A 72,089-nucleotide genomic window follows, 5' to 3' on the forward strand; every position below is an offset into this window, starting at 1 on the left:
AAGGGATTCCAATGAAATGAAGACCCAAAAAATCTATGCTAGTTTACTTACAAGTATGCATTGCGGTCGATTTTTTAAAATATTAACTGATGGTGATATGCAAAAACTACACTGCTATTTGCTCAGATGGCTAATGAAATAAGGAGTCCCTCTGCAATTAAGCACTAGTTACATAGGAAAGTATAAATAAATATATTTAAAACTAAATGCTGGGTAAAGAAGATAAAGAAGGTTGATCAAGTGTCGCTTAACAATTACATGATAGCTCAATATATTCAGAACTGGTACATACATAGCATAAAATCCCGATTCAGAACAAATCAAGTAGCAAGTGCTTTAATTGCAGTTGACAAATGCTGATATCGTGCTAATGTGATCATTCTTTGAAAATATGTGAAATTTGCCTCTCGGAGTACTACTACAAGGGAAGGTTTTTCATTACAAACAAAAATGCAACTAGGTCTAAACTCTAGAACATAAAGTATTAAATATTACATTGTCTGTTAATGTGTCTATCAATGACATAGCATTTTTAGAAGAAATTCTTACACCCGGAAAAAAGAATGTCAGCTACATTATACAGTATGACTTATGTAAAGATAAATACATTACATTTTAGCTTAATCTACTAATGACAGGATGACATGGAAACTTACAGCTTAACAAAAAGCTTCTTTGCGTGCTGAGGTACAACGGTTTACTAGGGGGAAAGCTCTATCTATACTGGGAAATGAAATCTTGGTTTACCTGCAAAATAAAATTGTAGAGGCCCCAAATTCTAAAGGTATAAATTGGACCATTAGATTTGCTTATTTGTTTGATATTATTGATGGTTTTAATTACCTCAATACTCACATGAACAAGGAATGCAACCTGCTTATAATGGCAGATGAGAGAATTTTTGCAGATTTTTATGACATATTTCATAACTTGTAACACAAGTACCAATGACATAGGGGATAATCTTGACCTTGCATCTGGTAAAAGTTATCACTGGACACCTCAAATTTTATAAAACATTTTTATTTTACATAAAAAAAGATTCATATAATAAAATAGTCATAAATCTGGAATGATTTCATGGAAAGATAATTTAAACTTAACTAAGACTTTATAGGGTAGATTGTTGAAACTAGTTGGTGAAAACCTGAAGATAAATGTTGTAAATATAACACTGTTTGTTTCATTTAAAAAAAAAGGTATAACTGAATATCCTGAGCATGCTAAAATTGATTTGAAATCTCCTCTTCTCTTTCTGTCACATGTGTTAGGAGACTACGTTTTTCTACTACAATTGCTATTGAAACAAAAGAGAAATAATTTAGAAGTGCATTATACGCTAGAGTATTGTTGTCACCAATTCAACTTAGAATGGATAAAATGACAAGTAAAAAGTGAGCACTTTTGTGCTATCAAAGTATTAAATATTGATATAAACTTTGTTTGTTAAACTATGCATATATGTGCCTAAAATAGGGAATCACTATTTTCATAGTTACATTTTAAGATACTAAGGTGGAACAACTAAAATTTTCAAGTGTAACAGAGACTTAATTTTAATCACTGCTACACTTACTTTTAATAACAAATATGTACAGATTGTTAAATTACTTTTTCCTTACGTTAGGTATGTTCCGATTATATTTATTGAAATGTAATTTAATGTTTGTTTTGTCTAATAAAAATTCGGGCTATAATTCATTTTTCTCTAGTAATTTATTTTTAGCTGTATTTCAACAAAGGAGTGTTGCATGTAAAGCACAGCTGTAATGACTTTGGAGGAAGGGAAAAGGGTACATAGCTATACTGGGAGGATAGAGGTACAGCAAGGGAGGAGTCACATAGAATGGAATTGAGTGACATTTTGGAGACCTTGCATGTCTGATGATCTCTCTGTCCTACCCTCATGACTTCTTCATAGTATTGTCTAAGTATAGAATTCTAGGAGGTAATTCTCCTTCAGCATTTTGAATTGATTATTACTTTTTTTTTCCCAGGGCTGCTCTTAAGAAAGATACAGATAGTCTGATTCTAAGGTTTTATATGCCCCTGTTTGTTTTTTGCCTTTCTTTTCTTGTAAATATTTAGAATCTTCTCCATCACTGGTATCCTGAAATATCACTATGACATACATTAAAGTGGGCTTTTTGTATTCACTGTGCAAGCCAATCAGCGGATCTACTCAATCTGGAAATGCATGTTCTTCATTTATGGTTTTTATTTCCCTGTTTCAATCTTTTATAGTGCTCACTCTCCCCATCCAAATCTGATAATCTTGGCTATTCAGAAATATTTGCGAGTTAGAGATGTCTAAGAAGCTGATTAAATGTTTTTTGTTTTTTTTTTAAATCTCGGCATACTAGGCACATAATGGAACTTTTAAAATCTGATAAAGAATATCTATTAAAAACCTAAGCAAACATCCCCCTTATTAATAAAATCCTGCAAACATTTCCCTTGACGCTGAGCATAAGACAAGGACATCCTTTGTCACCACTTTTATTCAAAATGTACCGCAGCCAGTGCAATCGGCAAGAATGAGAAACAAGAGTCATACGGATGGATATGAAGAAATAAAACTTTGATTATTCATATCTCATATGAATGTTACATTTAACACTCTAAACGAGTCTCCAAAAGACTATGGAATTCATCAGTAAATTGACCACGGTGCTGGGTGCAAGGACTGTATAAAAAAATGTATCTCAATATACCAGCAGCAAAAAAATAGCAAGTGAAATTTAACATAAAAAAATTATGTTTCCCAAAGCATTTTTAAAAATAACACATAGGGATAAATCTAAGGGAAAAATATGTAAGATCTCTGTACTGGAAACTCTAAAATATGATTGTAGGTAAGGAAGACCTATATCAATGGAGTTCAATCCCATCTTCCTGGATTGATAAACTGAATATTGTGAAGGGCCAAATACAGCTAACACAATCTAGGAAAGACAAATCCAGTAGTGTAACACCACTTGGTGTCAAGCATTATTTGAAAGTTGTAGTCATTAAAGCAATGTGGCATTGGTGCAGAGATAGACAAACCAATGGAACAGAACAGAATCCAAACAGACTTGCAGATATATGTCACCTGATTTTTGCATCTTTATTTCATATTTCATTTTATGTGAGTCTGATTCTTTTTCTTTTCTTTTCTTTTCTTTTTTTTTTTTTTCTGTGTCCTCTGTCAGTCTTGATCTGGCTTAGACTTCAGAGCCTCTCAGCTGCCTCTCCTGACCTCCTAGTGACAGCATCATCATTGTTCCTGAGACCGTGATTAGGATTTGTGATGGTTACATGACAAGCTTTCCCAGGGGAGGGATGCTCACATGTTCCAGAGCATTTGTTTTACTTCAGTGAACACGACCAAGAATGACATCGGAGCAGAGCTGACCATTGCTTGGAAGTGTTGTTTTTTTTTTAAACAGAAGAAAACAAAAACAGGAAAGTTTCCCCCCACCCCTTAAATAATTATTAAGTGGAAAATTTAAACCTAATACAAGAAAATCTTCTGTTTACAGATAAGTCAAGGGCATTTTCTGGCGATCTATAGATCATAAAATCATAATATTTAAAGATTGGGAATGAGTTTAAGAACTCTCTAGTTCAAGATTGCAAACCCAAATGCCTATGGGAGCCAAACAGGTGACATGAGTGAAGCCGACAATGTGACAATCACAGTCTCCCAGGGCTGGTGGAGATGCGTGCTAGCAGCACTCATAATATCCAATGTAGCTTATCAGTATAAACAGAAATCCTATTTTATTTAGAATGGCCATTTGCCCAGTTAAAAAACTCATTTGTGTAGGATCCCTTTCAGCTTGTGGTGGTCACGTGACACACTTGTAGCAATGAGAAGCATGCAGACGTCTCCAGGGTGGAACTACTCAGAAAACTGTGGTTTCTCAGACAGGAAGAACAGCCCCCAGCAGGCACATGACTTTTATCATTTGCTTCTCTTTCTGTCTAGAACGTGGTCATGATGCCCGGAAATGCAGCAACCATCTTGTGGTCATAAACACAAAAGCCACACACTGAAGATGGTGATGCAGGAACAAATTCAGTCAACAAATACATGGTATTTACTGTGTGACAAGCACTGAGGAGGAACAGGGCTCTGTTCTCATGGACTTGAACTTCTAAGAGGAAGTGGGAAAGAGACAGTCAGGATGTTAGGTACTAACTAGTAAGTTCTATGAAGAGTAAAGTGAGAACAAGAAGGTAGAAATTGATGTCAGCCTGATACTTATTTAGATAGGTCAGACAGTTGGCAAAAATGTGTCAGATACGGTGATAATGGAACCAGATACTCTTGTAAGTTGAAATTGGAAGATCCAGAGGGCTATATTACTGCCAACTTTGAGGAGAAAAGGGGTCCAGGGCTCCCTATGCTTGCAAAATATCAAATGAAATACTCTGTTCTTGGTGAGTCACGTACACTAGTATATTAAAGATTCTAAGTAACCCTGAGGTAAATAAACATATTTAACTTTGTTTAATCCAGAATTCCCTAGATTCATTTGACTCAGAACCTTTTGTTGGAGTTAGGCCTATCAAAAACCTCTGGAAAAATTCTAAGTCATAGGTATGGCAATGCTAGTTATAATTGCCCCAGGACACAAACAATTACCTACTGCTGAGGCCTCTCAGGAATGAACTGAAACTGACCCATTTGTTTTTTAAGTTCTCATAAATAAACGTTTTTATTCAAATGAAGTTAGAGTCCCAGATCATGGTGTTCTATTATTTAGCAAGCAAAAATAAACAAGAAAGAAAAAATTATAAGGACATGTGATACTACAGTGAAAGTAAGAATTATAGGGAGTTTACCATGGGGGGGGGCAAACTTTTTAAAAATCTAACATTTCCTCTTTCCTATTTGTCACCAAATATCCAATTTCCTTTTCCTACACTGCATTTCTCTATTGCTCCACGTTTTAGTTTCAAGGTATTTATCCTGCATTCGCCTCTCTTTCTGTTACTAAGCTGTGTATTCCATAAAATCAGAGACTGAATCTTGTTCAACTTTCAATCCTAAATGTCTAGCACAGGATATAGTACTTGTTTGGTTCTGGGTTAATACACAAGTATATTTAGAATGAATATTATTATGTTTTTGTGCTCAATAACTTCACATTTGAGCTCATTGTTTAAAAGCTCTGCGTCCTCTTAGTTTCTTTGTCAATATTAATTGTCTTTCCCATGCCTTCAAAGCAGCTTCAAAGTTTCCACACAATCTGAATGTACTATATCCATTCAATCAGAAAATGTTTTAACATGCTAACAGTCATTTGAACAGTACAAGTAGACAGATAAATAAGCTGATGTTTTTAGAAGGCCTTTGCCAGCTAATCCATTTAATGTTCATCTCGGATTATATTCTAGTACTCAGAGAAGATTTCTAAAATAACAATAACTGGATTCCTCCACTAACCAATTAATTCACTTTTTTTTTTTTGGTGAATCAGCCATGGGATGGATGGATATGTTTGTGTGTGTGTATAAATATGTATAATTTATATATAAATTATATATAAATAATATATATTTATATAGTATTTATATATTTATAATATATAAATATACTATAAGTATACTATAATTTATATATAAATATATATACATTTAATTTCCCAAATGATTCTAATATGTCACAAAGCTTGAGAACCATTTTATGATGATGAAAGTAATCGAAAGCTTTAGGGACATTCTGAGTGCAAGCATGAAATAATGAAGGAAGGAATATTCATGGGTCAAACTTTCAACATACTGTACAAATAGACATATACCAGGTTGGAGGGTGCATTAAACTTTATATGTTCACATCAAACAATAATACCTTCTTTATTCAAGAAACCTTTCAGTACCAGTCAACTGATACAGACTCTGGAAATGCCTTAATCCTTTTGGAAATAAGTTGTCCTCAGATCCTCATAAATCTAAACTATCAATAGTTCCTCTCACTTATTACATTAAAAACAAGATTTGAAGGAGGTAGGCATGATAGTAGTATATTACAGTACTGCTCCAAAAGTCATCAAAAACATTTTGTGTCCCACAGACAAGAAAAAAGGAAAAGCTTTTACCATGCTGTGTGCACAGATACATACACATACCTACTGCTTCAAACAGCAGTATACCTATGAGTTGAAAATGCCCAAGTAGAACTTCAGGTGGCCATTCATTAACATTTTAGAGCAGAGATCGTGCATTAGTCAAAGATATATAGACAGATAAATAAATAGATAGATAGATATAGATAGATAGATAGATAGATAGATAGATACATAGATACATAGACAATAGATGGATAACCCCCCTCCCTTTTTAATGCCACGTATGATTTCATAGAGATTATTGACTCGTTTTCATATAATTCCTTTTTTTCTTTTATTCCCTTTGGAAAATAGAATATCACTAATAGGAAATTGGTGATGCCAAAGAAGCCAGATCTAGCAGTGTAATGTGATTGAGGTAAAGAATAAAGAAAATACCTTTAATGTGGTTTCAAAGAATAGCATAGCTGGTATCCCTGAAAGCCTTCAGTAAGCCATGGGTATTCATTCACTTTTACTGGTTAAAAAAACGTATAGTATGTGTGTGTGTGTATGTATATGTGTGTGTGTGTATATATACACACACATATATATGTGTGTGTATATATACACACACATATATATATACATATATACATATATGTGTGTACATATACATATATACATATATATACATATATGTTCTGCCCCCTTATATCTTTATTTAGCTTATATATGCTTTCCTTATATATTACTTGTTAACATATAAAACCATATTTTACCAGACAATTTCCATGCTAGAAAGAATAATGGGAATCTACAATGTGCCTTATTTCAATTTGAAAGTGGAGTGTTGGGTTTTACTGACTCTAAATCCACAAGCTCCATTCAAGAGCCCAGCTGCTGCAGGTGGTAACTCAGCTGATAATCCTGCCAATCATTCATTCTCGCCAACCTAATGTCAGTGTGTATCATGCCCATGTTTAACCACACTGCACTGATATAGGCAAGAGATGTTTTCTCTTATCTCTTAAAGATTGTGTTATGCAAAATATTCTCCAAAAGCATTGTCTTAATCTCTGCATGCCAACTGAACATATAGAGGAGAACTCCATTAGCCTTAAATGATTCTATTTCATATACAATATACTCAAGGAGACTGAAATTCACACAGGGTAGTAAGTGTTGTAAACAGTGACCATCCATCCTGAATAAGTTTTGGCAGAACGCTGACAATATTGTAGAAAATCAGTAACTACATCTTAATTGTTTGCTTATCAAACATGCTTAATTATTTTAATTTTGAAACAATTGAAATTATCCCAAACTTACAGAAAAGTAGTGAGTACTATAGAGAGAACCTCTTTCCTTAACCATATGAAAGTGTAACCAAGATATACAATAATCCCTCAATTCTTTACTGTCATTTTCTACAAACTAGGCCAATTTTTTCTCACAGTTTTGACTACCATCAAAAAACAAGGAATTAGCACAGAGATACATGACTGATTTTCAGACCCCCATTCAGATTTTCCAGTTAGCTGAATAATGACTTTTATTGCAAAAATTTCTAGTTCAGAAGCCCATACTACAATTAGTTGACATATCTTGCCAATCTCCTTTAGTTTGGAACCATTTTCAGTCTTTTGTGACTCATAAATTTAACACTTGAAGATTACAGACCAGCTATTTTGTAAAGTGTCTCTCAAATTTGGACTTTTCTGGTGTTTTCTCATGATTAGATTCATGCTATGCTTCCTGTTAGTAATATTACACAAATGATGCTGTGTTCTTCATATTGTGTCATATCAGTCATTACATTTGCCCCATTACTGATGTTCACTTTGATCATTCGAGTAACGTGGTACCTTCCAGTCTTCTCAACTGTGAAGTTACTTTTTTTTTCTTTCAAATTTCTTAAGAAAAATATAATCAAACTAATAATATTTCTTAAATTACTAAATGATGTTCCTGAACATACTTTGATGTGAGAGCTTGTGGAAAAGGACATAAAAGTGTATGAAAAAAAATTTTGGACAATTAAAATTTCACCAAGCAATTAGTTCAGATTCACATAAGGCACTTACACAGCATTAATTGATTTCAAGTTTGTTCTCCAAAATGTGTTAAAAATAATTACAGTATTTATATTTTTAAGTAAATACAGTTAAGGTGCTACATTTTATTAAAATAAATGATTACCTTAAAGTATAGAAATGTCCTATTGTTATTCATTCTTGGAAAACACAAAAATATAGAAAAATGTACATCCTTTCTGGAGCGCTGAGCTCCTGGGGTGAGCTCAAGCGCCGCAGTCAGCAGCATCGAAATATCATTTGACTATAGATGAACATAGCAGTGAGAAGGTAAATATAGGTAGTACCTTAACAAAAAATAATACCTGTGACATTTTGCATATATTAAAATAGCAGTGAAAGACACTGTTCTGTATATATCCACTCATCTTTGATACCTGGGGTTTCTTCATGGAATAATAGCAAGACCTTTATGCCCATGGTGGTGATGGTGGTAGGAATAAAGGGGGCTGGAGGAATTGAAGTATACTTGGGGAAAAAGTCCTCTACATCCACTCTCAATGTTTTTACATTCAACTCCACAAGTTCAATTGGAAGTGGTGGCTTTAGGAAACGAATGATCTATCAATCATGTGCTTTGGTGATAACAAACATCAGATGTCGCTGATAGTAGCTTGCTCCGTGGCCTGACACTTCAGCATTAAGCTAAATATTCTCTGAAATGTCTTTTTGTACTCCTTTTTCAGTTTGTAACACTAATTTAAGCCTCCTATGAAGGTAAGGAATATATATATATATATATATATATATATATATATATATATATATATATGTATATACATACATACATACATATATATATTCAATATATACACACTGTATATATATAATATATTATATATATACACACTGTATATATATAATATATTATATATATACAAACTGTAATTAGTTTGTATATTCATTTGTACTAAATATTATTAATCAGCTCTATACCTTATTTATTTAAAAGGCTTATTATGCTCATATAGGCCCTTCAAAATGCTGGCTGCTTGCTTTTGAAATGCAGCAGACCTATGTCCCCTAAGCTGAATCCTCTGAGTACCCTTGGAAGCTGCTTTCTCTCACCCAACATCACCAGCAGAATTCTGTCTGCTGTAGCAAGAAGAGGGGAGAAAGGAAGATACTGCAGAGGTTCGTTCATGTGTGTATATTAATATGTATCAAATTATTGTTGATAAATATATTATATATCAAATATATGTGAATATATACCGAATTGTATTGATTTATATCACATAATGATCATATGTCATAATAGAAGGGAAGCAGACTAATAAAGCTTTTAGTCTCTTCTCATATTTTATGCCATAATAAATCTAAACAAAGATTTATATATAAAAATGAAACTACCCACTTACAAAGAGAAATATAAATGAATGTAGGAATGGGGAAGGTCCCACTAAGCATGACAGGCACAGAGGAAAGATCAATAAATCTTACTACATAAATATTAACATTTTTCTATGATGAAATGCATTATATGTAAAATCAAAGGACAGCATGAAAAAATACATGACCTGTGTTTGAAAAACAAACATCTAAAGCCTTAAAATGTAGAGATATAATTTTTCAGCTATCAATTTGTAAAAAAAAAAAACACACAGAGATTTGAAGGAAAAATTTCATGAAAATATAAACATACAATCCTCACAGGAACACACAAGTAGCCCATAAACAAGCCAAAATTTCAACCTCATTAATAATTAAATATACAATTTAAAAAATGAAACTCTAATTTTAGCTCCTCAACTTGCCAATGATGAAAAAAGAAGGACAATATCCTCGAATGCATAATGATGGGTATTTTCTAATTTGTCTCTAAACATATGTGTGTGTTTGTGCATGTATGTGCACACACACATGTGTGTATCTAAACATATGTGTATATATATATATATATGCTTTAAAAATATTCAGAAATTATAGAAAACATAATTGGTTGCAAAATGGATGTGTTTTCATTGGCAATGGTGACTAAAAAATTAACACCTTTGACATTAAAAAGTGGTGGTTGGTTACATCTATATAATCTGTCTATCCAAATCAAGAAGAATAGCTTGTTAGATATAATAACAAGAACTGTACCTTTTCCAACCAATACTGATTGTATGTATAGCCATGGATAATGGGTATAAAGTGATCAATAATCATGCCTAGGAAATGATGCTTCTGTTTAATATGTACTCAGTGACTATCATAGTGGTACAAAATTGGATTTAAATTCCCCTATTTATTTATATTTATTCCAATATCAGAATTTTCTGATTACCATGAATTTTCAATGCATGTTTACCTGTAGTCAGCTATTTATTTTTCCAGATCAACTTAGACTCATTTGATCATTTGCTCATATTCCAGAAAAGAAATTTTTGTTAGGTATGAATTAAACATATATTAATTCAAAGAAAACGGACATTCTTAGAGAAACAACTCTATATTTCAATTCTTATTTTATGTGCTTCAAGAAAATTTTTAATTTTATTCATGAAGGTAACACATCCTTCTGCTATTCTTAGACATTTTATTTTATTTTTGTTCCTACCATATTTTAATTGATTATTTTCAAAGTGGAACAAAAAGGGTTTTGTAAATTAATTTTTAAATGGCTTCCTTGCTGAACTCTGTGTAGTCCTAACACCCCCCTCCCCACCTAATTGGTTATCTTGGAGTCTGCAGGTATACAATCACAAAACAAATATTGACAATTTTGTCTACTTTTTTTCTTATCATTGCATCTTTTTTGTTGTTCTTGTCTAATGGATGGGTAGGCCCTTGAAGGATAATGTTAAATGGTGATGGTGATGGTGTCACGTTCTTTATTTTAATAAGATTGCTTCTCGTGTGATACAAGTCATTGGTTAAATTTGATTATTCCAATCGCATTCAGAAAACATGCATTACCATTTTCAAAAGCACTTTTTCACAGGAGTAATTTGAAATTTTATCAACTCTCTTTAATATTTAATGCGTTGATGTTATTGCTCAACCTATTAATATTATGAGTTATGTAAGCAGAGAAGCCGACTTCCTAATATTAAAACGTTTCTGCATTCTTGAATGAACTTTACATAGTCATGTTTTATGATTTTTAATGTAATACTGTATTATCTGGTACAGAGGTTGATCATAAAATTTCAATGTTCCTTGCATTGTTTCCTCTCTGCAGCACTGTTTAAATGCCCAGGACATTACACATAATTCTTAAATGATTTTTTTATGACACTGGTAATACAATTATTGAGGCATTGAAAAGTTTACTCTGGCAATACCCTAAATTGGCAGTCGCATCTTGTTCTATCAGCGAGTTCCTCTAAGTCTTGGTTCATTTCTTAACTCTCTGACCATTCATTTCAGATGGAGTCTCCATGACACAAATTAATGGTGTATTTAGGGAAATGAGAGATCTGCTGGACTGAGATGTGCTAGTCAATTGATACTGATATGTTCCTTCCAAATTATTTTGGTTGTTGCCAGCAATACGTTTCACGGAGAACACATTAGTGCCAGTACTCAATATTGGCATATAAAAACATTTTTATAAACTACTCTAAACGATGAAGAAAAGAAACTTGGCCAACAACCAACACATTGTGTTTCAGAGCCAGGAATGTGATTCTGGAATATTTCCATTGTGGTTTTGACTTCAGGGTAATTTGTATAATTTGGAAAACAGGCCATAAAACTCTGTGTGGGGATAGGTTATCCAAGGTAACTCGTCTGTCAAATAAGAAACAATCTTAGACTCATAAGAAATCATGTGTTGCCAGTTATTAAAGCTAGTAAGGTAAATGGAAGGTAGTTCCACATTTATGTATGTGTGTATGTATATATGTGTGTATATTTCATGTATGTATAATAACGTGATATATTATTCAGTGGGTGCACAGACACTCTATTTACTTATGCTTAAAATACCTAGCTATTAATATGCTAATGGTGTGGGTGAAAAATAAATAACAACTCAGCCTCACCTAAAAAGCTTGTTTTAATGGAAGCATTAACTATTCATATTCTGATACTGCCGTGGGAAAGCCTTGCCTGGAAAAGACAGAATGAACAGAGTTGAAAGGAGAGATAAGCTTTTAAATAAAGAAATTCACAATTGTATCAATCTAGTAAATGTTATTTGTCACCACCCCCTAGCTTCTTGGGACCCAACAGTTTGTTATTGAATGTTCGGTGTTCTTACTTACGTAATCATGTATCTTAGCTGAAATCTGAAGGTTGAGGTAAGGTTAAGGGTGGTTAGAACACTGTAAGCAAGTTAGGTGAAAACAGTGAGGGCTTCTGCCAAAGCTACTTTAGGCGAAATTATAAAGCAGGGTGTTTGTCTATGTTCAGTGTTCATCTCCTTCTGTGTTCCTCTTACCTCTTTATTGGCATAGCCACCTGCACTTCAGGTAGTTAAATCCACCCCCAAGCTCTTATTGCCTTATGGAAAGCTTCTCCCAGATTCTTCATTTGGATAGTGAAGTGGGATTCCATCTTAATGAGGCTACATCCTACGGAAGCAAATCTGGGCCAGACAGCACTTTAAGGTGATATTAATCACGTTCACGAGCTGCAGCAACCAGAGTGCTACCTCTGCAAAGGAAATGCATCATTTTCTTGCAAAACAACAAGAAAAGATGCTCTTGCATTTTAATAGGACTTAAAATCATAACTTAGATGCAACTCAGGTGGAGGAAATGGAAGGCTAACCCAGCATGTAGACATATTTTAAGGAAAGAGGAATGGAGAGAGTTTGGGGATGGGGCAGGGAATCAGATCCTTTTAGAATCCTTCAAAACTCATCAAAGGCCCTTGGCTTTAGCAACCTATATTCAAGATCTACAGTTTCATTCATTTTCTTTTATTTTTACACATGTGATAAAGGTATAAGTTTCTCAAGAACAAAGTAACAGCTGTAACTCAAGCTAAACCTTCAAACTTGATAGGAATTTTCTCCGTGTCATGGGTAGAAGCACTGTGACAAGTGGTTAACACTTCTGAAGCTCCCAGAGACAAATAACCTAGGCAGGGCTAGAATCAGAAGGCTAATCCATTTTTCTCTGTTTCACAGGGAAAGAGACCCAAATCATATCATTTTTTTTTTTCATGAAGGGACAATTACAGCTTTCTATTATTTTGACAATTTTACCACTCTTAGCAAAAGGTGATGTCTTGAAATTATGTAATCAAGATGTTCCAGTTCAAAAAGCAAAAAAACAAAACAAACAAACCAACAAAAAACCCAATCTTTTTTTCCTCCCCAATAAGAGTGGAAGCAAATGATCCAACAACTAAAGTTTATCAGAAACAATTAGGGAATACAAAATGTAAAGTGGGGAGGGAGTCTTTGGAAGAAAGGATGGTCTCCAACTAGAATGTGAGGAGGGTATTAGGAGGCCAAGACCACTTAAATAGGGGGCTACAAGAGTAGTTTGCAAAGTCTTCTTAGTTGATTAGCAGTCCAGGTAAACGATTAGGAGAAAGAATCAGGATGAAGCTGAAAATATCATAAAGTATAAAAAAATCAAATGAAGAATTCTAAATATTTGCAAAGATTGTTATTATCCAAGCAATATATTATTCATAAATTGACATTTGCCGCTATACCCCAAATAAATTTGATATTTAATTTGAAATCACAGCATATTCTTATAGTATTCATTTTAATTCCCAGTCTATCTTCCAATTCCATTTTCTAGTTTCATCTGTATTCGATCAACTTGATATTTCTCTGGCTTTCCATTCCAAATGTCTGTATACTACAAACATCTGATTGGCTGTAAAATAACTGGAAGGGGGGAAGTAAACCAGTTTGGGATCTCTGACTAAAATGTCATTTTTCTTCGTTCAAGATCTTTTAGGGATAGGTACACTCCTCACCACAGTGCCAACTGGTTGATCTCTGTCCGTGCAATTCTTCAAGAATGAGATTGGGAAATTCAGGAACACTGCCACACTACCTACTGTCCCCCTGAGATTTCCAAGGAAAAGCAAAGTCATTTGGAGGGAGGAGAAACCAAGAAAAAACTTCCCTACATTCCTATTACTAAATGTTAATTATTATATTTTGGAGGATACGATTGCTATTACAATAGTGAACTTGAAAGAAGAGAGTGTGAGAAGAAATAGGAGCCTTTCTAAATAAGGAGGCAGAGTATGTTTATGAAGGATATTCTAGCCTAAGACAAACAGTGGTTTCTAAAAATGTTGAATATGTACTCATGTCATGCAAAGGTTGAGAAAGTGTCTCCAAAGGGGGACGGTGAAGGAAAAGGGTACTGGGCAGAATAGGAGAATAGAACAAAAAAAATGTTTTTCATTTTTCTTTTTCCCCATCTTATTTCATTTTGGGTTACACTTGGGATTTTACCCATATAATGTACACTTGGGGAATTTTCTCAAATGGTCTGTACGTTTTGGATGTGATGTTTTTAGAACAAAAAAGATTCTTGGTGCTACGTGTAACGCTGTTCTTCAGAATAGAAGAAAACGTAACAAAAGGTGCATTCCTTTGAGATAGAATTTATAATTCATCAAGAGACAAAGTCCACTTTCCTCTCCATTTTCTCCTCCATGTTCTGAAGTCAAACAAAGATTGCACCATGACTTTTTTTTCCTTTCTCTAATGTGAATATCAGCTGACAGTATCAAAGAAACTAATTTCTATATCATTTCATCCAGCACAGTAAATTCAGTGGGCTCAGGAACCAGACAGACCTGGAGAATCCACATTCCACTTTTTATCAGCTGTGTGACATTGGACAAATCAGTCAACATCTCTGTGCCACAATATCTCATGTGTAAAATAAGACTAGTAATGCTTGTCTCATATGGTTGTGGGGAGAATTAAGTCAAATAACCTATAGACAAGTGTTGGTACTAAACTCGACACACCCTAACTAATCAATAAATGTGAACTATTATTATTAATATAATTATTATCAATGTTATAATTATTATTAATAAAATTATAACATTAATAATAATTACAATTCACTATTATTACTATTATAATTAACAAGTTTATATGTGAGTTTTAAAGTAAGATTATGAAAAATAACTTTTTGAATAAGATTGAGAGTCAGAAAATGAGAAACTTTTTCCCAAATTCCAATTCCCTATTATCTTATGGCTTACCTTTCTCAAGGAATTTAGAATATTTCATCAATTAAAGTGTCTTAATTCTAAGAGGTTTTTTATTTAATTGTGAAATATGAACTAGTTTCTTTTTGCAAAGGAATATAATTAAAATTCGCTTTATAAACATATTTTTTTGTTGTTGTTATTCAGGACTTAATAAAAATCTTCCTGGTATTATAAATCTCACCTTGGAATTTCAAGTTCCAATTTGCAAAAACCAATCAAAAAGCAATTATCATAAACACCCAATCAACGATATGAGCTAAAATGAATCATCTGTCACCCACTTATAAGTGGATGATAGATGATTTAATCTAAAGAAAGTCTTACATTTATTTTTATCATTATTTTATAGGGTAGAGTAGTCACACCAATTTTGTAACATCAGCTCTGTAAAATTGTTATCTTAAAGTTAAAAAAAATTGGTGGAGAGCTAAAGCCTGTAAAGAATGCCAATAAACTTAATGTAAACATTTATAAGTACTTTTAAATAGATAAAATAATGAAAAAGCATACTGATGTTTCTCACATGCGTCATTTACAATAACAGCTATGGCTCAGTTATTTTTAACCTCCCATCTCTAGATAGGTAGAATCTTTCCGAATTTTTTTATCTCTAGGATTTTCATTAAGAGCTTTGATACGACTGAGATGGCATCTCAATTTTTTTTCCTTGTCTGAAACATAGAACACATTACATATTCATTAAAGGAATAAATAAGTGGACGAGTGAATGAATGAATGAATATTCTCTTCAATGTTCAAGGCCCGTTTAAGTCTCTAAATTATTGACTTCTTCCCTCATGCTCAGAGACAAAAAGAAATGTCCATGTTTGAAAAGAAATGAATAAAGTAATTATTTTTCAATTTTAATTTTTTCAGTTTTTCAATAATCTACTCAGTTCAGTATTGCCAGTGCTCATTAGGACATAGCCATTCTCTGTGACCACCTTTGCCCATCTGTTACATCATTCTCCTCCTGCTTTCCTAGGGCTGGGCTGTGTTAATTCCCTTTTCTTCATCTTTTTCAAGGGGTGCTATTCAGCTCGGCTCAGCTTCTGATTTACCATCTTACAACACTCAGTGTCCTCATTCTCTGATTATCCCATCTGGAATGTCTCAAAAAGCCTTTATATGCAACTCAAAAATCACACACCATAGAGGTATGTGACTTCATTATTCAGAAGTAAATAGATGTTAAGAGAATTTAACGTAAGTTGAATGGCAGTATGGACACGGGTGGGGGATGGAATATAATATAGACAGCATTTTTCAGTATATCTTTTTCAGCATTTACGTATATAGTTTGTTCAATTTTCAACACTTATATAGATTCAATCCCTTAGCTGGTTGTTATTATCTATATTTTATTTTCTCATTTAGATAAAGGGTAGGATCCTAAGGTTTATGTTTATTTTAATAATAATTGAAAGGGCTAGATCTTGGTACTTCATCCCTGTAGCTCTCTCTACAGCTCCCTCACACAAAGGAAAAATAGCCAAGTGGAAAATGAAGTTCATTTCATTGGTAGTTTCAAACACTCAATACCTCTCTTCATGCAAGACTTTTCTGCAAAGCACTGCTCTATCAAGGGTATCTGGCTAAATTTCAAAGGGCTGTTTCTTTCACCCAGCCCTTGGAATTCTATGAGTCCAGAATAACTGGCCTGTGGGTGAGGCTCTTGGTTCACTAATACAGCCAGTCACTGGATAAAGGTGGTGGGCCTGGTCTGGGGCTCAGGTCCTGCCCCTCGGGCACTTATGTCAAGGAGGGAAGGAAGCAAGGACACCTGTTGCTTGGATGCTGGAAGCAACAAGAGGCTTACCTGGCATAACTCTTGATGTTGGCAGCATGGTAAACCTTCTAAAAATCTGGGGTTTGGCCAATAATGTTTATCAATGGACAAAATGGCCAGATGGGATAGGAGAGAAATATCCTTCTTACCCAGCTCCCAATTAAGTACACAATAAGTGCCAAACATTGCTTTAATCAATTTACCTGCATTATTTCATTTAACCCTCATAAGAACCCTAAGAGTTAAATACTACTATTATGACCATTTTACAGATGCAGCAGTGGAGGCTTAGGGGAGTTAAATAACTTGACTAACGTCACAGCTAATAACGATCAGAACTGGAGTTCTCGTCCAAGTGTGGCTGACTGCGTCTCTGTTTCTAAACATTATGATACATACCCTGTTTGGCAAAAGGTTGTCAAGAGACTGTGTGGCATGTGAATTCAGTTTGAAAATTTCCACTGTGTCCACCCTGGCAAAGCCACTACTTTATTTCATCATTCAACAAATACATTTATGAAGGGCCTCCTATTTGTCAATTCACATGTGAGGCCCTGGGGAACCAAGATTGAGCAAGGGAGACAAGAGCCCTGTCTTCATTGAAGTGTTCTGAGGAGAGAAGAGGGAAATCAATCAAATAAAACGATAGCATCTAATTATAATTCCCCCCACATTGGGAAAGCGCCAGCCTCTATGTCAGTCCACAATGCTCGGAATTTATCATTCTTAAGGTGCACAGAATATCACTTTCGTAAAATACTCGAACCATTCTAGATACTAAGATGACATAAAGACAGTCTCTTCTCTGCAAAAAACAAAACTTAATGAAAGAGAAACACAGGGTGACAGCACTATAACAGAAATATTAAAAAGGAAAAAAGAAAAAAACAAAACAGTACTGTGAAGAGAGAAAAGACAAAGAGAACCCTTGATTCTACATGTAGGAATTAAGGGCTCTTCCTGACAACCAACCTCGCGCACTCCCCAGAGAAACTCTTTAGTAGAAATGGAATCAGGAGATTTACCTTGGATTCCTACCTCAGCCACTAGGAATTTGGTGGAGTAATTTAACCTACTTGTACCTTGTTTAGTTTTAAATGAGAAAATTGAATAAGATGATCCCTTTTAAGGGTCCCTGTGGCTCTGACATGTCCTGATACTAATATTTCAAGAAAGCTGATGAAGTCACCATTGTCACTATTTCTTGATATGTCGGTTCCGAGCTCTAACTATTTATTATACAAGAAACTTCCACTCTGCCTGGATTAAAAATATCCCTATTGAATTGTTTCTGGAATTTCTCAATAACTCAGTATCTTAGCATTCCAGGTTGTTTAGTCTTCAACATTCCATGCCCTGAAAAACATCTACCTTTCCTATCTTATCTGCTACTAATCACTTTATTAAAAATTGATTAGAAAATAAAAGATAAATAATAATTCTAATTCACATAGAAATTTAAAACTCCCATTTTTCTAAAAATAAAGGAATTCATAGGAATTCTATTAATATTAAAATTATAAAAATCTTTCATCCTAGTTAGATCACTATACACAGAGGGTGCCAAAAAAATGTATACACATTTTAAGAAAGGAAAACTGTACTAAAATTGTAATACTCAATATATACCGATACCAGAAGATGAATACAAGTCACATTTGACTTCTGCAATTACAAAAGGTGTTCAAAGTGGTTACCATCAGTGTAATTTTAACACAGTTTTTTCCTTTCTTAAAATGTATATACATTTTTTGGCACCCTCTGAATATATATATATATTTCTCAACCAGGGATGATTTTTGTCTCCGGGGGATATTGGGCAATGTCTACAGGCAGTTTTGGTTCTCACACTGGAGGTGCCACTGGCATCTAGTGAGTAGAGCTCAGGAATGCTAGTCAACATCCTACAACAGGGTAGGCTCCTTCAACAACAAAAAACTCATCTGTTCCAAAATGTCAATAGTGTTTATGTTTAAAAACAAAAACAAAAACAAAAAAACCTACTTTAGATGGCACATGTACTTCTAATGGAAGGCCATTTATTCTAGGCTATGGCAAAATGGGTAAGAGTTTTCTGTTTTTCCTCTAAGGTTGTTATTTGAAACTGCTGTTGCCTTCTTTATGCTTAGATTTTGAACCAAACTCAGTGTTGATTCCCCCCTTCAGCTCTCTTTTTCCAAGGTTCATACAACTAACTTGATTGCCACACCTGCTCCCAAGACAGGAAGGAGAGGATGAGAGGCATGAGGAAGATTCTAGAATAACCCTAGGAACCTTAAACTGTATGTTTACTTCCAGCTCTCAAACAAAGATGAGTCCAGGTAGCTTTACAACCCAACCCAGAGAGAGTGAGGGATCCCTAGGGCACTGCAGACCAGTGCTGAAGACAAACATCAGAGTCAAAGATCCTGGGTTCAGATCCCCCTGTTCTGCTCCCAAGGTCTAGCCTTGGACACCTGCTTGTACTTAATCTCTGTACCTCCATTTACTAATCTTTAAAAGGGGAATAACAATAGTACTCATACCCCCAGAGAATTACATCGAGGGTTAAATAAGCTAACATCTGTAATGTCTGGCACACAGGAAGCCTTCAAGTAAAAGTTAGCAAAACCTCCCGGACTGGAACAATTTTGTTTTTGCTGTGGACGTCGTTGGCTCTCAGCCATTCACAAAACCTTTCCAAGAGTCAACAGCACCAAAAATAATGTTATTTTTTCCTTTGAATTTCAGGTTGTAAACTGTACCGCCACCTCTAAGAAAATTTTAATTTCGACGCGGTCTTCCTAGCTTTACATAACCTTATATATGCTACTACTCTGGGCAAATGAATCAATACAATTAACCAATAACAGCAATTTCTTAAAACTATTTTTTTTAAAAATTACAAATTTTTTTTTTTTTTTTTTTACAAAATTTTACAAAAATTACTGAGAATTTTAACACTTGTTAAAATAGCATGGCTATTTCAGGGCTGGAAGGGAATCCTGCCTTTAAATATCTAATTAATCTGAGCTGAGAGGTCCTACATAATTATTTGACATACATCTCTCAGTTAATAAAGCTGATAGGCTAATGTGAGGCAGGAGTGGAAGGGTCCTTACTGGTTTCCCTACAAAATAATGGGTTTAGCAAAGCTGATATTACTAACTCCCTTGCTTCTTGTTCCTTAATGTTGTGATTAAGTCTTGCTGTTTTCAGACAAAAAAAAAAAAATCTAGGTATTACCAAGTTCATCTCAAATAACCATAGAATTAAATCTCAGAAACAAATAAATGCAATACTAACCCAATAGGAGCTTATCAATCAAGTGCCTGAAGTAGTGCGCTTGAAATCATTTAATGAGCCCAATAAGGAGGGAAAAAAATCAGCAAATGAATTCCTTCCCTTTAAAACCAAAAACCAAAACCCTTAAGTCAACCCATAAAATTAAATCACATATTTTACAAAGAAATTAATACAGCACTTCAGTTTCTTAGCCCTTTCACTTCCTCATCCAGTTTTATAAATATTACTAAATGAAGTATCATTTCTACAAATAAACATTTTATGTTGGAACACAACTTTAGTAGTACAATGTGTTACTTCCATTAAAGTGATTGGTTTCACTAGTGGAGGTTTCCCAACTGCAAGCATTTGTTTTTATCAGTGTGGCTGAAACAAGTATTTTGTTAGTCCTTGCTAACTAGTCTTACTGCATATACATGAGAATATATTTGATCATCCTTTCTAATGGGAAAGCAGTGTATCCTCAACATGTTTGTATGAAGTCGGCCAGCCTCAAAGGAGGTGCAAAGCTTCTATCATTGTTTTAAATCACAGTGATCAATTAGGCCAGCTATTTCTCTGTCTGGCCTCTGAGACGGCTGGGCTATCTTTTGTCATAGAGTTTGAAAACGATCCCAGTGGTACCAGCCTGTTCTACTAACAGGGAGATCTATTTCAAGAGTGGGTGGCTTCATCTCTATGATAGAGCAGTGGGATTGGCTAGGATGGTGGGTCAGCAAGCAAACAGCAAAAGAGCTAATGAAAAACCATTTTTGGTGACAGGTAAAAGTAGTAACTTATCTAAAACATCTGTAACTTCCAATTAGAAGTCAAAGTGCACTTAGCATATAAGCTGTTAGATTCCTGGAGGCATCACAAATTTTGATAATGATATTCTATTATGATGTAGCCTTGAGTATAAGTATTTCCGCCTTCCAGCTAAATGTGTTTCTGATATGACTGGGCATACCTAGTGAGTTAGCAGGGCCAATCTCCAAGAAATCTATGAAAGATCTAAGACTTCCTGGGTGGCCTTTTACGCTCAGGTAAAAGGAGCCACCCAGAAGGAATTTGAACTAGTAAGAAAAAGCGTGGGAGCAGAAGGACCCATCTCAAATGCAGCATGATGTTTGGCACTTGAATTTCCTCCCACCTCAGCCCTACCTAGACTTATGGTGAGCGGAAGTATCGGACATAAAAGCTCAAATATCAGTCTTACAGACCCCTGCTTGATCTAGCCCCTGCCTCCCTTATGTTACCCCATCCCATTCCCATTCTTTAGGCTCTAACCTCATCATTTCTCAGATGCACCATGCTCCATCAGATAATAGAAACTTTATTCTTGTTGTTGACATCATCAAAACTTTTTCCTTGAATCTTGCCCCAACTCTTTCCCTCACCCTTAAACACACTCCTTAGGGATTCTTAGAAACACCTTCACACAGAGGAAAATGATGTTCAAGAAGACAATGAAATTCTGGGTTAGCAGTTAAAGGAAAATGCCCAAAAAACGTGGGTTTCTGATTCTGACTTCCATTTGTTCCTCCCCCACCCGGGACAAGATCTGGCAAACTGGGGTTGTATTATTTATTTATTTTTTTAGTAAGATTTATGACTTAGGACTCTCTCTTTTCTTCCCTTCTCTCTTTCTCTCTCTATCGCTTCCTCTCATCCGATTTCTAATCCCCAAGCTAGTTCTCTTAATAAATAATTGCTAGAGAATCACTGCGCTTTGCAGATTTAAGGACGGACATTAGAAATCATACAGGTCAAGCTAGAAAAACCGAGGACCCAGGAAGTCATGTCACTTGCTCAGAGTTGCATACCTACTTGCTAAAACTCAGGTTGACATTCGAAGGTTAGTTCATTGGCATTTCTAGCTTTCAGTTTAGAGAACGAAAGAAGGGTGAAGTGTCACATTATGGAATTAAGCTGAGTTGACCTATAATTAAAAATCAAAGTCATGCCACCCAGGCTATCTACTCTGCTTAACATTCCTGACTGTCACAAGTGAATCTCATAAATTACAATTATTTCTCTGGCCCCAGAAATCAATTTGGAAGACCCACTTTTACATCTATCTCAGGACGCAGTGTGAAGGACAGGGTTGAACATAGCTAAAGGGCATCCATGGAGGGAAACGAATTACATATGATATTGCGTATCTTACTTTCATATCAACAATAACCTTTCATTTTTCAAGCATATTGCATATAAAGTGGGCATTATGAACTCCCGACACCACAAGCAAACAACAGAAGCTTATCATATGGCAAGTGATGAATATTGCCACCTCTAAGTTACCTTGGGCATAGTCCGGATGCATCTCAACCACGTGTTACATATCTATCAACACCTGCAGTGAATGCCATACAAAGAAGATAACGATAAAGGCAACAGCTGCTCTTTCTTCAGAATTTGATTCCCAACGTGAAAAAAAAAAAAAGGGTTAGATTCGTGGGAAAAAAATAATTAGCATGAATTTCTGAGAGATTAGAAAACTTTTGACACTCGGGGACTCATTCATTCATTTATCCGTTTACTCATACAACGGGTATTTGTTTAAAAAAAAACAACAGTCTGTCATATGTCAGATGCTCATCTGGGCCTTAGAAATTGGATTTAGAGTAAAGCCCTGCCTTCTAATGGAGTTCATATTCTTTTAGAGAAGTTAGAAGAATGAATTTAAAATGCCAGATAGTAACATAGGCTATGAAGGCCAGAAACAGGTAAAAGGATCTAGTAAAGGGACTAGGTTATGGGTGACCAGGGAAGGAAGGGGCATGGCTCTAAGCCTCTATGTTAATAACTTACATAGGAAGGTGGCATGAGTCTGGGAAGTCATTTCTAATCAGATGGTATTTCTGCAGAGAAGCGAAGGAAGTGAGGGACTGAGTCATGCAGATGTCTAGAGAGAGAAGTTTCTAGGCAGAGGAAAAGGCATATGTGATGGCCCTGACAAAGTAGCATGCTCAGCTTTGGCATGTTCAAAACACAGCAAATGGTCAGTGTAGATGAAGAATAGCGAAAGTGCGTGCATGTATGAGAAGGAGTGAAAAGAGGGGAAGATAGATTATTTACGGTCTTCTAAGCTGTGGTAAAAATGCATTACCACTGCATGGAACATAAAAAACTTGCTGTATTAGTCATGGTTCTCTGGAGAAACAAAACTAATAAAATATACACACACGTGTGTGTGAGTGCGTGTGTGTGTCTGTGTATGTACTAGAATAAGTCCACAATCTGCTGTCGGAAAGCTGGAGAACCAGGAGAGTCAATAGTGTAATTCAGTTTGAGTCAGAAGACCTAAGAACCAGGAGCTCCCATATGTGAGGACAGGAGAAAATGCATGATCCAGAAGAAAGCAAATTTGCCTTTTTCTGTTCTTTTGTTCTATTCTGGCCCTCAACTGAGTCATGCAGATGTCTAGAGAGAGAAGTTTCTAGGCAGAGGAAAAGGCATTGGGTGATGCCCACCAGAATTGGTGAGGGTGATTTCTTTCTCACTCTACCCGTTCAAGTGCTAATCTCTCCTGGAAACACCTTCACAGACACACCCAGAAATGATGTTTTACCAGCAACTTCCACATGCTTTAGTCTAGTCAAGTTGACACATAAAATAAAATCATGACACTTACTAAAGTGGTAAAAAAAATTTCTAGGAAAATACAAATTTATACCTTTAATACATGGGTGTTCATAAAACACCAGCATTATTTTTTGTACCATTTCAGAAAGCATAATCAGCAACTTATTTAATAATTTAACTTTATGCAAGTACATTCTTGAATCAGACTTTCTTACTTTGAATTACTGTCTGTTTGACTTTATTTTTTAAGCCCTCTATATCTCAGTTTCCAAATCTGTAGTGTAAGAATCATAACAGAACACTACTTAAATATTATATAAGCAAATTTGCATAAATGCAAATATATCTAGATACATATCAAATTAAATGAAAGCAGTCAAGTTTAAAATAATGTTTCAGAAAAGTTAGGCTTATTTTGGAAATGCAAGATTAGTTAATATTCTAAAATTAATCAAGGTGATTTACCACATCATCAGAAAAAAAAATTTAAATCACACGATCATTTCCATATTAGCAAAAAAATCAATAAAACACATTAATTTTAAAAAAAGTCAAACAAGGAATAGAAAGATAGGAATTTCCATAATCTGAAAGAGAAGGTAGAGAAAAACTACACTATGGGTGAGACAAGACTGTCCATTATCATTATATTTGGTCAAAATGGTACTGGAGGTCTTAGTTCAAAAAAGAAATTTAAAAGATATAAGAATTGGAAAAGAAGAAATTAAAAGGCCATTATTTTCAGATGCCATAATTGAGTACATAGAAAATTCAACAAATTCAATTAATAATTAAATGTAGAAAATTATAGGATGAAAGATCATTTAAAGCAGTACCTACATAGTAGCCAAACAACTTAAAATATTTTTTAAAAAAAGGTACCATTTTACCATAGCATCAAAAACATCAAATACCTAAGAAAAATTTAACAACATGTGAATGATTTCTGGACAGAAAACTATAAAACTATTGAAAGAAATTAGAGAACACTTAAATAAATACCATGCTCATAGATTGGAAGACTCAGTATTGTAAAAATGTCGATTCTCAACAGATTGTTTTAGGCATTCAATACTCCTCAACCAAAATGACAGGAATTTTTTTTTGGTAATTGACAAATTTCCTAAAATATATACGGAAAAGCAAAAGACAAAAATAGTGAAGACCAACAATTCAGAGAACTTGCACTACTAGATATAAAGACTTTTGATTATATTCTGTTCCATTTCATGCACTGTCACCTCTTTTACCACAAAGGTGCCAGAGCAATGCAATGGAGGACAGGAAATTCCTCCACAATAAACTATGCTGAAGCAAATTGTTATCAATACACATTTCAGTGTCTATCTCAAGCCACTATAAAAATTCATTCCAGATAGACTGTAGACCTAAATTAGAATAAGAAACAATATATCTTCTGTAAGATAAAATAAAAAAATTATCTTCATGATCATGAGATGATATTTAGAAGGTAAAATAAAGTGATAGTTATATTTCCGATACTCTAAAGTCAGCACAGGGCATCAGGCATCAGTACAGTTTATGTATATTGTCACTTATCTGCCAGTTCACCTAGTTAGTGTGGGGCAGTGATCAGACCTTCAGTTCCTTCTGGTCCCACCAGATCTCCTCCATCAGCTTCTTAGAGGAACGAACCAAGTCTGTGACTAGATCTATAGCAAATATGATAGAAAACTCCAGATGAAAGCCTGTAGAACTTCTTCTACCTACCAAAATAATAAACCAACGCAGATGGCATGATCTTGGAGGGATTTCAGAGATAAATTCTATCAACAAGGTTTTGAAAGATGTAGTGTGATGATCCTATCACATCCTCATACAACGTGCTTATTTGGCCTGTGCAGAAACCAGATGGGACTTAGAAAATGACAGTGTATTACTGTAAACTTAATCAGGTGGTAAAATCCAATTGCAGCTGCTGGTCCAGATGTAGTATCATTACTGGAACAAATCAACACATCCCTTGATATCTGACAAATCTCTCTCTCTCTCTCTCTGTCTCTCTCTCTCCCTCCCTCCCCATCCCCTACCTATCTATTTACCTATCAGTAAAGTCTATCAAAAATACTTTATTTTCCTCTAGTCAGGCCAGCAATACAGGACCATATAATATCTCAAGAATATGATCCATATACTGACCAACAGGGATCTTTTTGGTATATTAATTCCACAAGGCCTCATTGCACTGATAGTCCGTTATACGAGTTCTGACAATTAGGTTCACAATCTTGCCACATGCACTCCCATTGGCAGCACTGTAGAAACAGCTCGGTAAGCTTTCATAACCTTTGTGTATCAGTGTATCACAGCTGTGTTCGTGTCGATGTGGCAGTGTCTTGCTGAGTGGCATTCATCATTGTTGTTGTGTTTTTGTGTGCCATCACGAGAATGTCTGATCTTGAATTAGAGCAAAGAACAAACGTTAAGTTTCTTGTTAAACATGGCAGGAGTGGAAATGAAATTAGGGACATGTTAGTCCAAGTTTATAGAGATAATGTGATGAAGAAAGTGGCAGTGTACAGATGGATTAAACCTTTTTCTGAGGGGAGAGAACACGTCACTGATGAAGAGACGTCAAGGTGGCCAATACCAAGCAGAACTGATGAAAACATTGCAAAAATTCATTTAATTGTCATCAAAACCATTGGCTGACTGTGAGAAGCATAGCAGACCAAGTAAACATCAACAGAGAAACAGGAAAGTCTTCACTGAAAATCTTGGCATGAGAAAGGTGTGAGCAAAAATGGTCCCAAAGGAGCTCACCAATGAATAAAAGCAAAGGAGAGTTGCTTTTGGAGAGGCAAGATGATGTTTTGGGCCATGTTATCACTGGTGATGAAACATGGGTGTACCAATATGACTCTGAAACTAAGTGTCGAAGTGCACCATGGAAGTCAGCCAATTCTTCATGACCAAAAATGTTCCATCAGTCCAAATCAAGAGTCAAAACGATGTTGTTAACCTTTTTTTGATATCAGGGGGATTATTCATTATGAATCTGTACCAACTGGACAAACAGTTAACCAAGTTTACTTTTTGGAAGTGCTAAAAAGTCTGAGTGAAAAAGTTAGACAGCCTGAACTTTTTGCCAACAATCCATGGCTCTTGCATCACAACAATGTACCAGCTCACACAGCACTGTCTGTGAGGGAGTTTGTAGCCAGTAAACAAATGACTGTATTGGAACACCCTCCCTCCTCCTCTGATGTGGCCCCCAATGACTTCTTTCTTCACCCAAAGATAAAGGAAATATTGAAAGTTAGACATTTCAATGACATTCAGGACAGCAAAGGTAATACAACAATAGCTCTCGTGGCCATTCCAGAGACAGAGTTCCAAAACTGCTATAAAGCGCAGATTAGGCACTGGCATTGGTGCATAGTTTCCCAAGGGGAGTACTTCAAAGGTGACCATAGTGATATTTAGCAATGAGGTATGTAGCACTTTTTTTGGATGAGTTCACGAACTTAATTGACAGACCTCATATTTATGATATCATGCTGATTAGACCAAATGAGAAGGAAGCAGAAACTACCCAAAACTTATTGGTAAGATACCTGCATGAGAGAGGAAGGTAAAGAAATCCCAGAAAAATTCTGGAAATTGTCACCTCAGTGGAATTTCTAGAGGCATGGTGGTTTAAAGCATGTTGAGATAATCCCTTCCAAAGGAAAAGAGTAATATTGGTGCATCTTCTTCCTTCTAGAATTAGAAAAGAAACCAAAAGCTACTGTACACTTTAGATTTTAAAGAACCATGAACTTTACTGGAGTATGTTACTCTGATCAATTTATTGAGTAGCCTGACAATCTGTCAGATTTGAATGGGACCCTGAAAACAATTTTTTCAGCTGCCTTACCACTTGGACCATGTGACCCCATGTGTTGTGAGAATGCTTGACAAGTCTATCACAGAAAGGGATGATTCATGGAGACTTTGACAAGACCCTGTGACTAGATCACAGTGCAAACATTAGGATTTTAGATCAAAGCTATGTCATTCTCTGCAAATAACTATTATCATTTTGAGAAACAGCTCAGTCTTTCTACTGGAGCCAAGCAAAGAATGAATGCTTGACCATAGGTCACCAAATTGCCATGAGACTTTAGCTGCCCATCAAGAAGTAGGTGTTGTCTGACAATCATACCATAAAGTTTAACAGCACAGCAGCACTTCATTGTCAAATGGATGTGGTATGTACAAGTTTGAGCTCAACTGTATCCTAAAGGTAAATATAACTTACACGAGAAAGTGGCCCGTATTCCCGCAAGCCATGTTCCTACTGTACTGACTCCCCTTTCTCAACCATCCCTCATGGCCATATAGAGATCTCCCTATAATCAGTTGACTGGGGAAAATGTTCTTTTAAAGATGAGGGTATCTGTACAGGCCCACTCTGAAGTGGCCCTGGAGAATAGCACTGAAGGGTAATCTTCCAGTGGACCAAACTTTGAGCCATGTACCTGGTTGCTTTTCCTGGAAGGAGAAACAGATGACCAGGGGTACGCATCTATACTACTTAATGGACCATGGTTAATGATTAGAGGAGTGACTGAGGACTTGGAGAAACATAATTAGAAAATGGGTTCATTCAATGGACACAGATTGTGAAGGTATGTGTTCTTCATGTGAATGCTTACCAAAGGGTAACCTCAAACAAGACGACTTTAATGAGCATACAGACAAGATGACCAATTCTATGGAAGTCAGTTCTCCCCACACACTGTTGTCCTTGTCCAATGGCTCTACGAATAAGGTAGTTATGGGTTTAGGATCAGAGTTTATGCATTAGCTCAAAAAATTAAACTACCACTTATTAAGGTCAACCTGGAAAAAGCCATTGCTGAATGTCCAGTCTGCCACCAGCAGAAACCAATGCTGAGCCCTCAATTTGTACCATTCCCTGAGATTATTCAACCATTTGGTGGAGGTTGATTACATTGGACCATTCTATAATGAAAGTAACAGCACGTTGTTCTCTCTAGAATAGACCCTTACACTGAATATGGATTGACTTTTTTGCCCCTAAAGCTTTTGCCAAAACCATAATTTAAGGATTTATAGAAAACTTTATTCACCACCATGATATTCCACATAGCTTTGCTTCTAACCAAGGGATACAGCCTCATTCTTATGCAATTCACTAGTCTCCCATTATCTCTCCAACATCCTGAGCAGCTAGATGTACTGATAGAATGGTGGAATGGATTTTGAAGACTCAATTATGGCATCAATTAGGTAAGACTACCACACCTTATAGGGCTGAGATGATGTCCTCCAGGATGCAGTATATGCTCTAAATCAGCAACCTATATCTAGTGTTGTTTCTCCCAGCCAAAAATACATTAGTCCAGAATCAATGGCTAGAAAGGGTAGGGACTCTTCACACCATTAGCTCTGGTATTTCTCTAGCAAAAATTGTTTGCTTCTGCCAACAATTTCTTTTATTCTGATGGTCTTTAGACTTGTTAGTACTGTTGTGTATCTGTGTAGTTCGATATGCTATTCACTAGCTACATGTGGTTATTGAACTCTTGAAATATGGCTACTGCAGCTCAAGTAATGGATTTTTAAATTTATCTTATTTTAGGTAATTTAAATTCAATATAAATAGTCACTTGTGACTAGGGTCTATAATATTGGGCTAATGTATGTCACAGGTCTACAGTTCTCAAGAGGTGAATACGTCCACCAGGGGACATAGTAATGCTTCCATTATATTAAAAGTTGGAATTGATAACTGGCCACTATAGGTTTAAATGACAATAGTTACTGTACTGTGTGGGCTAGCTGCTCCTGATACATCAGGAGGAAATTGCTTCATTACTACACAGTGGGATAAGGAAGTATGTCTGAAATTCAGAATATCCTTTGGGTATCTCTTAATACTTCTATATTCTGTCATTAAAATCAATGAAAAATTTTAACACAGTACAGGCAAGAATGCAAATAGATCCTTCAGCAATAAAATTTTGAGTCACCACACCAGGCAAGGAATTATGACAAGCTGAGCGCTTGCTAAGGGAAAAAATAAATACAGACTTGAAAAATACAATCTACAATTATGTGGCTAGATGTAGAAATGAAGACTATAATGTTATGGATATTCTTTTTTCTTTTTTTTCCCCGTTTTTTTGGTGTGACTCTAATTGTTTGAATATTAACCAACTTGTTTTCTTTTTCTTTCCCATTTCTCCACCACCCGACATAAGATGCATTCATAGACGCTGAACTTATATCTCAGTATTTAAGCATGAGATTTCAAAATGGGAATGTGATTCAACTAGAATAGTAAATAATATAACCTAAAAAGAAATTAAAGGACTTTATGTTCTCTTTTGAGGAGAAAGATAGTATATTTTGAGTTGTATAAGGATAGGTGTGTCACGTTAGGTAGAAACATGGTTTAGCTTCTTTTATAAATGTTAAGGGTAGTTGGAAAGGTATGTATTGATATCAAGGTGACAAGAATTGAAACAAGGTGGCTTTATTATTTATCTAGTTAACTAATCTGAAACTATATTTCACAAAAGCTCTTTTCCCTTGTAATTCTTTGTTAACATTGACCAGAAAATACATTCTAAACAATATTTGGAAGGCAGGAAAAGACCAGGTGCCATATTTCTTCTGCTCTCATGTTCACTGCAGGAACTCAGTCATGGTGAAAGTTACTGTATGTTGTCACTGATTTGCCAACTCAATCGCTGCTCATCAGTTCTAGTTAAGCTATTTCTTGAGTTTCTCCAATGTCTGGACCAAGTATGTGCATTGCTGTGGCAAGTAATACAAGTGATCCTGCACCCAGAGCACCAAGATTGGAGATGGTAAGTGGAGTAAGCAGGTTTGCCTTTTCTTAATAGGTTAGAGTTTTTCTCAAGGGTTCCAGTTTTTCCTGAAGGGTTCTAGTTCTTCTTTGTGAATTCTAGGTTTCTATTGTTCTCTTCTAAATTTAATGTTTCTTTCAGCTTCTGGTCTGGCTGAATTAGAGTGATTTGGAGCTTAACACTAAACATAATGGCAGCATCTTCAATAATCTGCTCTAACAGCTTCAACAACTGAGTAAAGTCTAACTACTATAATAAATCCCTTGTTGTTTATTACTCACAGTGATTTGGTATCTCTGATAAAATCTCAACTGATAGTATTTACTAAAACTGAGCATACACATTCCCTATGAATCAGCAACTCCAGTCCTGAATGTCAACCACAGAAACAGGTAACTTTGTGCACAAATATACATGAACAAGAATGTTCAAAACTCTTATTTATTAGAGCCCAAAATTGGAAATAATCAAATGTCCCTCAACAGTAGCAAGGATAAACTCCTCATGGTATAATCATGCATTAGAATAATGTACATCAATGAAAAGAAAAAAAAAAAAAAACTTCTGTTTTACTCAAAAAAAAGGATGAATTTCAAGATACAGCATTGAGAAAAAAGAAAAAAAAAAAAGAGAAAAAAGAAGCCTGACATGGAAGAATGCATATTCACATGAAATTCTCTAATCAAATGTAATAGAAATCAGAAAAATGGCTACTGTTGGGAATAGGTGATGACTGAAGATAGTACAAGGATGTTTTCTGAGAACTGCTAATATTATGTCTGGTGTATTCACCTCATAAATATTTACTACATTGTACACTTAAGATTTGTGCAGTCTATTACATGCATGTTATACTTGCATAAAATGATTTAAAAATCGTATAACAAACAATAATAAAACAATCCTAAAATGGAACCACAGAAGACTCTAAGTAGCAAAGCAATCTTGAGAAAGAAGAACAAAGCTGGAGACACCATACTGCCTAATTTCAAACTATATCACAAAGCTATACTAATCAAAACACTATGGTATTTGCATAAAAATAGACATGTAGATCAATGGAACAGAATAGACAGCCAAGAAATAATCCCAGGCATATGTGGTGTATTAATTTATGACAAAGGATCCAAGAATAAACAATGGGGACAGGACAGTCTCTTCAATAAAAGGTGTTTGGAAACTGCAATAGCCAAATACAAAAAAAAAATTAACCTGGACCCCTATCTTATACCATGCACAAAAATCAAGTCAAAATGGATTAAACACTTAAATTTAAGACCTAAAACCATAAAATCCTAGAAGAAAACATAAGGAATAAGTTCCTTGACATCAGTCTCAGTTTTTGCAATGAATTTTTAGATTTGACATCAAAACCTAGGACAACAAAAGCAAAAATAAACAAATGGGACTATGTCAAGCTAAAAAGCTTCTGCATAGAAAAGGAAATCACCAAAACAATGAAAATGCTACCTGTAGAATGGGAGAAAATATTTGTAAATCATATACCTGATAAAGAATTAACATCCAAAAACTATAAAGAACTTACAGAATGGAATAACAAAACAAAACATACACACAAAAACAGTCTAATTAAAAAATGTGCAAGAGAACTAAATAGACATTTTTCCAAGGAAGACATACAAAGGGCCAACAGGTATATGGAAATGTGCTCAACATCACTAATCATCAGGAAAATGCAAATCAAAACCACAGTGAGATACCTCATACCTGTTAGAATGACTATTATCAAAAAGACAAGAGAGTGTTGACAAGAATGTGGAGAAAAGGAAACCATTGTACACAGCTGGTGGGAAGGTAAATTGGTGCAGCCACCATAGAAAAATGTATAGAGGCTCCTTAAAAAAATAAAAATAAAACTACCATGTGACCTAGCAATAGCACTTCTGGGTATATATCCAAAGGAAATGAAAAGAGGATATCAAAGTGATATCTGCACCACTACGTTCATTGCTATTTACAATAACCGAGATATGGAAGCAACCTAAGCATCCATCAATGATTCATGGATAAGGAAACTATGATACACTCACATACACACACAACACACACACACACACACACACACACACACACACACGAGTTTAATGGAATATTATTCAGCCATGAGAAAGAAGGAAATCTTGCCATTTGTGACATTGATGGACCTTGAGGGCATTATGCTAAGTGAAATAAGCCAGACAGAGAAAAATACTACATGGTATAACTTATATGTGACTCTAAAAGAAATTGTCAAATTCATAGAAACAGAGAGTAGAAAAGTGGTCGCTAGAGCTGGAAGGTGGGGAAATAGAAAGAAGTTGGTAAAAGGGTACAATCTTTCAGGTATAAGATTAATGAGGTCTGAGGATCGAATATATAACATGGGGACCATAGTTGACAACACCGTAATGTATAATTGCAATTTGCTAAGAGAAAAGAACTTAAATGTTGATAATAATAATAAATATAATATATACCTATCTGACAGTCTGTGAAGATTGAATGGTATAACTCATGCTTAGCATAAAAGATTTATCACTATTATGTAGCATGGTTTTGTTAGTATAAAACCAGTAATTGAAATTGAAATACTGCGTACAGCTAGGTAGGTTATATTGCCTACATTTGGGTAGGTAGTATTATCTTTGAGAAGAATGATTATTTTACAGAAGGGTTTGAAAAGTTGGACCTAAACATATAACATTAGAAGCACAATGTCCATTGCTTACATAATATCACAATCTCACATTCTAATGTGTAAGGATATTTTAAAACAAACCCAGGGACAGAGCAATGAGGATTTATGTAGGAGAGTGTCTCTCTGCCTGACCTCTCCCTCTCTATTGTTTTCTGCCACAGTTCTCTGTATTTCCTTCGCAGAACTCTTCAAAAAATGTTTTCAGGTTATTACCTAACTTGTCTCATTAGTATGTAAGCGCCATGTGAACAGTTACCATTCATCTATTTTTCCTCAGTACTAAGAACAATGAATGGCACACAGTAGGTTCCCATTAAATATTTATTAACTAAGTGATACAAAGAGCATGAATGTCCATGAATTAAAAAATTGGCAACCTGGCATGTGCATCAGCCATCTTAACACACATGGCATTCATAGTTGACATCTAGCCTAGTTCCTTTCTTGTAGCAAGCCATCCTGCCATAGTTAAATTATAGTTCTGTAGAGTTATAAGGGTGATTGTTTCAAAGTCACCAATTTCTGAATACTTGACATTTCTGATATCACTACCCTTGCACTTTTCCTAATGAAATGACAACACCACAAGTCCTTTCCAAAATGAAGTGGAAATGAAGGTGAATAAATAAATAACTAATGAAGGGACTACAGACCAACTAATTATGATCACAATATCCGAAAGTGTATGTTAATAAGAAGTATGTGTCATTTTGTTTCACATTTATTCATAATCTGGAAAAATGGTGACAGAAAGTCCTTGTATATAAAAAAAATATATCTAATAATCAAAGAGATATAACCACTATAAATAATTTAAATTCCATCAAGTAAAAACAAAGATTTAACTGAGTTTTGCCAACTAGCCTTGGGGCACTAAGACATCCCCACAGCAGATGGGAACTGTCAAAGCTCATAAACATTCAAAATTGTAAGACATGACTTTCAGATGACAGAAACCAGAAGAACTCATGCAAATCAATGAGCCCAACACACCTTATTTAAAGAGAGTGTTGACAGTCAAAAGAGGAGACAGCACTGAAGTTGTACCTTTGGAGATACCTCAGGTTTTAATTAGTCAAATGTCACTGTTTCCTAAATGGAAGCTCTTCCATAGACAACACTTTTTAAATCCATTAAAAAACAGTTTGCCTTCCACTTACCTTGGTGCTAATTTTATGCCAAGTTATGCTTTTTTCATCATTCAAACTCCTCATCAATGAATCCAATGATAGAATATGACAACTAAAAAAATCGCCTTAATGGATCTGGCCAATCTAATTTTAATTTAATCCAGTGATAGAATAAGACAACTAAAAAAATCTCCCTAATGGATCTGGCCAATTTAATTTTAAGCAAATCCATTTGAGATGGATTTTGATTGCTATATGCCTATAACTATAAGAATTTTGCAGGTTAAAATGGTGGTGCCTCTGGAATTTCTTTATTGGAGGATCAGAAACATAATTAGTGTGACAATGTATTTGCATAGTAAGTGTACAGCTTTCACTTAGTTTGTACGTCCATTTGGTGTTGTTGTTGATACTTACTGATAGAACTTCAGACATGACAACCCAACCACCACCAAATGTTGCTTATGAGACTTCTGCTAAAATGTGAACAATAAAATAACTGTGATATGTATGACACTTAATCATTTTTAAAAAGTTGAGTAACTCATTACAGATCACATTCACAGCAAACACAACCCACAGACCAGAAAAAAGTTTTTGGTTCTAAATCTTTTGTTCTTTTCTATATACCATATTGAGGACAGAATTAAATTCATCTTCTGAAAATATCATAATATTAACAAAGAAATTGCATGATATCCATCAGTACCTATTCAATGTACACTTTCTATATGGTGTAGGGGCAATTTTATTGCCATCACTATGAAATTGCTATGATGTGGTTCCCAGAGGAAATTGTACATCTCAGACCAGCCTTCAAATTTGAGTAGGAGTTAGTTAAGAGAATGGACAATACATTCCAAACACAGGGAACAGCTCATACAAAGGCACAGAAACTAGGGAGTGTCACACAATCAAGTAATGGAAAAAAGTTTAGTTTAATCCAAGCATACTGAGGGCCTGGAGAATCCTATCAGATGGGGCAAGAGGGAAAGCAAGACCCAGATCATGGAGGACTTATAAATCATTTTTTAAAATTTAGATTTTACACAAAGAGCAATGGGGAGCTTTTTAAAAAGTGTAAACATATCATGTGCATTGGCAACATACGTATTTAAAGTTTATATTCAATCCTAGATATAAGGGAAGATGTATTTTGGAGCATGTTAGATCTTTTTGGAAACCTTCCAATGAATAAAACTGCAAATGGCCAGATGGACCTTAGAAGGAATAAGATTTTTGCTCTAGGCCAATAAAAATTCCATTCTCAAGGTAATACAGATGCATACAGACATAATTGGCTCTGAGGAAAATTAATATTAGAATATAACAAACCTACATGTGTTTTATAATGTAGCTGACATAACTTCTACCTGGGATAAATTTTACTATTCTTTACTTGGTTCTATAGACTAAATGGACTTGATTATTTGAAATAATTTTAAATAATCTACCAAACCTGGGCAAGCTCCCCCAGGCCATTAGTCAATGAGCTATTTGCATGCCAAATTGCAAGGGTTAGCATGTGGTCCTTAACATTTGCATAACTAAAATCTTAAGACAGCATTTTCAGCGAGATGCCTTTTATATTTGTCTTCATCACCTAACTTGTTTTCTTTCATAAATTGTTTTCTTTCCCTATACATTGTTTTAAAGTACTATTTTGTGAATGGTTAGTTTTCCTTGTACAAATAATACATATTTAGTGTTAAAGATAGAAATAAAAAAAGAAAGATATTAAAACCTCTCATAATAGGCAAACATTTTTTGTTGATTGTTTTATAAAAACGAACTCATATTCCATAACCTGACTTGTGGTGGTCATTAATATTTTTCATTTAATCACACATCATAACATTTTTAACATGATTATATAAATATATTTTAATGAGTATTGTACTGCATGCTATGAACAAAATTTCCTTGACTAATCCCATATTGCTAGACATCTAGATTGCTTTTTTTAAATTATAAGTAACATTTTAATTTAGGATTTAGTATTAAATAACATCTAGTGATGTAATAAGAGTAAAAATATAATAGCCACCAAATATATTTGTCATCCCCAAACCTATTCCACATTAATATGATCAGAGAAAAAGTGGATCCTTTGTTCATCAGCCTCCATAGAAAGATTACTATCAACTATTTAATTATTTTAAGAAATTGTATTTGTACACAATTTGAGATCATCGAATGCCAGTCTGTGTGAACTTCCATGTCTGCCATAAACAATTAGTACAAGCAAAGTAACCTTTAACGTTGCTTATGGGACTAAAGAAATAGACTCAAAAAGGAATTCTTTTTTGAATAATCACTCAGTTACCAGCATAGGACATCTTGAGCTTCAGGATGGGTAAGAAATTTCCCCCCAAAATGATCCTGAAACCACAGCTAGAGGAGTAAACAATCAGTCTGAATTTGACCTAAATGGACAACATCAGTCTTGGCTGGAGTCTAGAGGAGCCTCTCCCAGTGGAGAAACTCGGTCAATGGTCACAATGACACACATCTGCAGGCCATTGTGGTGATCCAGGCACACTGGTTTCCAACCTGCAAAGTCCAAGTACTGAGCCTCAGTGACCTTGGCCATACGTAGTGTCCAAGTTTAGAGTCTGTCCTTTGAAATCAGACTATCTGCATTTGAATCAGAGCTTCCCTTCTTCCTAGCTATTTGACTGTGAGCAAGTTCTTTGGGCTTCAGTTTCTACAGGAGATTCTAAGAGCATTTTATAAGTGTTGTTGGGAGGCTTAAATAAAATAATTCATATAAAGCATTTGGTTTAGTACCTGGCTTATAGTGCATACTTGCTAAATGGGTGTTACTGATTTCTCGAATTGTAAACCTAAGTAGGAGCAAGAAACAGAAGCCAAGTCTCTATCAAGACTGTTTATCATTTCTCTCACTTGTTACAAGTTCAAAAAGGAATAAAGACAAGATCTTCAAACACTCCTGTATGTCAAACCTTATTTAAAAGAGGAGAAAGAAGAAGAAGGGAAGAAAGAGGAGGAGAAGAAGGAACAGGAACAGGAGACAGAAAGAGGAGGAAGGGGAAGTGATCGGTGATATACAGTTGCCTTTAGATATATACTGTTACAAATTAGAAAGAAAAGTGCTTAAGAAAAAGAATAAATTACAGATGTTGAAGTGATGTTACTGAGAGCAGAAATATCTAATATCTTAAGATAAATCACAGTATACAAAATTAATTTTGTGAAATAGTAAATATGATAAATTCCTATAAAAGCAAAAAAAATGGAGCTTCTTCAGGAAATGTTTTTACTAAGGGGGGGGGCTTTATTTAAAGAAAGATAAGTATTTTATTTTCCTTTTTGATTGTGCAAATATCATGGAAGCTATGAGAGACATGAATTTAAAAGGAAAGCATCATCAAGGGGAAATGACAATCAAACAAGAAAATTTTTCCATGTTATAAGGAAACAAAAAAAATCAATAGAATTTCATATCTGAATATACCTTGTTTCCCTGAAACTAAGACCTAGCCGGACTATCAGCTCTAATGCGTCTTTCGGAGCAAAAATTATATTATTTATTATATTATACTATAATATAAGGTATTATATTATTTATTATATTACATTACATTACAAAAATTATATTATTTATTATATTATGTTATAATATAAGGTATTATATTATTTATTACATTACATTACATTACATTACATAAGGCCCAGTCTTATAGTAAAACAAGACTCGGTCTTATATTAATTTTTGCTCCAAAGGATGCATTAGAGCTGATTGTCAGACTAGGGCTTATTTTCGGGGAAACACGGTAAGCTATATATATATATAACAGTGAAATCCATTTTGAATTATTTTAAATGTGCTTATTGCTCTTTTATTATAAAATAAATACATTCTCATTGCAAGCAGATCCATTTGGGAAGTGGAAAAATAAAAAGATGGTAATTCAGAATTCTAAGCTATTGTAATTAAAGATCAAATACTAGACCAGTAACAAGTTCACTTGTAGTGATTAGAATTTGTGTGCAGTGGCCATTTCTTTGTAAAAAAAACTTTCTTCTCTAAATGTAAAGTATATTTGAAAAAGTAAAATCACCTATGATTACAACCTACCACAGACAATCGCTAGTACTCTTCTGTATATATCCTGCAGCTAGCTTACTCATTCTCTCTTCCTCTATCTCACACATATTCTGTGGTTGTAAGTTATTAGTTTTATTTCTCAGGCAAACTTTCAATTACAAGTAAATGATTAATTTAAGGAGAAAAGGAAACTGGAAATGAGGAATCTAGTAGATTTCACAACACCCAAGGGTAAGAGAACAGCTGTATATCAAGATGTACCTGGATTCAAGAAGAGATCCTCAGAAACCCCTTGTTTACCACCACTCTTTTTCTTTCTCCAAAGCCATTTAGTCTCATGTCTGCTTCTTTCTGCACACCTGCTTTTTTTTTTTTTTTTTTTTTTTTTTTTTAATCTCACTATTTTGGCTTCATCACAGTTTTGGAGTTTGAATGTTCAATTCTTGTAGCTATCTGATAACTAGCACCTTTTAAATTCAATTCCAAATTCTTGAACGAGAGAATTCTGACTCCATTCATATTAGGAGTTGAGTAGGACATGCTGTAGTTCTCAAGAAAAGGGACATGTGGACTTAGTAAACACCATAATGTTAGTCCACTGTACTATAGATACCTTATGGGTCGATAGACATAAATCTACATCATTAATTTAGAGACTTCCTCATACTCTGATTATACTAACATTATTTGAATTCTTTAATTTCCTTGTCATATGGTATTTAGACTGTTGTAGCATCTTTGGTAAGCGCACCATTTCCCTAGGAAGAATTCTGATCAACAGTTCAAAGCATATACATATATATAGATTTTCTTTTTGCACAATTACTTTCCAGAAAATTTTCATCAATTTTGCACTTAGTTGGTGGCCAATGATGAAAGAAAGTCCTTCTATTTCCAGTCTCATATGCAGTCAAGTTAATTTCTGCCTATGGAAATGCAAGGCTTTAAGCAAAAAATAGCCGTAAGTGGTAACCATTTACTTTCCCCACATTCTTTTAGTAAAGTACAATTAACATAGATTAAAATCCACCCCTTTTGTGTACAGTTTAACAAGTTTTATTAAGCAACTGGAGTCTGACAATTAAGTTCGCCAACTTGTTGCAATGATGTTGCTAAACTTTTTTGATATCAGAGGGATTATTCATTACGAATTTGTATCAACTGGACAAACAATTACCCATGTTTATTATTCAGAAGTGCAGAAAAGGCTGAGTGAAAAAGTTACATGACCTGAACTTTTTGCCAATAATTTATGGATCTTGCATCACGACAATGCACCAGCTCACACGACACTGTCTGTGAGGGAGTTTTTAGCCAGTAAACAAAGAACTGTATTGGAACACCCTCCCTACTCACCTGATCTGGCCCCCAATGACTTCTTTCTTTACCCGAAGAAAAAGGAAATACTGAAAGGAAGACACTTTGATAACATTCAGGACATCAAGGGTAATACGAGGACAGCTCTGATGGCCATTCCAGAAAAAGAGTTCCAAAATTGCTTTAAAGGGTGGACTAGGCACTGGCGTTGGTGCATAGCTTCCCAAGGGGAGGACTTCGAAGGTGACCGTAGTGATATTCAGCAATGAGGGATGTAGCACTTTTTCTAGGACGAGTTTGCGAACTTAATTGTCCAACCTCATATAACCAGCACCATAATCAAGATATAGAACAATTCTGTCACTCCAAAAAATTCCCCCAGGCTCCCTTATAGTCAACCCCTTCCCTACTGTAGCCCCTGGCAACCACTGATCTGTTTTTTGTGCCTAAAGTTTTAATTTTTTTCAGAAAGGCATGTAATGAAATAACATACTATGTAGCATTTTGAGTCTGGATTATTTCTCTTAACATAACGTGCGTGAGGTTTGTTAGGAGTTGAATTGTGTCCACACAAACTCATGTTGAAGTCTAATCCCTGGTACCTAAGAATGTGACTTTATTTGAAAATAGGGTCGTTATAGATATACTTAGTTAAGTCAAGATGAGGTCATAGTAGAATGGGATGGGCCCCCAGTTCAATACGACTGGTGTCCTTAAAAAAAAAGTTAAGAAATGGACTAGCACACAAGAAGGGTGCCATATGAAGATGAAGACAGATCAGGGTGATGCTTCTACAAGCCAAGGAACACCAAAGATCGCCAGCAAACCAGCGGGAGTAAGGAGGGAGGCATTACACAGATTGTTCGTTCCCTCAGAAGGAACCAACCCTGCTGACGTCTCAGGACTTCCAGCCTCCAGAACTGAGAAAATACATTTTTGGTGTTTAAGCTACCCAGTTTGTGGTACTTTGTTATGGCAGCCCTAGCAAACTGATACAAGGTTCTGCCATGTTATTGCATGTTTCTGTTTATTGTTGAATTTTATTCAATTGCATAGATGTACCATTCATTTTTCATCCATTCACCAACTGAAGGGTATTTGGGTTGCTTCCAGTTTTCTATAGTTAGAAACGAAACTGCAGTAAACATTTGAGTACAGACTTTGATGTGAATATAAATTTTCATTTCACTTAAACAACTAGGAATGACATTGTTGGGCCATGTGATAAGTGCACGTTTAAGAATACAAGAGATGATCTGGAGTCAGACGTGCTACCGTTGCGCCACGAGGTCCTTTTTGGGGACGCAGAGAAAAAACCGAGAGTGGTTAGATGGGTGTGTGGGAGGGGGTTGGGGATAAGGGGAAAGGTGAAGGGATTTGGAAGCAGCTGGTAACCACAAGATGGCCTCAGGGTTTTTCTTTTGAAAATTAATTTGGGGAAGGTATTCTATAATGTTGTAAAGATTTTGTTGGGTATCCGATGGACATGCGTCCTATTTGGGAGACCACCTCAGGGATACTGTGGATACCTGATCATGGCATTGTACATCAGAAGCTAAACATTAATGAATGCCAACTATAATTTTATATATATAATGTGATGGTTCAGTGTGAGGTCGGAGGGATAGTGGATGGGGGGAGGGGGGTTCACAGTATGAGGGATATAAATGATGAACGTCTAAGTATTACCTTGTTTTGTACACCTGAAACTAATAAATAAATTAATTAATAAAAAAAAAAAAAAAAAAAAAAAGAATACAAGAGATGGCCAAACTGTTGACTAAAGCCTCCTCATTTTACATTCCTACCAGCACTGTATTTACTTGCTCTGCAACTGCACCAGAATTTGGCATTATCGTTCTGTTTTTGTTTTGTTTTGTTTTTTTACTATCTTATAGGTGTAGAGAGGCATCCCATTGTGAGTTTAATTTTCTCTCCTGTAATTAATAATTTTGCACATCTTTTCATGTACAAAATATATAAATTTCTTTATATAGTTTGAATATAAGTCCTTCATATGACATTTGACTTGCAAAATATTTCCTCCCAGGCTGTGGCATATCCCTTCATTTTCTTAATGATGTCTTCCAAAGAACAGAAGTTTTTAATTTACTAAAGTTCAATTTATCAGTTTTTCTTTTATAGAGCATGCTTTTGGTGTTTAAAAAAATCTTTGCCTAATTTAAGGTCACAAGGATTTTCTCATGTATTTTTTGCAGAAGGTTTATAATTTTTAGCTTTACAGTCAGATTTATAATCCATTTGGAGTTAATTTTTAATATGGTGCAAGGTATAGATTAAATTTCTTTTTGATTAAATATTGGTCTGCAGTTTTCTATTAATGTATTTATTTGGCTGTGATATCAGGCCAATTGGGAAATATTTTCTTCTCTTTAACTTTTTGGAAATGTTTGTTTAGAATTATCATTATTTCTTCTTAAATGTTAGGAAGAATTCACCAGTAATGTCATCTAGTTCTGAAGTTTCCTTTGTGAGCGTTTGTAACTTTAAATTCAGTTTCTTTGATAGATATAGTCTGTACATGTTATCTATATTTATGTATCATTTCTATCTCTAGTTCTCCATCTCTGTCTTCTTGGGGAATCCTGGTAGCTTATGCCTTTCAAATAATTTTTCCATTCACCTAAATTATAGAGCAAATTGACATAAATTTGTTTATAATATTACCTTATTTTATTTCCCATCTCTGTAAACTCTGTAGATTTCCCCCGTCATCCTGATATTATCAATTTTTGTCTTATCTTTTTGTCCTGATCAGTCTGACTTAAGATTTATAAATTTTATTGATACTCTTAGAGATCCAACTTTTGATTTCATTAGTTTTCTCTATTGATATTGTTTTGTATTTCATTGGTTTCTATTCTTATATTTATTATTTCCTTTGTTCTACTTACCTTGGGTTTAATCAGTGATTTTTTTCCCTTCCTTCTTGCAGCCGTCTTATTTTTTTAATTTATTTTATTTTTTTATTAGTTTCAGGTGCACAAGACAAAGTAATACTTAGATGTTTATCATTTATATCCCTCACAGTGTGTGGACCTCCCTCCCCCCATCCACTATCCCTCTGACATCGCACCGAGCCATTACATTTCCACTGTCTCTATTCCTAATGCTGTACTCCGCTTCTTGTAAGTATATACATACATATATACACATATATATATATATATATAAAATTATAGTTGGTATTCATTATTGTTAAGTTTCAGGTGTACAGTGCAGTGATCAGGCATCTACATCATCCCTGAGGTGGTCTCCCAAATGGGACACGTGTCCATCAGATACCCTACAAAATCTTTACAACATTATTGATTACGTTCCCCAAATTAATTTTCAAAACCCCGTGGCCATCTTGTGGTTACTGGCTGTTTTCTAATCCCCTCACCTTACCCCTTATCCCCACTCCCCCCACCCATCTAGCAACCCTCAGTTTTTCCTCTTTGTCTCCAAAACTGTTTCTGATTAGTTCATTCACTTATTCGTTTCTTTAGATTCCACACATAAGTGAGATCATATGGTATTTGTCTTTCTCTATCTGACTTATTTCACTTAACATAATGTTCTCTAGGTTCATCCATGTTGTTTCAAGTAAGATTTCTTTCTTCTTTATGGCTGCGTAATACTCCATTGTATAAATGTACCACAGTTTCTTAATCCAGTCATCTACCGATGGGCATTTCAGTTGTTTCCATGTCTTGACTATTGTGTATAGTTCTGCAATAAACATAGGCGTGCATAAAGATTTTTGAATTGGAGTTTTGAGTTTCTCCGGATACCTAGGAGTGGAATTGCTGGATCATAAGGTAGTTCCATTTTCAGGTTTTTGAGATACCTGTTTTCCATAGTGGCTGCACCAATCTGCAATCCCACCAACAGTGCACAAGCGTTCCCTTTTCTCCACATCCTAGCCAGCACTTGTTGTTTGTTGATTTATTGATGATAGCCATTTTGACTGGGGTGAGGTGGTATCTCATTGTGGTTTTTATTTGCATTTCTCTGATGGTTAGTGAGGTTGAACATTTCTTCATATGTCTGTTTGCTATCTGTCTGCCCTTTTTAGAAAAATGTCTCTTCATGTCCTCTGCCCATTTTTTAATTGGATTGTTTGTTTTTTTGGAATTGAGTGAATTTTTTTATAGATTTGTGATATTAACCCCTTATCGGCTATATCATTGGCAAATATCTTTTCCCATTCAGTAGGATCCCGTTTTGTTTTATTGATGGTTTCCTTTGCTGTGAAAAACCTTTTTGGTTCGATGTAATCCCACATGTTTATATTTTTCTCTTACTTCCCTCGCGCGAGGGGATATATCAGTAAAAATCTTACTCTGGGTAATGTCTGTGAAGTTTCTTCCTATATTTTCTTCTAGGTATTTTATGGTTTCAGATCTTACATTTAAGTCTTTAAGCCATTTTGAATTTATTTTTGTATATGGTGTAAGGAGGTGGTCCAACTTCATTTTTTTGCATGTGTCTGTCCAGGATTCCCAGCACCATTTATTGAATAGACTGTCTTTACCCCACCGTACATTCTTGCTTCCATTATCATAGATTAAATGGCCATATAGGCATGGATTTATTTCTGGACTCTCTATTCTGTTCCATTGATCTATGTGTCTGTTTTGATGCCAATACCATGCTGTTTTGATTACTGTAGCCTTATAGCATAATTTGATGTCAGGTATTGTTATACCTCCCCCTTTGTTTTTATCAAGATTGCTGAGGCTATCTGGGGTCTTTATGGTCTCATATAAATTTTAGGATTATATGTTCTATTTTTGTGTAAAACATTGTTGGTAGTTTGATAGGAATTGCATTGAATATGTATATTGCCTTAGGCAATAGTTAGTATGGACATTTTAACTATATTAATTCTTCCTATCCATGAACATGGTATGTGTTTCCATCTATTTATATCTTCTTTCATTTCTTTCTTCAGTGTCTTATTATTTTCTGAGTACAGATCTTTTACTTTTTTTGGTTAAATTTATTCCCAGGCATTTTATAGTCTTTGGAGCAATTGTAAATGGGATTGCTTTTTTCAATTTCTCCTTCTGATGTTTTATTATTGGTATATAAAAATGCAACTGATTTCTGAATATTAATTTTGTATCCTGCTACTTTACTAAATTCATCTATTAGCTCTAATAGTTTCTTGGTGGAGTCTTTAGGGTTCTCTCTATATATAGTATCATATCATCTGCATATAATGATAATTTTACTTCCCACTTACCAATTTGGATGTCTTTTATTTCTTTTTCCTGTCTGATTGCTGTGGCTAGAACTTCTAGCACTATGTTGAATAGAAGTGGAGATAGTGGGCAACATTACCTTGTTCCTGATCTTAGGGGGAATGGTTTTAGCTTTTCCCCATTGAGTATGGGGTTTAATCAGTTTTTGATCTTTTAGTTTTTAAAGATGTGATAGATATTCTGGAGATTTATATTGCTATAAATCGCTCTAAAAAATGCTGTGGTTGCACAACATAATTTTGGATATTTTTTTCATTTTCATTCAGCTCGAAATACTTTATAATGTTCTTTTTGATTTTCTCTTTAGCTTTGTTATAACTTATTTGGTTCTCAACCTTTGGAAACTGTTTAAACACATCTTTCTGTTATTGATTATTAATTTATTGCATTATGGTAACATTTCATATTATTGAATATTTTAAAATTTATTGAGACTTGTTTTATAGCTTAGAATATGTTATGTTTTGAAAATTTCCGTATGCACTTGAAAAAAGTGTATATTCTGCTGTTGTTGGGTAAAGTGATAATATCTAAATGTCAACTCGGGGAAGTAGATGACAGTATTACTCAATTCTTCTGTGTCCTTATGGATCCATTTTTTCATTGTACATTTTCTGTTGATTATTGAGAAAGTGGTACTGATATATTTGCCTATGATTGTGAATTAGTCTATTTATTTTTTCGGGTTGACAAAGTTTTTGTTTTATGTATTTGGAAGTTTATTATTAAGTACTTAAGCATTAATAATTGCTATGTCCTCATGATTAATTGACCACTTTATCCTTATGAAATAAACTTCTTTATTACTAGTAAACTTTTTGCTCTGTAATCGACATTGTCTAATACTATACAGTCATTCCAACTTTCCTTTCGTTAGTGTTAGAATGGTATCCTTTTCTATCCTTTTACTTTCAAATTCTTTATGGCATTAATTTAAATTCAGTTTTTTACAGACAGCAAATAGCAGGGTTTTACTTTTTTATATAATCGACAAATTGACATACTTTGCCTTTTAATCGAGGTGTTTGCACTATGTACATATAATGTGATTATTGGCATGGGTGGGTTTAAAGTCTATTGTTTTTGTTGTTGCTGTTGTTTTATCTGTTCTTTGTTCCCTCTTTTTTTTTTCTGCTTTATTTAGGATTAATTATGTTTTATGATTTCATTTTATCCCCATGGTGTTTTATTACTTCTAATGTCTCATGTGTATTTGTTTAGCACTTGCTTTCAGGATTTCTGGTATATATCTTTAACTTATTATGGTCTACTTTCAAATGATATTATACCACTTTATATACAACTGATTATTTCTATTTTACCTATCGCAGCATTTTAATATTGTTGTCATGGACTTTGCTCCTGTTTTGTTATAAACCCCACAATGCCCTGTTATTATTTTTGTTTAAATAATTATCTTTTAAACTTATTTTTGAAATAAACAAATTGAATATGTATTTATATACTACTAATTTTGGTACTCTTTATTCTTTAGTGTAGATTCAGATAGCTATCTGGTGTAATGTTTCTTCTGCTTGAAGAACTTCTTTTGATATTCTTATAGTAGAGTTTTAATAGTAAGAATTGTTTTCATCTTTTGTATCCTTGAAAAATATTTTATGTTTCCTTAGTTTTTGAAAGGTTTTATACTGGATATCAACTTTCAGGTTGACAATTTTATTTTCTTTCAGTATTTTAAAGATGTTTTTCCATTATGTTTTGTTTTTCATTATTTCCTAAGAAAAATCATGTGTCATCTTAATTTTTTCTCTTTATGTACTATGTCTATTTTTTTTCTCTAGCAGCTTTTAAGATTTTTCTCTTTATCACTGGTATTAATCAATTTTATTATGGTACACCATGTAGTTGTTCTAATTTTATTGTTCTTGGTTCATTGAACCTCTTATTTTTCATTTCTGGAATTTTTTCTGATTATTTCTTTAAATATTCTTGGGGTTTTTTATTTGCTATTTTTTTTTAAACACTCTTGAGCTTTTTGTTCCCCCTCTAGGACTTCGAAGTCATGTGGAAATAATTTGATTTTTTTTGATGTTTGTTTCTAAGCTTTGCTTGATGGAATCAGAAAGGTCTGTAGTCCAGGGCTAATTATTCTCCACTACCAAGACAATGGCATTTTAAAGCACTACTCAATAATCCATGTTTTATAACGTTTTCCCACCTTGAATCGTAAAGGCTCAATGTAGCTCCAGGATTTTTCCATCTGATTTTCACAGGTGGTTCTTTCCCTGGCTTGGTTGCTTGCTCACATGCATACATTGATCAGTATTCAGCTGAAGACTCAAAGGAGGAAACCCTTGGCAGATCTCTGGAGCTCATTCTCTCCGTGTGTAATGTTTTCCTCATCATTATACAGTCTTAGAAACCCCAGTTTCTTATTCTCTTGAATCTTCTAATGCTGTCACCTGGATACAAGGTAACCATCTGATTTTGCCTGCATTTTCCCCCATACAAGAGCCTGAAAACTCTCAAGGTGGTAAGTTGAGGTAATCCTTAGGACTTTACTTGCTTATTTCCCACTTCTCCAGTATCACTGATTTCACTGTCTTTTTCCAGTATCTGAAAACCTTTGTTTCATGTATTTTTTCCTAAACAACTGAAAAAATTTTAAGATTCCAAACTCTATAATGTAGAAACTAAGGAGCTTTAACAATCATTGAACACATAATTGTTGTGAAAATGAGGCCACACACAAAAATGGGTTTGTTTTAGTAACTAAAAACATTTGATTTAGTAAGTCTGTAAACATTCTTCATGTTGAACATCTGTTTGAATTTTAGTAGAATCGTTGAGTCCCCAGGCTTGAAATTAAAAATGAGATTATGTGGTCATTTGCAATTCAAATACAATTAATATTACTTACAGGGACAAAGTCTAAAATCTGAATTGAATGAATTAAATGTCATCTTTTATGAGTGCAAAGAAAAAAGCTATAGAAAATTTAGCTCAAATTTGAGCACAAATATTGTGTCTGCCTACAAATCTTATACTTACTTGACATACTTAGCTGTATGTCAATTTTTTTTTTTACATGTGCCTCCAAATTCAGTATACACAATCAAGAGAATTAATTTATAAGATGTTGGAAAAGCACAGAGACAGACCTACAAATGTTTTTTTTTCTGGTGTATTTTTCTCCTTTCGAGCAATAGTTTTCAGACAAACTGGTAAATTAACTTAGTGGGTGATTACGGAGTTTTACAACTTTTGTTTAGGAATTTATTAGATCATTTGTTCTAAGAAAAATTTGAGACAGATAAGTGAAGCCAAGCTCTAAAGCCAAGCTCTAAAAAAAAAAAAAAAAAAAAAAAGACAGTTTGATCCACATCAGGCACATTCTTAAATTAAGGTGGCTTGGGCTTGATAAAAAGGAATTTAATGTATATATTTGGCTCTGAAATGTAACAGTACATCATATCAACCTTTCCTTTTTCAGACTCAAACTTCTTTGATCTACCCTGAAAACGTCTAGCTATGCAAATATTCCACATTGCTATAATAAAAAAAAATTTTGCCAAAATTAACAGTGAACACATAATTCTAAATTCAGTGGGGGTTGAGTTTACCTAAACACAATTATGTGAATTGTGTTGATTCAGAAGTAGGCAAGAGATCAAGCTTAGTACCAAGCCAGACCACCACAAACTAGTTATGTCCCATTAAGCAAATCAAATGAATTAGTGGAAATTATACATTAAAAGAATAAAATTACCTATAAAACTAGAGGTCAATTTGGGAATTATAATATTGCAGATTACCTATTTGAACTTAGAGAATTAAAAATTGTAACAGCTACAAGAGATACTTTGTGAGAGTGAATGTTAGTAAATAATGTCATTTGTAGGAGCCAAAGTTGACAAACAGAAGGTTTTCCCTACTATACTATTTGATACCAGGCCTTCTGTATTTTCTTGCTTCCCTGCTAGAACTGGATAGTCAATATGATTAGCACTTCTTTCAAAAAAAAAAAAAAAGGATAGATCTGGAGATATTTATTACCTTTCCCAAGAATGTAGAAAGCACTTCATGATAACATTTCTGTTAGTAGTGATGGCATTATTAAGTATTTACATCTCACACTTTTCTATGTATAAAGGGGATTACTTAATTGCATAGTACTCACATGTAAAGAAATTTAAGTTATTTTAAAGTACGAAGAACATCTTTTTCAGTGAAAGTTTTATTTAGTGTTTCTGAAATATATAAATATATATTGGAGGTCAGAATGACCAACTCTTTAAGAACTGTTAACGCATCTCATACAAAGTTTAAATTTCTGTATATACATATGTGTGTGTGTATTTACACATACATATATATACACACATATGTACATGCACATATATACATATATATACATATATATATATATATATATATAAAGTAATTTCACCTTAAAAAATCTAATGAATGTATAACTTGAAGAAGAATTCAAAAAGTACTGTACCAAGATTGTGAACTGTTTAGTTCAAATAACTGAGGACCTGTTATGGCTATAATTACAACGGTGGAAAGTTGGCAGTCCTTAAACCATGGACCTAACGTGAGTTGGTATAAATAAAATACTTTCAAAATTCCGGCTTCTGCTTCCATAGCTGAAGGTTGATAAATGTTATTCAACCTTCCATAGCACACTGGACGAATATAAAAATGATAAACTATAAAAAACTAAAAAAAAAAAAAATTATGTGTTTATGTAGTCCAATTTAGCAAGCCTACTCTGGCAAAAGCCATTTAAAAATACAAAATAAAAAGTTAAAATTCTTCAACTATAGTAATTCAGTCAGTATTAAAATCCATGTTGTTTACAAATGATCCAGAAATATTCTTAAAGAGAAATATTTTTAAGGAGTAAACCAATAGGACAACTTCAAGTCAGCTCCCTATATATTATACAGGTGATAATATTTGAAATTGAAAGCATGTTTATTAATCCTGGATACTTTAAATTTATGAATTTGCATGGTATAATTGACTGTCATTAAATAATTGCAACATGTGCCAATTTATATCATACTATTTATATGAAAATTGATATAACGTGTTCCAATGTTTTGTACATTTTATAGTGCCATAGAATTTACAAACCCATTTCACATGAATGTTCTCATTTAATTCCCTTAACAAGGCTATAAGGCAGCTTTTAGCTCAATTATTATTATGCCCATTTTCCAGTTGAGAAAACTGAGAATCTGAGAGGTTGTTCCTGCTCAGATCTAAGCGGCAAAAGTTAGTCAGAATCCAATCATCTAAGCTTATTACTTAGTAACAAAATAAGAAATTTCAAACAAAATATGAAATTCTATTATATGGCCATTATTACCTAAATAGTACCTAAATTATTACCTAAATGAAAAAGAGAGAAAGGGCCTGCTTTTGTGAATGGTTTTAACAAAGGCCTTGTTAGAAGGAGTTGGCTCATATTTTTCTGATTGCAGTTTTTATCATGACAGAATATGAAAATTGACATGAGTTTTTTAAAAAAGCTTTTCTTTGGTACGTACTATATATGTTGCAACAAAAAAACATTTTTACAACAGTCAGACATTGCTTTTAATCCAGGTGTAAACAAAACGAAAACTATCAACCAGTAACGTCAGAAATAACCTGCAGTATTTTTAAATGATGTCACTTTCTAGTCTGACACTTTTGCAGCAGAAAGGGCAAAACAATTCGGGTTAAACAATTATGGTGTGTCCTTTTTTTTCCCCTCTGAGCTTTGCCATTTGAATCTGTCGGTGTTTTATGTACATGCAACTCCAGACCCATTCTAAGACACAACCTTCTGACACTGTCTATTTGCCAGAAAGATGTAAATTGAAGACCTGAAATCTAATATGCAATAAATTGCAAATAAATGTGTCAGGAGATTTAGCACAAGCAGCACATAGGGGACACCTTCTTTTCTTAATCTGTAAAAGGCAAATGTCACGGTTGATACATCAGCCAAACTGCGATGGAGAAAGTGTTCACTGCAGTTGCTGAGTCAACAGCACCGGGGCTGTGAACAGAGGACGAAGCACGAAGCACGGAGACACCCAACTTCGAATTCCATCTTGGGAAAGGAATAAAGAGAACTTTCTCAGGACACACCCACAAGGGTGAGTGAAAACAGCTTTGGGAGATTTAAAAATAAAAGCTGAAATTCCCCAGAAAATGCCTCCCTGACAGTTGCTAAAGGACATTCAAATTTAGTGGTTCAGAGCCCCATACATGTGTTGCTTATGCTGAAATAAGAGTCTAGGGATTCCAAAGGGATGAACAGAATAAAGCAATGCTTCCCCAAGTGTGAGACAGATTCCACTGGTGGAAGATTATGTTGAAGCGGTCCACAGAAAGACTTTATTGTTTTGTTGTCGTTGTTGTTGTTGTTGCTGAAAATTTGATCATGCATTTAATGAATACATACTAAAATAGAACAAGCATATTAAACTTTTCAGTTTGCAGATTGCTAGGATAAAAGTAAAAATTACAGTAAACTAAATTTAAATGAATTTCTTTGAGCAAAAAACAGAGGGTGCCAAAAAAATGTATACACATTTTAAGAAAGGGAAAAAAATGTATCAAAATTATACTAATGGTAACCACTCTGAGCACCTCTTGTAACTTCAGAAGTCAAACGTGACTTGTAATCACCTTTTGTTATCGGTATATATTGAGTATTACAATTTTTTAACACAGTTTTTTCCTTTCTTAAAATGTGTATACATTTTTTTGGCATCCTCTGTAGTAAAGAAGTAAGGGTCCAGATGACACGTGGATTTGGACAAAAATTCTAAAGATGGTACGTAAGAACTATAGTTGTGATAATGCTGGAACAGATAGAGCCGCCATTTAGTAAAGAAACAGGCCCTTCTTCCCTTTGCTTTCTCTGGAACTAAGGTATATGGAAGACTCTTTTAGCTTAACTCACCTTTCAGAATTATGCTATTCACTTACTATCTGCACCAGCATGACTCTCTGTTCCCAGTTTTATATTCTATTCTTATCCCTCACCCCTTTCTCACCTCCACTAGAATGGAAACTCCAGGGGGCAGATATTGCATCCCTGGCATTTAGTGCCTAGCACATAGTTGGCACCTAATGAAAGAATGAATGAATAACTGTTTTATGCATACACGCCTCTGAACTTCAGCTTGATCCCCGCAGTACAAACCCTGCCCTTGAGGTCAAAGTGTTTTTCCCACAAGTCACTTTCCCCTTGCTTTCTGACTTCTTGTTTTGGTTCCTTTACACTTACAACCTGATGCACAAAAGCCCAGTGTGGAATTACAAGAAGAAGGATCCCAGGGTATGTGGTGGTCTCAATAGTTGTTTCTGCACTGTATAGTCATATGATCTAGGAAATTTATTTTTAAGTGATGGCCCTGAATAGCCTGTACAACTCTTATGAGAATCCCATTCACCCTTTCCATAGTGATTGGAGAGGGATGGAAAGGTCTGTGCCAAAGAGTACATGGCAATTCTCTTCCTACAGAGATTGGTTAGGAGTAAGCAGGTGACACAGTTGCCAAAGGAGATGTGGGGAGATGTTTGCTTGAAGTCTCTTAGAAAAAATCCCACTTAAATGAGAAATCCTTCGGAAACAGTCACTTATTTTCCACCAGATCTAGCTGGGTTCAGATATGAGGCCTGGAACTACTGTAACCATCTGGTCGCCAGCCTGAGGATGAAACTACACACAGAGCCAAATAGAACAAGAGCCTGATGGGAACTGGATCTGAAGTCTGACCTAAGCTCCTAACCTGAGCTCCTGATCTGAACTGGATCTGAAGCCCTAATTATGGCCTCACTTTCAGTGAGGCAATGAACTCTATTAGGTTGGTGCAAAAGTAATTGCGGTTTCAAAGGTTAAAAATTGCAAACGCAATTACCTTTGCACTAACCTAATACTTATTAACTATTTTAAGCAGATATTTTTTCTATAACTTGTGGCAAATATATATATATGTTTATATATATTTATGTACATATCTATACTTTATATAAATATATATTTCTATATTATATATCTATACTACATATATATTATATAGACATATTTATATATTTCATATAAATATATATACAGATATAGCTATATATATATATTTTTTAATTTACACAGAATACAAATCTGTTATTATACAACCATTTTCTCTGTTAAATCACTGATAAAATTATAAAAAGAGGGAAAATTATCACACTATTTACCTTGATAGTCTTGTTTAGTTATTGTAGTTATTTAGTTATTTAGTGATAGTTATTGTAGTACTTTTTATGTTTCTCCTCTGTACCAGAGCCAAAATAATAATAGTAATGATAATGATAATAATAATAGCTAACTCTTACGGAACATTTGCTAAGTACCTGACAATCTGCCAAATGCTTTACAGGGATCATCATATTTAATCCTCCCAATGATGTTTGCAGTAGTTCCCAAATTTATTCTCATTTTACAGATGAGAAAATTGAGGATCAGAATGTTTAAAAAATGTATAGTCTCAGATTGAACATCATTAATTTCATCAATTTTTCACCACCTTACTAAGATAAATCCTATGATTATTCTCCATTAACACATGTTAATGTGCTATATTCTCCCAGTATGTGTTATACACTCCCAGTATAATGTGTTAATGTGTAATATTCTCCCAGTAGGACCCGTTGTGCAATTTTATATGCTTGTTATTTGCCTTCCTATCATGAGCATCAAAATTTTAGGACAAAGGAGTTTTTCAGTCTGATTGATTTAATACCAGTGTGCAAGCCAATATCTAGCATAACCAATGCTCAATAAATATTGAACAAATGAATGAACAAATGAATGAATGGACAAATAAAGATATTTGACTGTCTTAATCAGTTGGGCCACTATAATAATTACTATATATTGGGTGGATTAAACAATAGTATTTTATTTCTCATAGTTTTGGAGACTGGAAGTCCAAGATCAGGGTGCTAGGATGGTGGGGTTCTGGTGTGAGCTCTCTTACTGGCTTACAGAAGCAATCCTCCAGTTCTGTATTCACATGGCTTGGAGCAGAAGGAGCTGGAAGCTCTCCTGTCTCTTCTTATAGGGACACTAATCCCATCATGAGCGCTCCATTTTCATAACCCAGTTACCCCTCAAAGGTCCTATCTCCAAGTACCACCATATTGGGAAGTAGAGCTGCAACATATAAATGGTGCGGTGGGGGGCACGATATGCAGTCTATAACTTTGCCCAAAAGAACATATGTAGTAAGCGTCAGACATGACCTGAAACCTCTTAAATACTAGGATACTCCATACCAGGGTTCTTCTCCCTGCTCATCTCTTCACTAGAATCACCAGACTTGTGAAAATGCACTGACTTTGAATCTCAATGGATATGGCCAGGGCACCTGTATTTTTATGAAGTTCATCAGGTACTTATGTTTCAGACCCATAGCCATAGACTGCATCTTCACAACAGAGATAAATAGACAGTCGTTGGGACTTGAGACTGTTCAAATGTTCAGGTGATTTATTTCACTTTCTGTGAATTTATTATGCTTTCTGGCTTTTTCAGAGAAGTTTTCCAGATCAGTGCCTTCAAATTATCCTTCAAATATGGTTGTAACCCTACACCTTCCACCTGCAGAATACTTGGTAGCTGCTAAAGAACTTTTGAATATAGTCTCCCACCTAAGCCCATAACACTTCCCTGAGACCAGCGTGACAGACACCAATTTACAAGTGAGAAAAGGAAGGCTTGAGACATGAAATGACTTAGTTATTAGCACATAGAGTCATCATTCAGCTGTCTAGAGAGGCTAGTTCTTACTCTGGTCTTATTTTTGGCAGCTTCTCCAATTCCATTAAGAGCTGAAAAAATATCCTGTAAGCCAAATCTTTGAGACCACCTGCCCTGAGCAAATGTCAAGATGACATTTGAGAATTAAACCTGAGCAGAGGTAGCCATTGCCACAGTAATTCCCCCTGATTCATGTTTGGCTGTAACCTCAGACTCATTGCTTTCACCTAAAATTCTCCTCTAAAAACAAAAGTTAGAGCCATGGTGAGGTAGAGGGAAATGTCTCCAAGACAATGTGGGAGAGCTTTGCTCCTCACATATGACCCAGGTCAGTGTCACCTGCCATCTCTAGTCAGCTAAAGGGTGCAGCCAATTTGTGAAACATATAAACTCTCCAACACACTGGGATAGAATTCCTGACAGTATAATTTACTGATTTTGAGTTTGCCTTAGGCTTATTCTTTTCCTCTCTCCCTCCCTCCCTCCTTTTCTCCCTTCCTTCCTTCTTTCTTTTCTTCCCTCCTTCCTTTTTCTCCCTTTCTCTGTTCCTTCTTTTTATTTCTGTTTATTTATGTTCTTTATTCATTACATTTTTACAATGAAGTTTACTTTTAGTGGAACAGAATTTTGACATGCTAATAGTTTATGAAATTAAGCATATTATATTCACTTTTATTCCATTTATTTAAGACCCAGAAACATACAAAGATAAACCTACCATGCTGCATCTTATCAGAGTAGACAAATGGTATATTTTGGAAGTTATTTTAGATTACATTTTTCATAAAATTTTAAACATCGATTTAAATGTAAATTATTTACCTTATAAGTTGTCGCAAGCCTAAATACAAAAATATCTCTAGATGGTATTTATATATCCCACTTGTACAATAATAGAGTATGTAATACCAATGGGAGAAAATTTGTATTAAAAATAAGTATTTTATACATATTTCTTATTAAGTCTTTGACACATCAAAATTATTATTTGTTTCCAATGACAAATAAGTAGTTAGAGGTCGTCCAATTCGGAGGTTTAAAAAATACTGCCAAAAGATGCTCTCATTAACAGTCTCAGTTCTAAATTCTATAGGATCAAAAACATGAAAATTGAATAAGAAAATACATCCATAGAGCATTCTTATAAATAGTAGAAGTGACAAAGAAGACGTAATAGCTATGTTTTATTTTTAGAGAGATTTGTTATTCCCCCATCATCACAGCATCTGGCTACATCCAAAGTGTTTAATGAAAAAGATGAGTCTGTGTGCTATATTAACAAAATAATTTTGTACAAGCGTGTACTGTGGAAGAGGTAAACAAATTACTTTCAGAAAGTGCTATGTCAAAGAGATGAATTCTGGCAGAGATGTACATGGCATTGGCTATAATACAAGTATTGTATGTGTCCTTCAGAATTGCTAGTATTCAACCAAATAAATGAATGCCATTTTTAAAAGGTCAAGTATTTTGAGGAAATAAACATCAGAAAGCAAGAATGCATGTATTTATCTGGTCATTTATTTTAAAACTCACATGCATTTATATACTAGGTGGTACCACTGGTTAACTGTTTTTATAGGTCAAAACGGGCAGTTATCAGCAATCCATAGGGTTCAACACAAGAGAATGTCTATTATCAGATAATGCCATTCTTGATTAATTGTCCAAGTAACATAGACGACATAGGAAATGCTCAGCTATCCAAATGGCAAAATAATAGGAGGCTGGACCTAAAATACAGAGGGAGAGTGCCAAAAAAATATATACACATTTTAAGAAAGGAAAAAGCTATTAAAATTGTAATATTCAATATATACTGATAACAAAAGATGAATACAAGTCATGTGTATACATGTTTTTGGTACCCCCAGTATTTAAATGTCTTCCAAAGTAAAATTAATCACATACTGTAATTATAAATTCTTTTCTTGGCTATTATCTACCTCTGATGGCTTCTAGCCTGTTAATATATGGCCTTACCCAAATCAATTTCACTTCTGGCTTAAAACATTTATAAGCATCCATGTAATATCATAAACATGACATTAACTTTGTTTTAGTCATGATGACACCAGTTCCATCTGTGCACTGCCATTTTCTTTATGGCATTATCCCCATAAACTTGGATTAACATGTCCCTGATTTCACTTCCACTCTTGCCAAGTTTAACAAGAAATTGAATGTCCATTGTTCTAATTCAAGCTCAGACATTCTCACAACAGCACACAAAAACACACAACAATAATGAATACCACTCAGCAAGACACCGCCACACGTGGACACGAACACAGCTGTGAGACATTGACATACCAAGGTCATAAAACCTTACCAAGCTGTTTGTACAGTGCTGCCAATGTAAGCATATGGTGGCAAGTTCATGAACTTAATTGTCATGCCTCATACTAGAAATGAGAGCACTAAATTCTTACTGTTAGGCTATCTGGAACAGATAAAACTATAGAGATTAAAAATAGAGGGATTATAAGTTAGGAACCATCTTTATACAATATTATGGAAGACAGGAGATGTGATGGGTATCTCTGAAGCTCTCTCCCATACCCAAATTCTATCCAACAAATTATTCTCTACTCATCTCTATCCTGCCTTCTCTCTTATCCCTTGGTTTCCTGTCAGGTTAGACCAATGGCAGGCACCAGTAAAAGACTGAAAGAGAGTGAGAAGGTGGAGGAATTAACCCTCCACACACCCTGCTGCCGGTCCCTTCCAGTCTTGCTGCACTTGAACAGAATCTGTTTTCTTCTAAGTCTCAGCTTCAGGTGAGAAACCTCCTTTCTATAGCTTTAACTAGTGCCAGGTTCCAGTAACAATGTTCCCTCCCTTTTCCCCAGCAGTCCTAGGGATGATAATGGTTTCATTCTGTTGCTAGTCTCTGCATGTGTCATCATCCTTGTCGGTTTCCTTCTCATACTTCTGTCATTTACATTCTTTACAGCTAAAGAATGTTGCCTTTCGTAATGTTGTTTACTTACAATACTTTGTAAATCACAGAAGCATAGCATTTTGTTTGCTTGTTTATTTAAGTTTTTGATAGTGGTTTCAACATTTACAACATTGTGAGTAAGGAGGTCAACAAATAAATGAACACGTTAAAAAATGGACTTTGCAAACAGTTAAGAAGAGTTCTGTTAATGCCTTAGTCTGCCACCTCGGAAGACTTTCAAAGCAGTGATTTTAATTGTATTAGCTTTTAGAGTGATCTTTTTGGTAACAAAATTAATCAAGAAGTTATGGCAAGGAGAAATTGGAGTATCTTTGTTTATTCCATAAATAACTAATGATCCAGCTGTAAATAAGGCAGGTAATGTCTGGCTTCATGGAGCTTACTAGCTTGCTGGCAATAAAGTCTATAAACAAATTATCTAAATAATTATACACACAACAATTGCTATGAGTATTAAGAAAGAGAAATACAGTGGACACTAATCTGGGTTGAAGGAAAAAGACTCATTAGCTGAGAAGCAAAGGGTGAGTAGGCTTGGTGCACAGGCAGGTCCAAAGCTGCCTAACGGCTCATGAAGACTGGTGTGAAGGAGTACGGGTAATTGGAAAATTGAATGAAGATCAAGCTGACTGTATCACTGAGGTAGGCTGGGAATCATAAAATAAGGACAATAAGTACTTGTCCATGTTAAAGATTTTAGATGCTCTTCTAGAAATAGTAACAAACGATTGATGGGTATCAGACCAGGGGTGATGTAATAAAAATTTGTGTTTGTAAAGACAAGTCTGGCTGATTACAGAAGACATAAAAAAAAGGAAGGAAATTGAGGGAGCAACAATGGATAAAGAGTATTATTGTTACCACATCTTAAGGATGAGATTCAGTAATTAGCTCATGGTCATATTGTGAGCAAGTAGAAGGTCCAACATTCATACACAGGATGTCTGACTCCTGGACTTGAGATTTTAACCAAAGAGTTAATATCCACTAAACTTTTGAATTCATTTGAAAACTGTAGAAAACATCACAAGTAAGCTTAAGAATACAAAGTGTGTATGTTTCCTGACCTAGTCACTTTCATTGTTTAACTGTTTCATCGTTTTAACTGTTTAAAGTTAATGAGTTAAGGTACAGAGATACCACATATATAGTGAGTAAGCTGGAGCTAGACCTTCAAGACAGTTTCTGAAACTGAGAAATTCATTGTTAAATGAATGTGACCAATACATTTGTAAAGCAATATGTAAAATGCATATAAAGAATTCCGCTTAAAACAGAGTCAAAGTTCAGATATTGGTCTTTAACAGTTTCAGCAATATGATTTCATTAAAAACAAATGTTATGGTCTCATTATAATTCGGAGAAAGATGGTCAAAAAGGATGTCAACCTTAGCATCTTTTTCAGAGCAGTACTTGTATTAGAAAAATAGACCATATGACTAGTTTGCACAAATTAGATTTCTTGGTTGTTATTGTTTGAAAACACAGTCACTATGCTATTATAAACCCAAGACTGGTTTCAAAATCTTTGAGAATACACGAGGATATTTAGGCTTGGAGAATGGAAAGTTTGAATGTAAGTACAAAGGTATTCACCTCTATAGAGACCGTAGAGGGTATCATAGTTTTAATTAATTCTTTTCCACTTTTTTTCACCCAAACACAGCATGAGTCTCATGTATATTTTGAAAGACATACTAGTAGTGTTGAAGCATGAACTGGACAGCCATATTATCTAGCTCTTATATAGTGGATTTATAGATCAAGTAAGAGTACAAGTTGATGACTAATAATAGCCTTTGCACTTAGTTTTCCTAAGTCTCTGTACTTCTAAACTTACACAAACTTTAAATTTTCAAAATGTCATTTCCAATTGTACACACAAGTTAAACCCAGAATTAAACCCTACTGGCATTTATGAATCAGGCTAGGGCATTCCACTTATTTCTATAGCAGCAAGTATCTCAAATGTTAAAAAGGCTTAGAAAATCTCTCAGACAAGGAGCTGTTGTTGTTTTTTTTTCCCCCAGATAAAATATAAATTTGCTTTTAAGTAAGGCCAATCAAAATGAGATAACATCTGTAAAACATTTTAATCAGGTATTCGTCATTATGACCTAAAAAGCATATAGGCAACCCAGATGAAGGATGCATTTGGACAGCATCTCTGAGGGCAATCTAGTCTAATACTGAATACACCTGCTGGAGGTAGAAGGGGGAGGGTGGAAGCAGGACAATTTTTATGGTGCAACATTATCCAGAAATATTAAAGTGAAAATATTTGGCAACTTCTTTCTATATAGTCCAAGTTAACTATAGATGGATAATTTTGTTCCATTTTATTTCTCTTTGTAAGTTGTGTCCACAATGAACATGCCCCAATTGACCATTCTAGCTACAAATAGTATGATTTACTAAATGAAAGCAAACAAAGTGTTAAAATGGTTTTGAGCTAATCATTCAAAGATTAAATTCATCAATCACCCAGTAGAATCAATTGTTTATGCATACAAATAGCTTTTTTTTTTTAATCTCAAAGGAAATTAAGTTTCCATGAGGCATAAAGACAGGCAACATGGGTTAGATATAGTTAACAAAAATGTAACTTGTAAGGTGAGCAGTAAGTAAAATTACTAGGAGGTGGAAAGAGCGGGGAGGAGGAATTGATTTTAACCTCCAACTCTCGTTTGGCTTTTCTTTCCAACCACTTGCTATGTCGCATCTTCCTTTCCTTTTTTCTATTATATGGAAATTAGAAGGGAAAAAAATGGTAGGGAGAAAAGAAGGGAAGAGGACAAGGTGTTTTAAGAAAGAAGAAAGAGAAAGACAGTTGAAGCCTTGTCCTGGAGCTCTCTCCCAGCATGAACGTGGCGAGGAATTATTTCCTTCAAGCAAACAGGACGTTTTGTCAGCATGGTGCTCTAATAGCAGGTTTTCACTGCTAGCAGTTCAATCAGCACGGACAGCCTTGGGAGCCATCCCGGATCTTGCTTCCTCCGGAGAACCTGCTAAGCCACCATGGTGTTCACAGCATGGCTCATCTTCCTACCTCCTATGGCCACCTGGCGTGTCACATTGGGTGTCATGACTTTGCAGGTGTGAGAAACTGTGATAGAATCACATTCTCCATTTTCTTCTAGATAATCCTTTAAATTACAGTTCGCCTGCATTTTCATCTCCTTTTCATCATCACATTATTGCTCAAACACAACATTCTAACGTGACCTTCCCTGACTAAGCCATTTAAAACAGCAGCACCCATCAGGGCTTTTCACTCTGCTTAGTTCTCCTTTCACTCTGATCATTATTAAACATATCATGAAGTGTACTTATCTTATTTTACCTACTCCCTTTTCTCCCTACCCTACTCTCTTCCATTCAAATTTACGGGACAGGCATTTTCATTTGTCTGTCCATTGCTGTGTTTGTGAGCCTGGCACACAGTAGGCCCTCAATGTCTATCTTGGCCAGTACATCTGGGTCATATCAGAAGTATCCTATTTCAGTTGCCTCTATTTCTTTGAGGGCAACAGATAATATACTGATCAAATTAGGACCCAGGTATGACAGTGAGATGTAGGGTAAGTTTTGGAGGCTGGAGACCTGGATTTGTGTGATGACTTCACTATTACAACTTGAGATTTGTGGACTGTGCTTTAGCTTCCTCTGCTGTATACTGAGAATTAAAATAATACCCTCGTTTCAGTGTTATTGTATCAAATAATTTATGTAAAAACAAGTATACATCATAAAATGTAATGGAAATATTGATTATTTCTGTTTATCTGGCTCACTTCTCTGAAGTATTAGTTTGGTGCAAAAGTAATTGTGGTTTTTGCAGTTATTAACCTTTTAAACCTCAACTATTTTTGCACCAACCTAATAGTAAAGAGAAGATATGAGCCTGCAAACTATGTTAAGATGTTTGTACTCCTTAGATGTGATCTATGATTCTAAATCGCTGCACACCAGAAAGAAAGAATTTACTTATGTCCCTAAGTGTTCCTGCCTTTCTTGAGCCTCTAGGTTTGGAATGTTAGTTGGTCATTGCAGCAGAATTACATAATAGCATCTATCTTTTCTACATAATGTTATGATGAACTGAAATAATTATAATTTTACTTTATATATAGTATGCAGTTTTTCATATCATATAACCTATTCTTTAGCAAATGTACTTAACTTTAAAATTTTGAGAAGAAAGTCATTCTTTGGTATGTTTATTGTCACTTGAGAAAAACTGGTGTGGTAAACTTATTGTCTGGAGAGAAAATTTTTATTTGACTCATGCCATTAGTATAGCACATTATTATAGACATGTGGTATTTTAATATTGTAGGGGTATGAAAAGGAAGGGATTTCAGTCACCACCAAAGAATCATGAGCTCAAAAGGCATCTAAGAAGTGTTTAAGCAACAAAAGCTGGAAATGAGGAGGGATGGCTGGATTTTTTTACCTTTGAATTCACTACTCACTTGATTCAGATTCATTTCGCAACATTAATTCTGAGGCTAAGCAACATTTTCTGCTACAGCAGAAGCTGCAACAAGCTGAGAAGTGGCAGGCCTATACGTCAACACATCCAAAGAAAAATTCAGTGCTATTTGCTTTAATTTATTGTGGTTATTCCTCTGCAAGTTAGTCCCTCAAAACCTGCTATAAACCAAGAGTGCCCCGCTAGCATTGTTACTTCTGCCGAGAACGGAATGCTTCCTAATTTGATTCATACCATTTTTTCAGTCATTCTTTCTCCTTGCTCTAGAGACCCCTTTCATAAAGTTGATAGAGGCTTCAAATTCTGCTTTGTTGTATTAGTCTGAATGGATACAGAGTGACTAAAAGAAAAACAACCATTGATTGTATGGGTAGGGTGGATAGCGGTCACTTCTCTAATCCATTCACTTTGTAGAAAAGGAAACTAGGATCAAAGAAGGCTGAGTGAATTTTTCAGAGCGGGAAATGGAGACAAAATGAAGAGTGAAGACTCCATGTTACGTCTATGGCTCTTTCCACATAACACTGTCTACCTTGAGTGTTCTTTTTGAGTTACCTGAATATTTCTAAATATTAGACTATATCGACAAAATTATTCATTACTTGTCCATCAAAGAAAGGGCAAACAACAGAACAGGAACAATTGTGGCGGATGTTTCTTCCTTAAATAGGAACATACGCAGGAAGGGTTTACATCAGTGACTGGCATGTACTATTACTCAAAATCAACACAGATTTATTAGGCACAAGATCTGGAGTATTTGTGAACTCTCTTAGAATTAAACAATGTGAATCATATATATGTGTGTGTGTGTGTGTGTGTATATATGTATGTGTGTGTGCATGTGTATATATATATATCTTCATGCATTAATTCTTGTGATACTGGGCAATCTATATATCTTTTCTAACTCACTTTCCTCATCTATGAAAAGGGAAAGTAAATATTAACCATCAGAAATTACAGCATAATACATGTAATTTCGTAGATGCTCATAAATGGTGGTTGTTAGTATTAAAATCTCTTGTACCCTCAACATGACAGCAGTTCATTTCTCAGTATTTTAATTCATCTTTAAGAAATTGAGATAGACTGCAATTGACAACCATCTTGCGTCCTTCTACCTCCTCGCATAGGGAAAGACCATTTTCCTGACACGTTAAAGTTAGGTGTGGCCATGGAACTTTCTCTGGTCACTGATATATGAGCAGATGTTATATGTGTCATTCCTGCGTAGAACCACCTAGGAGTCACTGCATGATTCTTTACCCCATTTTTCTTCTGACTATCATTCTGGATGAACATAGCCTACATCAGCCAGAGGCCCTCAGAGAGGATCCAATGAAACAGCACCCTGCCATTGAAAGATGGACATGTAATGTGAGCAAAGAACAGACTTATGTTCTTTTTTGCCCCTGAAACTTGGAGATTTTTTTCCCTTACTGCAGTGTAACTTAAACAAATCTGATTGACACAGAAAGGAATTTCAAAGTTAAATCTTCATGACAACTATTCACCCCAAAACACCCACATAAATCCCTCCTGGTATTGAACTTTTCCTATAATAATTCCATATAACTTATTAATTATGTCCCTCATGTTCATTCAGTAATATTTTCTGAGAGCACCTATGCACAAGGCACACCATATTCCCTAATTTCTAAGACAGTGACTTTTGCTTAGCAGACATGCAGATATAGCAGTTGTGTTAAATTAAATTGTTGAATTAGATTATGCCATTATTACTCAGATAACCACATGTTATTTTGAATTTTGGGGGATAACTATTATCTAGGATGCAATTCTAAATCTAGAAGAAAAAACAGGTGTTTTCAACCTAATGTGCTTAAGCACATTTCACCTGTGATAGTAAGGTGCCACTGATGTCCATCAAAATCCCCCTATGTGAACTTCGAGCTCTGCATTGATTGAGCTGGATGCAAAGTTGACATAGAAAATCATATAAGGAAGGTACATCTTAGGCCAAAGTATGAAATTTGTGTTTGGCTCTTTTCTGCTCCTCTAATATAACTTTCTGCCTTCCTAGTCCTCCACAAATTCTGGACATATACAAGTATGTAACAGATTTTATCTGCCCATAAAAACATATGGAACTCCAATTTTTCTCATCCCTTATCCCTGATCCCACTCCACATATTTCAGGTCTGTGCCTTCTACCTTTCTATGATATTGTCTCCCCATTGCCTCTTACAGAAGTTCACTGTTCTCTACAAGCTCCTCCTCCTTAGTTTTACACCTACCTCTTCAGTACCAGAAGATGGGTTACCCTCCTAAAACAGACAAAAATAGGGATGATTAGAAATTCTTACAAATTCCTATTCCCCAAGTTTGATGCATTTATATCTAATCCACGTTTCTTCCTCAGTGAAAAAAATGTTCTATTGTCCCCTCTATTAGAAGTTTGTTCCTCTATAAGAGCACTAGGTTTTATCCCTTCCTACTATTATTTCTAGAACTCCTCTTATATTTGTTCTCTCTCTCTCTCTTTCCCCCTGTCTTTTTCTCTCCCCCTGCCCCATCTTCTCTATGTCTATCCCTATCTCTCTTCCCTTATTAATACATATTCACTCAGCTATTGGATTGCCAAATTTAGCAAATAAAAATACAAGACACCCCATTAAATTTCAGAAAAACAATAAAAATAATATAATTATGTCCTAAATATTGCGTGATAGATGTATTTAATATAAATATTATTTGTGTTTTTAATCTGAAATTCAGATTTAACTGGAAATCCTGTATTTATTCTGGCAACTCTTCTCAGCCACAATGCGCCACAATCCACAAAAGCAAGCAGGGCAGAGTTTTTTATTGCTTTTCTCATCATCCACATCAAGTCATTCTGGGATGATCTTGGCTCCATTCTGATATATTCTGATACAGTCTCTACAGACCTTTCTCTCACAAATTTTTATGTCTCAGAGCTTTACTTTGGTGTCATTGTGTTAAAAAAAACTCTTTAATACCTAGGAATGAAGGCTGATAGGAAGAAATAAGGAGAAAAAAGAAAGCAAGAAAATCTGTCCTAATGCACATATACATACAAGTGCTTGTTTGTTTGCGTGCACAACACACACACATTCCTGCTCACACACACAAATTCATCATTTCTATATCTCATTCCAGGCATTGCCTTCTCTTTTTCCCCTTCATAGAGTTTTCTTACATCGTTCAATTCTCATCCCGATATTATCTGCCATTGTTCTTATCATTCTAACGAGTCTGCTGAAAACTATATTATTAACCAACTTCTAATCATGAAATCCTAAAGACACATTTAGTCCTTACATCACTTGTTCACTCCTTGTTTTTTGTTTGATTCTCCTTTCTTCCTGAAGCACTCATTGTTATGAATTGAGTTGTGTCCCTTTAAAGATATAATGAAGTTCCATTTCCCAGTACCTGTGCATATGACCTTATTTGAAAAAAAGGTCTTTGCAGATATAATCAAGTTAAGATAAGGTCATTAGGGTGTCTCTCCATCCAATATGACTGTTGTCCTTATAAGAGGAGGGAAATTTGGAGTACACAGACACATGCACAGAGAGAAGAATGCTATGTGAAGATACTGACACAAGGGGTAGGTGGCTGTATGGAGATGGAGGCAGAGTTGGAATTTACGCAGCCATGAGTCCAAGAATATCTGAAGCTACCAGAAGCTGGATGAGCCGAGGAAGGATCCTCCCCTCAAGATTTTAAGGAAACCGTGGATCCTCTGCCATCTTGAAACCATGGATCCTCTGCCATCTTGAATTTGTACTTCTAGCCTCCAAACTATTAGCCTCCAGAATAAATTTCTCTTATTTCAAGCCACCCAGTTTATGGTATGTGTTTTGCTATGGTAATCTTAGAAAACGAATACACATATATACTATCATGCTCATGATCCTAATATATTATTTTCTGCTATTTTCTACTTCTACATTTTTTCTTTCATTTCTTTAATATCTAAATGTTGATATTCTCGAGAGTTTGACTTTCAGCCTTTTATCCTTCCCAGTGTACATGATTTATCTAAATGACGTCATTCACCACAAAGCTTAACCTACCATCAATGTACTATCTACCACGTATAAAAGCAACAGTTAATTAAAATTAATGTTAATATTATGAATCAACAGAGAGTAGAAACAATGATTCTTTACATCTCTGGGTCCTAAGCACAAGTAGCACAATCTTGAAAACAGGTCACATTTACTCCCTATCAAATTAGTAGAGGAATCCATGACTGAGGATATATGTGCACCTTGAAAAGCTGCCCCCATCTTTGTGTGTCCAAGTCAGCTTTCTCACCCAAACTTTCCCAGTCATCACTAAGATGTTTAATTCAGAAAGCGATGTAAACATTTATTCTGACAATCATTGTGGGACATCACAAGTCACGGAATGAAAACTATTGAGAGACTAATTCTGATTATCTTTCCAACAGGCAAAAGCAGCTGAATAAGCACCAGAGAATCCAGGTTCTAATCATGATTATTTTATGACCACTATGTATGCAATTTTTTTAATACTTCCATTTCATTCCTTCAATATTTTGAGGTGATTTACAGAAAAATATGAAGTAAAAATAACAATAAAATTTAATGACCTTACGAAATGCATTTCATAACTAAAGTTCTTAAGAGTGCATTGCTGCTTAAATGAGAGAACATGGGAAACTGGGCTTTATATTATAAGACAATAAAAACATGTAAGGTATTATTACTGAGAAAAATAAATTTGCTTTTTTTAAAAAAAATAAAACTCTCGTTTATTGATTTAGGATTAGATAGGAATACTGATTCTAGTATGAATACCCAAAGTGTAAAACTAGTATGAATTTAACAAATGACCTGACCTCTCTTCTTGAAAGACAATAAGACAAGCAGATGGTCAGCCAACTTCTGGGAAGAGCTGAAAGAGAAAATGCAGTGAGAACAAACACAGCCAGTAAATGACTATCTCTTTGTAGACAATATTTTTATATTATTGGAGTTCATGAGGATTATAGAGACCTCCCCAATTTCTATTGGATCAACTTATTTAGCCTTTGGAATTTTTAAAAATGTAAGGTGGGACTTATTAACCTGATTTATATTTGAAAAACACCAATCTAGTGAAGCTAGTGCATCTGAGTCTTCATGATATTCCATCCCAGTCACCTACTCATAGCCCCAAACACATAATTGCACTGTCTCAGGTAGAAGGCACCTGTGACCTCCAGGTATTTGACACAGAACTTTCCTGGTGTAAGCCCCCTTCTGAATGGTGCATGCCCCTTTGCTCCTTTTCTCTCAAAATGCCTCCTTTTAGGAAAACAAAAAAACACATGAATTGTAGGTAAACAACAATGAATTGTAGGTAAACAACAATTCATGTTGCCACAAAGGACTTTCAGCAAAGCTTGAGCCAGCCAAGATCTGTACCTGTTTGATTTCTGCCAGTACAAGCACCCAGCAAACAGATGCAAATGGGAGTTAGAGGGATACAGAAGAATCAAATTTATGATGGTGTTGTGTCACACAGCATTGCAATTGTAGGCACAGCTGCAGTAAGTCATATTTTCTGAGAATCTGTCTAGTACTTCATTTTTCTACCTGTAGGAAAAGCCAGATATTGCTATTTCCTATATTTCAGTATCCTGGTTTTAGGGCTATCAAATCTGGTGACAATCTTCCTATTTTGAAGACTCCCCCTTGTCACTACCCCACCCCTGTCATGGCCAGCAAACACTTAGATCATCAACCCTCTTTTTACAAATTCTGAGAAAATCTGCTGACTGAAGGATATTTCTTCTACAGTAAGTAGGCAGATGAACAAAACAAAATGGATGGAAATAATGAAATAAAGGATAAAGGAACTGGCAACCAGGGGCTTGGCTAGCAGAAAAGAATTTGCTAGTTAATAAATTGAGGTTGAACATGACAGAGTTGAAATGCAACCTTTTACCAGTAGAATCCACAAGAACTCAAAGTTTAAATGTTGGAAAATACAATGACAGAGCTGTCTTTGTTTAATATTAACCTCAATAATTTAAGGAGAATTGTAAATTCTGAGAAAGTGAAACAGAGAGGGATAGAATAACGAGTACCTTTTCAAATTTTCTAGAATAAAGTGGATGAGAAAAAATATTTGTGAAAATGCTCAAATAAATTTTATATGTATATGTGTGTGTATGTATAAACACACACACATATGTATGTATATATACATATATATGTATATATACTTTGAATTTACTTTTATAAAATGACTTCCACAATTTACATCATTCAAATATCTTTCAGAAGATCTGCCTAAATTTCTAGATGAAAAAAATATTTTTACATACTAAGGTCTAGGTGTACAGTATAACTTTGAATTATAAAAGCAACTCTTCTGCCTGCTTCTCCTATGTATGAGTTTCCTGTTGATTTTTAATTTGCAATTTTTGTAGACATTTTCCTATCATTTTGAGTAGGTTATAAACGAATAGATGAGGGGACCTTAAGTAGTAGTCCTTTTACCAAATGGTTAGCCCCATTATGGTACCAAATCACTGCATTGTACCAAATCACTACATAACTTGTCTCAACTCTAAAACCTGATATTGATAGAATTACAGAAACGTGGAATATTTCTTCAGAAAGAAACAGAATCTCTAACCCAATATCTTCATTTCATAGAAGGGAGACTCGAGGTCCAAGAAGGATAACTATTATACAGACAGCACAACTTTAATCGTGGATGCATTTAAACAAAACTCCCATTACGGTTACTTCCGAGGCCTTGTCCACTGATCTCAGGTTTTATCTGTTTTACTCATGAGCTGATGAATACAAAGACACCTCAGGATCTCAGAGATGGGAAGGCAGTTAGAGACCTGCTTATCCCACTGATTAATAGACGGAGACATTAATAGCTTCAGACACAAGAAACTATTTCCTTAAGGCTACGTAATTAGCTAACTGTTAATAGTGGGAGTTGATGTTCTTTTACCCTTTATTCTAGAGTTCATCTGGAACAGATAGAATTCAGGACCACTCAAAGTCCAATGCACTTTGTAGATGACAGCAGAAAGGGACTTTGTGGTTAAGTCCCCCTTCCTACACAACACCTGTCCTGGCATTCTTAACTTCCATGTCATCAGGATTGCAGTGCCTTTGCCCTGCTATCTCCACATTAAAATATCCTCTCAGGGGGAAAAAAAAAGATTGCTATTGTTTATTTCCTAATGGACTTAATGGAAAACACACACACACACACACACACACACACACACACACACACACATTGAGTTTAAAGGGATGGGGAGAGCCCAGAATTTGAAGTAGTTTAGAGGGAAGTTAAAATTACAATAACTAGGAAAGGAGTATGATGGAAGACATGAATTAAGGGTTAAATTTGAGTTTCAGCTATAAAGCTCTGAGTTTTCTAATTTTTGAAAAAACATACAACCTAAGTCAAAACGCAACTGCAAGAGATTAAGAATTATAATTAACATCTAGCCACATGAGCCTTGCTATGAAATGGGAAGGATGTAGATTTCCAGCCTCACCACCCTTACTCCAAACGTCAGTTCATTCTTAATCATATGTCTCCAAAACTTGCCAACAGCCTCATAATGTATTCTTCTCTTCTGTTGTTTTTTCCTCCCCTCCCCTCCCCCACACCCTTTTGGTGCATTCTGTACCCAATGGCTAGTTTTATGCTCTTAAAACACATCTTCAAAATGCTTCCGTTGATCCCTGTTGCCTACACAAGTTCAAAAGTCTGTAATAGAGTGTAGTGTCTCTGAATTGCAACCAAATTCAACCGAAGTGTAAGATATGTCTCCCACAACTGTTTCACATTCTGTCCAGTTTGGACTAACCACATTTATTCTGTGCCATGGATGGCTTTCCCATATAACAGATTCCATATCCCACCTATTACAAACCTCAACTCAAGTGCCACCTCCTCTTAGTAATGGTTTTCTAATTACCTTTGTTCCAAAAGAACAAAGAATTCTTCCCCTTTTATGAATTTTGTTCTACTAGACTATGAACCATATTTTGGTTTGTAAAGTAATTATTTGTATATGCATATCCTTTTTATCCCTCCAAAGTAAACAATAAAAAAAATTAGGCCAAATTTTTCCAAAGCAACTATTTCCCTGCTAAGGCTTAGAGAGTTTCCCAGGGTGTATTGTGGGGACTGCTGGAGTCAGAAGAGTCATGCTGCAGAGGAGGAAAGCAGGTTAGATGAGGCAGAACAAGAGGCCAAAGATATTAGAAGTGTAAAAAGTCATCTCAACCCATCATTGCTGGTTCGAAGGAGGCCTCGAGCCTTTCAAATGCAGGTGACCTCCATCCAGAAGCTGAAAACAACCTTCAGTTGATAGCCAGTGAGGAAATAGGGACCTTAGTCCTATAACCACAAGGCACTGAATTCATTAAACAACCTGGATGAACCTGGAAATAAGTTTCCCCCAAAGGCCCCCAGAAAGGGACATGACCATGTTCTGAGGCCCTAAGCAGATAACCAGCAAAGCCACCTGTGTCTGAGATCATAAATGGATGTGAAACTGCTATGTTTGCTGCCATTTGTCATTTATACAGCCGCAACACAGGCGTTAAGTCTCCAAAACTTCGGTTTTCAGATTGAGTATCCATAACACATGAATAATTATATATTTGAGAGGAAAATAACCCCCCAAGCTCATAGTCCAGATATCCCTTCTGAAGGGATTTGGGGGAAAGGCAAGTCCCAGGCTTATGTAAGACAATCCTCCCTGGTACAAAAATACATCTTTGGAGCCAGTATAAAAGTCGGCTTCTGGCCAAGTCAGGTGGAACACAAGAGTACCAAAAGACACCTGTCAATCCCCACACTTCACCAAGTTCTACATTAACACGGGCTTTGTAAAGAAAATTTCAATCAAAGTGAACTGGAACACCTCTTTCTAAGGTGATACAAAACAATCATGAGCCACGTAACCATGCCCCCATTTGTCTTTTGTCTCACTTCCTTCTGGTGTAGTTGGGTTGTTTTTTCATATATCTCTTGAGATATGCAGTTAATTGTGTATAACACATAATTATGCCATTCCACAAAGAGGCCAAACAAATGCCATGGTAAACTACATGTTTACCATAAGGTTACATCTACCAGAAACACTTGGCACCTAGAAAATTATTTTCAAATACCTTTAAGGTAATGGCATACATTGAGAAATAAAAATGGGCTTAATGATAATCTGGTAACACATAACCCTCTTCCAAGGGCATACACTTCTCTACATGACAGCATGAGGCCTAGAACTCCCTTCTCTTGACTCTAAGTTCACTGCTTTCCCTGCTACCTAACTCGTCCTTTCTGGTATTTCTTGATCCTTGCATCTTTGTGGATATTTTCATGTAACATTCAAAGTGCAACTCTCTGAGTTTTTACTATAAAATGTACACAGTAGTAGTAAAAGTACAGAGGATATTTATCTAGTCATTCCCAAAAAAGGAAACCACTTTTATACCTCTCATGCTATGTATTTTGCATTTTCTTATGTATTTTTATTTATTCTTTTTTAGTCCTTGTTCCTTATCTTCTGGGCAGTGAATTTCGTACCATCATTGTTACAAGCTTT

This window comes from Rhinolophus hipposideros, assembly GCF_964194185.1.
Source record: "Rhinolophus hipposideros genome assembly, chromosome: 6".
Lineage (NCBI taxonomy): Eukaryota > Metazoa > Chordata > Mammalia > Chiroptera > Rhinolophidae > Rhinolophus > Rhinolophus hipposideros.